The sequence below is a fragment of the Triturus cristatus genome, chromosome 3_1 (assembly GCF_964204655.1).
Source record: "Triturus cristatus chromosome 3_1, aTriCri1.1, whole genome shotgun sequence".
Taxonomy (NCBI): Eukaryota; Metazoa; Chordata; class Amphibia; order Caudata; family Salamandridae; genus Triturus; species Triturus cristatus.
The window spans coordinates 1,011,592,318-1,011,664,406 of NC_140583.1; positions in this window are offsets into that span (position 1 = coordinate 1,011,592,318).

A 72,089-nucleotide genomic window follows, 5' to 3' on the forward strand; every position below is an offset into this window, starting at 1 on the left:
AATTCTGCACCTGTCACCGGAACCAATATCCTGCAAAATAGTACCAAAGGGGGTCATTCCTTTAATGCGGGGGTCAACTGGGAACTACAACCAACTAATCAATGAGGTAGCTATTGGACATGTACCTTCTATGGGGATTCCCCTAAAACCTTTTGCTTTTTCTCCACCTGGTTTTTGCTGATTCTCTTTTCATGGCCGTAGGACTCTGGGCACTTTCCCGCTGTAATGCAATGTGAAAGCTTGTACACAGCCTTCCTACACATGCTAGGAAGTGGTGTTTACTTGATTGGTTTAGATATTGTATTGCCGCTCGTAGGCTTTGGTGGGGTGCCGCTCGTAGGCTTTGGTCTTTGCCGCAGGTGTTTGTTCACTGATTGCGAGGTTGCGGAGCAGCAGGACCTTCGCCGCACAATCGTGTGCTACAGACTTTGGGGTTTCTCTAAGCAGGACTGCAAGGCCCAGGGAGCACAGCATGGACATCATCATCTCCACCTGGCGTCCTCTTCCTGACCCCTCCCCCCCAAGCTTCAACATGCCTCGTGGCCCCCGCTTCGCGGGAGCCGCTCGTAGGCTTTGGTCTTTGCCGCTGGTGTTTGTTCACTGATTGCGAGGTTGCGGAGCAGCAGGACCTTCGCCGCACAATCGTGTGCTACAGACTTTGGGGTTTCTCTAATCAGGACTGCGAGGCCCAGGGAGCATAGCGTGGACATCATCATCTCCACCTGGCGTCCTCTTCCTGACCCCTCCCCCCAAGCTTCAACACGCCTCGCGGCCCCCGCTTCGCGGGAGCCGCTCGTAGGCTTTGGTCTTTGCCGCTGGTGTTTGTTCACTGATTGCGAGGTTGCGGAGCAGCAGGACCTTCGCCGCACAATCGTGTGCTACAGACTTTGGGGTTTCTCTAATCAGGACTGCGAGGCCCAGGGAGCACAGCGTGGACATCATCATCTCCACCTGGCGTCCTCTTCCTGACCCCTCCCCCCCAAGCTTCAACACGCCTCGCGTTGGTCTTTGCCGCTGGTGTTTGTTCACTGATTGCGAGGTTGCGGAGCAGCAGGACCTTCGCCGCACAATCGTGTGCTACAGACTTTGGGGTTTCTCTAATCAGGACTGCGAGGCCCAGGGAGCATAGCGTGGACATCATCATCTCCACCTGGCGTCCTCTTCCTGACCCCTCCCCCTAATTATTTAAGATACTCCAACACCCGCGGGACGCGAGCAGGGCGCAGGCCGGGGCGAAGACCGAGCAAAGAGCGGGCCGTTTGAGGCCGTTCGAGTACGGGCGAGGTAGGGCCAGGGCCAATCCCTCTGGTCTGGCATCGCTCGGCAGTCACTGAACTGAGGATTGTAGCCCGGATTATGACTGCCAGAGAAACCCGAAGCAAATCTGCGCTGGCCGCTGGTACGGCCACCGGTACTTTGGACATGTACTTCGCTAAGGCAGGTTCTTTGCTGATCGATGAAATAACCTTAGAGAGGCGCAACTCACCGGAAATTGATTGGGTTAGGAGATCCTCTCTGGGACCTCTCGCACAGGTCACCTCCCCAGTACAAGTGCCAGAATGTATTGCAACTGATGTGGGGGGGGGAACCTGGCATCTCTGAGTCTATTACTTCGATCACATCCATCGCAGACTGTGATATTCCTTTCCTGCCCCTGTAGAGCTCAGCATACTACCCTTCCCACCATCCAGGATCCCCCCTGCCCAAGCTACCTTTAAAGCAAGTACCACCGCTAAGGTCCTCCCCTTGGATAGAAATCATCCATCTACACAGTCAAGGCAGGGGGAACGGGAGGGAGCAATTCCTAAAAGAAAAAGAAGGGCGCAAACTACGGGTGGGCGCAAGCCCAAGATTTCAAAGCATAACCTGAGGGGCGAAGATAATCAACACACAATAGCTCGCATGGGGATAGATCCATTACACACCACGAACCATATATCCCCTAGTCACAATGCTACACCGCGAGAGGACGGTTTTTCTCTCTCGGACATTAATTCTCTCATGAAGAAAATGCTTATTCCTCTAGTAGATTGCCTCGCAAACTTGGAAATATCTTTAGCGAATCTTCAAAAGGGAATTGACCAAATAGTGGATGCTTCTAAAATAGCTAGCCAAAATACGAAGCCCACGCAAGTACCTCCAGTTAAGGAAGGTTGCCCCTCACCAAACCTTGCACAAATACATCATCCTAGATCATCCATTCCTCACATACCAAATCCGCCGATTCCATCTTGTACTGCAAATTCTGGGCCTCATGGGATGACAGTTGAACCTATATTACGGACACAGGGTAACGGCACAAGACACAGGCCAGTTAACTTACCTCCGGAGGCAGTCCCGTATACAGTCATTCTAGCTGGTATTCCTGAACTAAAACCATCTACTAGTGAACCTGTGGAGGCTTTAAAAAATAAGGTTATCCACTGGCTCTCCACAAATAGACCTCTCCCCGCGGGCATCTATAGTGAGGTCCTCATGGTGAGGAGGGTTCCGTGGCTAGGAAATACCAGAAAAACTATCCATGGAGACTGTGTACTGATTAATTTCAGGGACCCCCGCACAGTCTCCCATATATGCAGCTGGCCTTACAATGCCCTGGGGTCCTCTATCCAATCCCTTCCCCTCTCATTCTTCTACCCGTCCATAACCATTGAACAGGATGTGGAAGGGTGGGAATTAGTAGGCAGGAGAGGGGTGAAGGGACCTAGGGGAAAGAAGGGAGCACCCCTCTATAGGTTTTCCTCGATTTGATTATCTCCCCACCCACAATAGGTTTAGTACTCTAGATATGGTGGATTGACCGAGAGTGCTGGGGGGAGGTGGTGACCTGAATCAAAATAAGATCAAAATATCTAATAAACAATCAGATATTCCTAAGGAGAATGATTATCTTGAGTACTCTCAAGCTAACGAAGAAGGATGCCTAGGGATTATCAGTCCCCTACCCAACATGGCCATGGAGCGGGTTGCCCAAGAAAACAACTCTGCTTCTAACCCATGGCCTGGGACGAACTTTGGTGCGGTTCCGCACCCAATCCCACAATCCGCGCCAGGTAATTCTACCCCCCTCAAGATCCTATCCTGGAATGTCGCGGGCTTAGCTAATAAATTGAATAACCCGACCTGGAGTTCCTTTATTGAGGACAAAGATATATGTCTGCTCCAAGAGACCTGGGCAAGGGAAGATATTACCCATACGGGCTTTGCAACATTCTCAACACATGCAACCTGGGGGGGAAGAGGGCGCCCCTCAGGTGGCCTTGCAATATGGGTGGCTACCGACCTGGGATGTAGGGCTGCTATCCTCCCGTTGAATACGGAAGATATCCTAGTTGTATTGTTGGAATGGCCTAACTCCCAAAGCCTCCTGCTGATAAACGTCTATTCTAGGCCAGTTAACATCACACAGGAGTCGCCTACAATTGCGGAGCTTGCGCTTGCCCTCAATGAAATTCCGGAGGGCACCCCCTTTTTAATAGGAGGCGATTTCAACTGCCACTATGAGCTCCTCTCAGGTACTTTGGAAGGGCTGGCTTCGGAGGAGGACCTCTTGTGGTCTATACCGCCCTCGCAGGCTCCGGCCCCAAGAACATGGTCCCCTCTGGCCCTACAAATCACCTCCCTAACCTTGAAATATGGCCTTCGGACCTGCAATGGAAGGTTTAAATCCGACATCCCTTCTAGATGCACTTTCAATAGAGTGGGCAGAGAATCACGACTTGATTATGTCCTGGTTCCCCTAACCTCATGGTCGCATATTAGAGACTTTTGGGTAACAGTTAGGGATGATAGTGATCATAATGCCCTTGATCTAGCTTATGACCATCCTGGGTCTGAGGCCAGGGGGAAGCAAATAGATTCCCACCCCGGGAAGATACCTAAGCTATATGCGCAGGTAATTCCCATATTTGAAAAGGTCCAGGCACTCAAGTTGAAAGACATCACCCAGGACGTACACATGCAACTGGGGCAGATACACGATGACCTTGTCGAATCGCTCTCCGAATGTTTAACCAACAAACCAAATAGGTTTAATGGAAAAACCGTCGGCCCCCTCTGGTATAATAGTGCCTGCCGTAAGGCAAAAACCGATCTTATGATTTCAATCAAAGAGGGAAAGGGCAAGGTGGAAATTAGGGCAAGGAGATCAGCTTATAAGTCTTTGATTTCTAACGCTAAAAGCGAATGGGAGCACGAAAAATGGGTAAAACTTACTACTTCCCTGGCCAGCGGGGACTCGCGCAAATTTTGGCGCTGTGTCAATACAGGTTCGGAGGAGCTGGCCTCCGCCATACAACCTAATATTTCAGCTAAGGTATGGCAAGATCACTTTCAGTCCCTTTACAAATCACCGGAGGATGACAGGGTAAGCTCCACCCAACTGTCTTGTCCCGTTGGGAACGGGGAGTTGTTCACAATAAAGGAGGTACGAGCGGCTGTCGCTGGGCTGGCATCTGGAAAGGCACCAGGCTTGGATGGTATGCCGGGCGACTTATTTAAGCAAGAACCGGATGTTTGGGCGCCCTACCTTATGATTCTCTTTAATGCCATCCTGGGAGGCATGGCTATGCCGGGTACTTGGCTGGGCGCAGAGATTGTCCCAATTTTTAAAAAGGGTTCCCCTCTGCTCCCAGCCAACTACAGACCTATTAGCCTTATTGACGTGCCACAGAAGATCTTTGGCAGACTCATGTTAAATCGCCTTCAGGATTGGATTGAAGAGAGTGCGATCATGAGCCCATATCAAGCAGGGTTCCGAAGAGGTATTTCCACTATCGACCAAATCTTCCGTTTGAATCTTTTACATTGGAAGACTGTGTTGATTGAGGGCGGCAGCTTATACACGGTTTTCGTGGATTTGCGTGCCACCTTCGACCTAGTGCCCAGGGACAAATTATGGGCTATTTTGTTGGACCTCAAGGTTCCCGCTGACATCCTATCAGTCTTGAAGAGATTACACCAGGGAAACTTTGCCAGGGTAAGATGTGGAAGAGGAGGCACTCTCTCGGACGCCTTCCCCGTTGACAGGGGGGTTAGACAGGGCTGTGTCCTTGCACCGACCCTTTTCTGCCTTTGTCAACGGGGTTATAAACCATCTTAACGAGGTGAGCAATACTGACGCCCCCAAGCTGGATGGCAGCAGGGTCCCCGCTATTATGTTCGCAGACGATACCCTGCTGCTTTCCAAATCCCCCATGGGCTTACAACGGGTCCTGGACGGGTTCACGTGTTTTTGTGTGGACCGTGGATTGGAGATTAATGCCGCAAAAACCAAGTATATGATCTTCAACCCGCCCTCCACAACGCGTGCGTCCCCCTCTATAGGGTCCTCCAGACTAGAGCGGGTTTACACGTTTTAATATCTGGGGATAGTAATTAACCAGTCCATGATGTGGGATTCGCATAAAACTAAGGCAAACATGAAATTGACTCAGCTGGTGGGTGGCATTGCCAGGATGACCAAAGGATTGACTTATAAGCCATTCGGCCCCCGCCTACAAATTTATAAAATCCAGGCTAAAGGGGCAGTGACCTATGGAGCTGAAATATGGGGGCATACGCCTGGGCAGAAGCTGCAGGTAACGGAGAACAACTTCCTCAGGCAATTGGCAGCTTTACCAACTAGTACCCCACTTTTGCCACTTAGATTGGATCTGGGCCTAAGACCGATTGCAGAGGAGCTGGGTCTTAAACCCTTAACTTTCTGGTGCAAAATATGGTCTTCGCCGGATCTTTCCAAATACAGAGCTGAGTTGCTAGAGATTCTGCGTCTTTCCAAAAATATACAAATCCCATGGCTAAGATATATCAAGCATACTTGCGAGTCATTGGGTAGACCAGAATTGTGGTACGACCCAGCGTCTGCATGTCCCAGGGTCTCACGAAAATTCATCTCGAAGGCTTATTATGAGTATAATTTACGTGCTGCTATCACGAGTCCACGGGAGGGGTCTCAAACTGGTCATTTCCTGGGTTTTAAAGACTCATACCAACTCGAGCTTATATTTGACGACATGGGCCCACCACTAACAAGGAAGCTATATATGCAATGGCGTTACAGCTAACCCTGGGCGTAGTTCGCGAAGTAGCACTTCGCGAAGCTACGCAAAGTGCAGTTCGCACTACGCGAGCTACGCGTAGCACTTCGCGAACTGCGTAGTACCTTGTTCGCACTGTGCCAGATGTCGTTTTCAATGATTGCACAGTGCGGACAAGCAACCGGCACCGTGCAATCATTGAAAATGGCATCTTGCACAGTGCGAGCTGTAGTTTTCTGCTGCTCAAGTAGATTTTTGCTCAAGCGGCAGCTTTCTCAACGCGAACTGGTAGTTTCTCATCGCGAGCGGTCGCGAGCATACGCGACCACTCGCAATGAGAAACCTGACCTCCTCGCGTTGGGAATCTCGCCGGGAGGTTTATTTTCCATGCTCGCGATCGCCAACTTGATGTTGCTGATCGCGAACAAGGAAAAAGTCTTGCCGGGATGTCATTTTGCTTGCTCGCGGTCGCCAACTTAACGTTGAGGACCGCGAGCAAGCAAAAAATTACTGCAGCACTACGCAACACTACGCTACGCGTGTTCGCACTGTGCTACGTGCAATTTGCGTAGTGCGAAGTAACGCGAACTTCGCAAACTACGCGAGCGTAGCGTAGTGCTTTGCCCAGGCTTAGTTACAGCACTCTCCCCCTTAGGGCGCACACGGTTCTTTGGGCACATTTACATCACACAGCCCAATGTCCCGCTTGCGCGTATTCGCGTGAGACGGATTTGCATGTTTTATTTTTTTGCCCAGCCTACCAAAGAGCAAGGAATTATTGGCTTCGCCCTCTCCTCAGAAATTTGGGTTTCAGACAGCATGCCCCAGCTTTCAGAATACTGAAAACAGATCTTTCTGCCCCAACTGTATTTGCTGTTGCAAAATTTTTAGCATCAATGTGGATTACCCGTATGCATTGTCTTAGGTCATTTCAATTGAATGAATCATCGTGACGATTTTAGTCTAATAGTGTCTCGTCTATCATCAATTGAATTATGCTTGTACATTTTATTGTGTATTATTCTTATTGTACTTATTTTGTATTCTTTTATGGTCCTAGTGACCGAAATAAAGACAAATGATGATGATATTGTACCCACGATTGCCCTGTAAAAAGGTACACCACATATCCAGGGCATGTTCTGCACTGGCTAATGGTCGTATGCAGCACTGATTGTGCCACCCACCAAAATAGCCTTTCAAACATGTATCAAGCTGCCATTGCAGACAAGTGGGTGTGCAGTTGCTCCTATGCTCAGGTTGGCATTTGTAACTCATTAGTCAACCCTAAGTGGGCCTTTCACAATCACTAGAGCACCCCTAAGGAAAGACATGAGGGGTGGAGCAAGTGTTAGGTGAAAGGCATGGCAGGTACACATGAGTGGTAACTGCCCAGGTAGTGAAGAACACCCATGTAGGTTTTCCCTACCTAGGAGGTTGAATCTTCCCATGGGACAAAACTGGGGCTTTGCTGATTCTCTTTTAGTGGCCTTAAGGCTCTAGGCACTTTCCCACTCTAAATGCACTGTCGAAGTGCGCACACCATTCCTACACATGTTAGGAAGTGGTGCCTGCTTGATGTTTTTAAACATGTCTCAAGCCTGCCATTGCAGGCCTGTATGTGTTCAATTGCACCTATGCTCTGGTTGGCCTTTCTAAACCACTGGCCACTCCCGAGGGGATCTTTCACTACCACTAGATCACCTCTAGGGAAAGTCTTAAGAGGTGAAGCAAGAGGGAGGTGGAAAACAGGGCAGGTACACATACTTGTTCCCTGCTCAGGTAGTGAAGAATACCCATGTGTGTTTTCACTACCTATGAGGTTTACTCTTTCCATGAGTTAACATGGAAGAATGGTTGAAAATTACTTCAGGCTGCAATAGTGGTTTGTAGAAGATCAGCCTCATAATGTTTCCTATTATTGGATTCACAAAGACAAACCCTCTCATGTGGTAAATGCGAATTTGTTATTAATAGCTTAGAAATGGCACTTGTAGAAAGGGGGCATTTCTCTGCTCTAAAACTCGATGGGCCCGATTCACAGAACTAACTTAAGACAAAACCCTAAACTTACTACCATTTTGGTATTCACAGAAGGCACTTACTCATTTTGGTATTCACAGAATGCACTTACTTACTCATTTTGAGTAACTTACTCATTTTGGTATTCACAGAAGGCACTTACTCATTGATGAATAAGTGCCTTCTGTGAATACCAAAATGAGTAAGTTACTCAAAATGAGTAAGTTACTCATTTTGGTATTCCCAGAAGGCACTTACTCATAAGTGAGTAAGTGCCTTCTGGGAATACCATAATGAGTAAGTTACTCAAAAAGAGTAAGTTACTCAAAATGAATAAGTAAGTGCCTTCTGTGAATACCAAAATGAGTAAGTGCCTTCTGTGAATACCAAAATGAGTAAGTTCCTTCTGTGAATACCAAAATGGTAGTAAGTTCAGGATTTTGTCCTAAGTTAGTTCTATGAATCGGGCCCTTTGTGTGCCTTTTAGCTTGACTCCATCCCACACTGGAGGCTGGGGGAGCACATTTGTGCATTCTCCAGCAACAGCTATAAAACAGTGGGTATGTAATTGGAACGACTGACCTCTGCCATTTGAGGGCCTGGGTGGATAGATTGGAGGGAGAGGTTTTGACACTTGGCCTCTGGGAAGGTAGATCATAGCCCCACTAAAGATTTAGGGGCATATTATCAATGGCCAACGATAATTATCGCTGCCCGTTCTTAGCGTGAGAAATTGCATCGCCGGCTACCACAGATAATTATCGCCATGCTAGCGCTATATTAACAATGCAGAGCGCAATGATGATAATTATTCCTGCGATAGCTTGTTTTCCATGGAATGTCGCTGGTTTTCCAGCAATGTTTCATGGAAAACGGCGATAACCTTGCTGATACGACCCTGTGGTCGTATCAGCATAATCCACCTCCAATACAAAGTATAGGTAAGTCGGTATTTTTGCGGACGTTAGTTTTTGGCAAAAACCGCGGTTTTTGCCAAAACCTAACATCTGCAAAAATGCCTGGGACTTGTAAATATTGCAATGTGCACATCAGCGATATTTACAAGGTTGTTCTGCCCAGTGACACCCACTTTGCATCTCATGAGAGATTAGAGGGAGGCGTTGGGTAAAAGGGTGCTAACATGCGCTAATGCATGTTATCACCCCCTTGTTGATAGGGCGATAACATTATATCCGCTTTTTTGGCTTTTAAAGCCAAAAAAGCGGAGATAAGGCCCTTGATAATATGCTCCACAGATCTGCATTCCACAGTCTCATGGCAGAAAGGAATGAAATTTAGGGGAGACATGTGTGGATCAAAGGGAGCCCTCTGAACCACCCCCACCTTCAAAGGCAGACTACACTGTAACTACTGGGAACATACTTCAGCAGGGCAGAGATACACTTGTGGGGACATGGGACTGGAGATCCTAGAACTACGTGGTGCACACTGCCAGAGGAATCTGTTTTGCACAAGAAGGAGTACTGCAATTGGAAGGGACCGTGCACCATTCCTGAATTGTAGCTGGCCTGGGCTGACTACCTGCTGCTGTGTGACATTCTGAAGTGTGCTCACCAAGGGCTTGCTCCCTGTTCTCTTGTGGAGGTCTCCCGCCAGGGACCTGCACCATCTACCGGTGATACGTGGAGAGCAGTGCCCTCTTAAGTGGGCACATCATCTGCTGGATCCCAACTTAAGCGTGGAACTAAATATTGTGCCTATAGACCAAATTGCCTTGTGCAGAGCCCCAAATCTACTGCCCACATCTAAGGAGTGTGGGCCCTGCATCGAGGCGCCTCAACATGCATAAGTATCTTGTTGGCGGTGAGTTGATTCACCGGTTGCAGGACTCTGCTTGGCCTGCTTCTTTGATCATACCGCATCTTGCAGCACACATAGAAGTAACAAAGCACCATTAGTGATTGTCTATGTGCAGGAAGGGACACCTTCCTGCACATGAACAATCATTCTCTGCAACGCAGGCATGCAAGTGTGCCTGCGTTGGCACTAGGCAGCTAAAGTTAGCACCCTCACTAGGGAAAACACAGGGGTGTGCCATCATTCCTGCATTTTGAAAATGTTGGAGTGCGGTGCTGCCAAATTTGGTGCAGGTCTGTGCTCCAACATTTTCTCGTAAACATGCCCCATAGAAGCATGTCATCATTCAGCAACTGCAGTGCCTTCCTTAGAAATGAAGTATACCAGTACATTTTATGAGGTCATTCTGTGGTGACAGATACACCCTGGTTGCTCCCTTCTGAGCACACTCCGCTAGCACCGACATTGGTTGACTTGGCTCAGAATGAGTGCAGCAATTGCAATTGAAGCAGGAACCTAGACACAAAAAATGCCATATCTCTGCTGTCCAAATGTAAACAGAAGCCAATGCATGCAGAGTATAATACCTAAAGCCGTGGATAAAGAGTGGAAATGATTTCCATATTCTAGGAAATGGCTGACTGAAAATATAAGTTGGTTAAATACATTTTGATTGTATTGGACTCTTTGCTGTCTGTGACTCACGTGGGCCTTTATCAGTCACCAGAAGTGTGTGAAGCCATTTATCATGTTTCATTTTGTCCATGTCACATCTGATTTCTACACCTCTCCATCACTGTGTCGGTACATACAGCTCCATTAAGAACGAAAAATATGATGTTAACCCCTCGTGTCAGAGGTCCCTTCAGCTGTTGTCATTCATGCTTATACAATTTTGCAATATGAGAGCAGAAAAGCTGTGTGAAGTCCCGATCCGGGTGGCAGCTCTGGGGACAAAGAACAGTATCTCATTATGGAAGTGAGCTGGGTGCATTTTGGTGATATCACACCTACATCAACAAGTTATTTTTTTGTGAACATTTACTGATATACAAAATAACATGTAATAAAATCTTAGTGTATGCAAACAGCTCAAATAGAATTAAAATGATTTAATTGTCAAAGACCTCAATGTACCGAAACATGAGTCACAGGGATGATATAAACAGAGCCTGTCTTGTGTCAGAGAACATATCACACAAAGGATGATACTATAGTTGATGGAGGCTGGTCTAAACTTCCATACTTTTATAACCCTACATGTTAGAACTGGGGGTCTCTAGTTGGCAGAGGTAGGTACCTTTGACCAAATAGGAACCCTTGCTTCTAGTCAGGGTAAGGTGGTACACTCCTAAAATAACCGCTGCTTACCCCCTTGGTGGCTTGGCACGAGCAGACAGGCTTATCTCAGAGGCAGTGTGTAAAGCATTTGTGAACACATACAGTAATATAGTGACAACACTACAAAGGGACACCACATAGGTTGTAGTATGAAAAGAAGTATTAATTATATAGACTTATCACAAGACCACAAACAACAAAAATCCACAATACTGTACTCAAAAATGGTAGAAATAGCTTAGTTCTCTTTAGATGGCAAATGCGACACTTATGTTCAAAGTAACTTTGGATGCGTAACACTATACAAACAAAAGAGTTGCAGGGAAGGTGATGCGTTGGTTCCTTACACGCAAGAACGGGGATGCGTCGGTTCCTTACTCCGGGGAAGGTGATGCATCGGTTCCCTACTGCTGTGTAGGGGACGGTGATGCGTTGGTTCCTTACCAGAGGGGAGGTGATGCGCCAGTTCTTCTCTGCGTGGGGAGGTGATGTGTCGGTTACTTACTGCACTTCTGTGGCGATGCGACTAGCAACGCTGTGATGCGATGAAGATCCGGTGCAATGAAACAAAATGGCGTCTTCTTGATGTTGCGACAACGAGGGGGTGATGAGTGCAAACCCGACGCCCGTGCGGCAACTCAGTGAATCTTCTTGAGCCGCGACAGGCCCTGCGACACACTTCTCTAGTGATGCGACGGCGTCTGCTGCGACGGCGACACTCTTCTCCAATGATGCGGGTCGCCTCGGTGATGCAATGCGACAGCAGCAGCGGCGGCACGCTTCCTCAGCGAGCGACAATGGAAGCTGCGGCAATGACACGCTTCTCCAGTGATGCGATGGTGTCTGCTGCGATGGCGACACCCTTCTCTGGTGATGCGAGGCGCTTCGGCAATGCGATGGCGACAGCGGCGGCATGCTTTCTCGGTGAAGCGACGACAACTGCTGCGGCGCTGACAGGCTTCTTTGTCTTGAGTCGCGCTTCCAGCTCCCAGCGACAGGCCGTCTCTCAGAAGGCCCAGCTCAACAGCAGGCACTTCAATTCCCAGCAAGGGAATGCAGGGGAGCTGGTTGGTGAAGTCTGTTGTCCCTGAGACTTCGGCAGGAGGCAAGCTCGATCTTCAAGCCGTTTGAGATCCTTTACAAGTTGATGAAAGTAGCACAAAGTTCCTTTCTCCATTCTTTGGCAGTCAGGCAACCACTGCAGGCCAATCCCCCAAACAGCACACAGCACAGGTATAGTCTCCTCCTGCAGTCTCTCTCTCTGGTTCCTCTCCTCAGCAATGGTTCTTCTTGTTTCACAAAAGTGATCTATTGTTCTGGGGTCTTGGTCCCCCTTTTAGACTCATATTCTCTTTGTTCTCTGAAGGCAGAGCGGCCTTTGCCTAGTCCAAACCAGTTCTGGTCAGTCCTGGAGCACTTTGTTTACATGACTCCTTCTTTCCTTTGACAGTGTGGGCCAGGGACATCAGATGCACCACAGGAGGTGGAGCCAGCATTGTGGATGGAAGGCACAGCCCTATTCGGACTCAGGTGCAACTCCTACCACCACTCTCCATGTAGATCTCTCTATTCAGCCTTGTGCTGACTCACCCTGTCTCCTGGAATCCCCCAGCCTTTGTCACTCAAACTCCAGACATGGAATACACAACCTAGCAGAGGCAGGCTTGGATAGTTAGGCAAGAAAATACCTACTTTCTAAAAGTGGTATTTTCAAACACAGAATGTTAAAACCAACTTCACTGAAATATGCATTTTATCATTCTGAGTTCAGGAATACTAAACTCAAATTTCTACCATGTTCCCTCTGCCATTTAGGATTATAAGATGCTATAATCAAACTGCCCATTCTGGCCTTTTGGGAACCGGTAGCCTTGCAATAATGAAAAACGAAAATGGCTGTAATTCACTATCAGGAAAAGCCATACACACCAAGGCATGTCCTACCTTATACTTACAATGCACCCTGCCCTTGGGCCTGCCTTAGGGGTATGTGATATGAAGAAAAGGAAAGGTTTAGGGATTGGCAAGTGGGTGCACTTGGCCAGTCAACATGGCAGTACCCGACTGCACATAGGTTCTGCAATGGCAAGCCTGAGACATACTTTACAGGCTGCTTCTGTGGGTGACAGAACCAGTGCTGCAGCACTAGCAGCAGTTGATTTACAAGCCCTGGGCACCCATGGTGCACTGTACAAGGGTCTTACCAGTAAATCAAACAAGGCAATCATGGAGTCACTAATCCATACATCAATTTATCATAGGGAGCACTTGCACTGTGGCACAGAATAGCAGTGGCACAGTGCCCAAAGCATCTAAAACCAGCAAAAACGGAAGGGAGACCCACGCCAGGTCTAATACTACACATTTTTTAATTTCATAGGGCCTGATTTAGAGTTTGGCGGACTGGGTACTCCACCCACATATGTGGTGAAGCTCTGTGCCTGCCACACCGATGGTCCACTTGCTATATTATGAACCATGATTCCGAAGTGCGTGCACCTGGTGCCTCCACCATTGGAAACCCCACACAGACTGAGTTGGAGCTATCAGTGTAGGTGCATCAGACCATTCACCCTATTTAAAGGGAACAGTCTGATGTACACTTTTGTCAGTTTAGTCCCTTCAAGGAAACCCTGGCAGTCCTGAACTGAAAAAAATGAAAAGATGACCCATCGTCCCACTCTACAGGAAAACTCCCATGTCATCATGGCATTTGGCCTTTGTTCTTCAAAAACAAACTCTCACCTAAAAAAATTGTTTTCAAAAACAAAAACAGTTTGCTGAGCTGCTGCCTCAAAGATAGCAGTCGCTCACTACTCTTTCAGTGCCTTCAATGGAGCCACCATGGCAGCAGATCCTCCTCTGAAGGCACAAACATCCCTGCAGGGCTGGCAGAGATCTCTAAATATGATGGGCAGGAGTCCATCCAGTGCGGTGTAGGAAATGACCTCTGCCATCCTGAGGGGCAGTGGGCCACCAACCATAGTCTAAATGAAGTCTTAGAAATTGTTTAAATAATTGAAGTTATAAATAATTGAAGCCAGGAAAAGTGCACAAAAATGTTGCACTAATTATAACAACTAACATTATTTAAGTAAAGGCATAAAACCTCTTTATAAGCAAAAGATAAAGACTAAAATAGAAAAAAAAAACTTCAACAATGCATTTGGACTTGGGAAAGCCTCTCTGGAGCTGCTGATAGATGGTACACACAGGTTGCTACCAAACTTCAAGAGCAGCAGCTTCTAGAACTACTGCTGTACTTTATCAGATGGGGGAACAGCCATTTCAACGCGGTTTTTACCACGCGTTGCAATTACATTGCATGCGTTACATGCGATGTTACAATGCGTGGTAAAAACCACGCATACCATTACATCGCATGCGCTTATACAACGCATGCGATGTAATGGCTATCCACATCGTTGTGACGAAACTGAGGCTGTTTCCTCACAACGACGTGGACCTCTGACGATGCAGGAAGCAGGAACCGGGAGCAGAGACGGTGACACTGGAACCACGAGGAAAGAGGTAAGGCTGATTGTGCTTGGGGTGGGGGTAATGGTTTAGGGAAGGGTAGTGTAGTGTAGTGTAGGGGTGGGAGTAGTGTGGGTAGCGTAGTAGTGTTTTAGGGTTTAGGGTAGTGTAGGGGTGGTTGTAGGTTGGCTAGTGTAGTGGTGTTTTAGAGTTTAGGGTAGTGTGGGTAGTGTGGGTAGTGTAGTAGTGTTTTAGGGTTTAGGGTAGTTTAGGGGTGGGAGTAGTGTAGGTAGTGTTGTAGTGTAGTAGTGTTTTAGGGTTTGGGGTAGTGTAGGAGTGGGAGTATTGTGGGTAGTGTTGTAGTGTAGTAGTGTTTTAGGGTGGTGTAGGGATGGGAGTAATGTGGGGAGTGTTGTAGTGTAGTATTGTTTTAGGTTTTAGGGTAGGGTAGTGGTGGGAGTAGTGTGGGTAGTGTAGTAGTGTTTTAGGGTTAGGGGTAGTGTAGGGGTGGGAGCAGTGTGTTGTGTAGATGTAGGGGTAGGGTTGTCATTTACCTTGCATACTTTTACCACGAGTATAGCTTTACCACGCATGCCTTTGCGTTGTAATGGCATGCGTGGTAAAGGCATACTCGTGGTAAAAGTATGCGATGTAATGGCATGCGATGTCATTGACATCGGGTAGTAATTAGGCCTGGGCGGTAAATTCCGTTCCGCTCGCGGAATTTGCGGAATTTGGGTAATTTTGCGTTCCGCGGAGAACGCGAAATTGCCCAAAATTCTGCTTTCCGCAACTTCGCGAAATTTTTTGCTTGTTCGCGTTCTCAAAATGCGTGTTCGCGAGATATTTCTCCCCGAGCACGCAAACAGCGATCGCGAACAGGAAAAAAGCATCGCGAACAAGCAATTCCGCGCGTTCGCGGAATTTCTGCGTGTTTGCGGCGATTTTTTACCGTTTCACGGAGATTTGCGTAACGCGATTACGCAAATTCCGCCCACCCCTAGTAGTAATACCTGCTTTGTAATGGCACGCGTGGTATTAGTATGTGATGTAATGACATACATCCACCAGATGGGTCAAACCTCTGTGATTGCTCTTGTTTCATTGTCACTGGAATCTCTATTCTTCCAAAGAACACCACCAACAGGGTCTCGGTCAAACCTTCATGGAATATTGGGGACATTTAGTTAGGCCTCATACATTTTTCATTGAAGCACACACAAAGTTTGATCAAATCCTTTCTTAACGCCTGGCATTCAAATTCCCTTCCCTGATGAATGTACACTCTACAGCACCAGGGACGGATAAGAATAAAAAAAAAACATAGTTAATTCTTGTAAATCTTTTTTTCATGACATACTAATATTTTGTAACATTATTAATTTATGTTGGAAATGTGTTGCATATATCCGCAGAAGATAAATATTCTTTCTTTATTCTGAGTGACTGGGTTTGGAGGGGCCTAAATCTTGTTTTCAGAACTGATGGCTTCTGGGTAAATATAGTAATGTGTTTATTTACTTGTCTGCAGTTTGACATCTGCTGAGGTATTGAATCCACAGCCAAGCCTCAAAGGTTTGTTGTTTTTCCTATTCAACTAGAGGTGCAGATCTGAGTAAACCTTTACATATCTGAAAGGTCTAATCTTATTTACTGTGGCATTTAAATGCCAGACCCACATTGCTGCTCAGGCCCTGGTGGCAGCTGATTTATCTATAATCTAAAAGCAGAGCTGGTGCACTATGTTTGTAATGAAAACAGTTTAAGGTTTGATATGTAAAGCACTGTGCGTTTTTTCTTTGTCGTCTTCTTTCAAGCACACAATGTAAACTTTTTGGGGGGCATGAATGGAAAGCTCTGGCAGAGTTTTTTTAACTTGCCTGCTTTATTCTTTAGCTAGATGTGACTTCCTAGATTCCCTGTTTCTTTTGATCCAACTAAGAAAATATCTGCCCAGCCTCTAGAGGGGGTCTTGCTTCAGTCCTACGGTAGTCAGGGACAGGAAATTATTCCTCTGAACCTATTACATTACGACTGTTTCTGCTCAGTTAGAGAGACATGTTTCTTTGGTCTAAACTAGAATGCTAGTGGTAAGTGGGATCCACGCAGCTCTCCCCAACAACAATGGTATGTAACAGTTAGTAAAAAATGCATTACAAGAATCACGCCACACACAGTTTGGTGCAAAAACAGGTTACTGCAGGTTTATTTCGTAAATGAAATATGCCAACTTGGTGAGTTAACTTACAGGCGATCCAAGGGCAGGCAGCGATAAGTAACCTAAGCTGCCCACCTGCCTAATTAGCCAAACAGCAATGTGGCCAACCCATTAGGTGCTACCATTTTCTTTGGGGAATTTCTTCCTTAAATACTGTGGACCACCAGTCCATGATTTTACTGACACCTTTATTAGGGGCGGAGCATTGCAAGGTAAGTCCCCGGTTGCTCATGCTTACAACCGCCCGAAGGACTAGCGGGGCACCAACGTTTACATCCAGGGTCCTTTAGTAAAGACTCCTGGGGTTTGGCACACACCATCCCTGCTGTGCTAATTGAGATAGTCCCGTATGTACCCATCAGCATCCAGATCACTCTGTAACTCCATCTGCAAAACAAATAAACATGTAATACATTCAGCACAGTGCAGAAGAACTCCTGTCATCTGCATACTGGGTATGCGTTAGGGTGAATGCCAGCGTGTCCAGCAGGGGAACAAAGAGGCCGGCCCCTGGACGGGGCAGGTTTAAGTACCTGGCGCCAGCCCCATAGGTGCTGGAAATTATGCAGGGAGAGTGCCAGAAATAGGGGGACTCCCATAGGGGGTCCCAGAGAGTAGCGTGCGGTGAGTGTGCCAGAATTCGGCACTAAAGGGCAGCCTTCTAACAAGGGCGCACTGTGTGTGCCGTGGGCAGCTGCATAGTGCCAATATCGGCAACCCTCACAGACAACAATGGTAAGTAGCAGTTAGTACACAATACGGTACAAGAATCACACCACACACAGTTTGGTGGAAAAACAGTTTGCTGCAGGTTCATTTCGTAAGTGAAATATGACAACGTGGTGGGATAACTTACTGGCTATCCAAGGGCAGGCAGTGATGAGCAACCTATGCTGCCCACTCACCTGATGAGCCAAACGGCATCATGGCCAACCCATTCAGTACTACGATTTTATTTGGGAAGTTTCTCCCTTAAATACCGTGGACCACCAGTCCATGATTTTACTCACTCCTTTTGTTGGGGCAGAGCGTTGCAAGGCAAGCCCATGGTTGCTCAGGCTTACAACCGCTTGAAGGACTAGCGGGGTGCCGACTTTTACATCCAAGGTCATGCTGTAAAGACTCCTGGGGTTTGACACTCAGCACCCCTGCTTAGCTCATTGAGATGGTACCCTATGTACTCATCATCCTCCGGATCACCCTATTACTACGCCAATGCCCTGGATATGGCCGCCGCCACATCCAGGGTTACCCCACCAAGGCATGCTCGTTATTTACCTACAACCCACAATTACCAGTGCCAGTTCCGGGGCCAAGTCAATATCAACCTCTAACAGGTGTACCCCATCATTATAGAAGTACGCCATGGTACTTGCATCGATTAGGCCATACCTTATGCAACCAGAGTCCCTCTGCTCATTGAACTTGTGCATGGCGCTATTTACCCTTCTGCAGGAATGTTCAATGGCATCCCCAGATCTGGTCCCATGCCATACCCTGCACAGGATTATATCGGACAACCTAGCTCACAGTACCCCATGAATTTGCTGATTTCACTCTTGGTAAACTTCATTACCTTGATTAGTGCGCAGTTAATACCAGAGTTAAAATAAATAAAATTCAATCAGATTCTGTCAAGAGACATAGCCTCATATTCACCCTCTATCTTTGAAGCTCAGCAAACTCTGAACCTAAACATCCTTAGTATGCCAATTCACAATTATATGTTTAATGACCATTTTATTACCCTACGAATTGTAGCTTTAATTATTATTATTTTACATCCATCCTAACTCATGGCAAGGCAACCTGCATTCAACCTACATTAAGTTAACTACCAGCAAGGTACTGTTACGGTTGTTCGAAACTCCCCTCGCATCTATTTTTCCTTCCACGTGGTCTTCCCTTTGCGTGAAGTGCACATTATTCTAGATCACAAGTCTCAAACGGGTAATACATGAGCTACTGGTAGTTTGCAAATGCCCTTGAAGTGGCTCTCCAAATTGAATCTCAACCCTGTTCATCATCCAGAGGGTTTAAGCACTGTTCACATTGGGACCCAAAGAGCCGACCCAATGGAAGGCCCTCAAGCTAAGACACAAACTTACATGCCTAGCAACGTGACCATATGTATCCACAATGAGATTAAACATGTTAAAGTCAGACCAAGAGTTGGAGTCAGGGCAGAGTCATCTTAGTGTGGGCTGGAAAGGAAGAAGTATTTGAATGGCTAATGATGCAGGCCCATAGTTCTGTGAAAATTCCTGCTGCATCACATAATGCCAGTGGCCTTTGGCATAAGAGAAGATGGTGATACTGTGATCCAACGTATGTAAATGTGGGTACTGTTGACATCCATCTGTTGGTTATTCCGGCACATGTATAATTTTACTAATGGCCCATGTGGGCAAGTATGAATATGACATAGTGAAAATTGGATGGATTTCAATGTACGTTCTCATCATTTTCAATGGCTGTAACCGCGTGTGACATTTGGCATCTTTAACCAGATGTTTCTATTCCTGTGTGTGAATTGCGGGTCCCTGATTTAATTTCTAGTAGCTTTCTGTTTAATGCCATCACTCATCCTATGCCCTTTTAAAAACACCATGTTACCCTACTTACACAGGTTAAACCAAAAGGAGCAAACGGCAAACCAAGGTAAAGCACTTCCAATCCATGTATTGTTATAATTCATGTGAAGGTGCAGACTCTTCAAACACCCGCCGTCCGAGGGTGTTGTATCAAGATCAACAAGAGAGAAATTGGAAGGTGCACTCGTTTAAAAAGTCAATAGTAATGAGGTAAATCACTTATTCCTTGCAAAAGTTCTTTTATTCAATCAACTAGTCCAAAACTGGCACACAGCCAACGCGTTTTGTTCCCAAGTCTTTGCCAGTGGGAACTTCGTCAGGGCTCCTAAGTAGTTAGTCCACAAAAGTCTTCAGGGTAGTAGAGCAAATAACGAGCTCTCTCAGAACGAACAGTCCCAGTCGACTGGTTAATTAGAACTTCACCACTCACTTATATATAGTGAGAGGAAAATATCTTGAATCGTTCGTAGAAAGTGTTGCAAACAGCATAATAACCAGCAGTTATTATGCTGTTTGCAACACTTTCTAAAAATCCTCACGCTAACAGGCTAACGTGAGATTATCTCTGGAAACCCAGCGATAATCTCACAATACCTTGTTGATAGGGACAGGCAAACTTAGCCATGATATCCTCCTTCCATAGGATATCATGTCTAAGTCAGAAAAATACCAGACGTAAAAAAGCAGCATTACCCGCAGTTAGCGCTGCTTTTTTTGTCTCTAACAGGGTTAAAGACATTCTTGATAATAGGAGAAATGTCGCTTAGCGACATTTCTCCTATTATTTTACTCTGGAACGCCCCCTTTGCATCTCATTAGAGATGCAAGGGGAAACGTAGAGTAAAAGGGTGCTAACATGCACATTTGCATGTTAGCACCCTGTTGTTGATAGGGCGCTAGTTTTATCTCTCCTTTTTTGGCTTTTAAAGCCAAAAAAGCAGAGATAAAGCCCTTGTTGATATGCCCCTCTGTAACTACCAAATAATAATTATCTGCACTGGTGGGTATTGACTGCAAAATGCTGTTTGACTGTGCTGTGTGAGGCTAATCCTAGAATGGCGTGGCATGTTTTTGCCTCCAAACTCCAGTGTCTACCCCCCCCCCCACAGTGCACATCATGCACTGTGTGGGAGGGGCCCTCTAATGCAGCGGAGACCTGTGTTGCAATCTGTAGTGAACTATGGGGCATATCAACAACAACCGGCGATAATTATCGCTCAGCGCTCTTAGCGTGAGGATAATTATCGCTGGCTAGCGTGAATTTTTATCGCTGAGATAGCGTGCTATTAGCAACGCTTATCTCAATAGCGATAAAAATCTACACGCTAACAGGCTAACGTGAGATTATCGCTGGAAACCCAGCGATAATCACACGTTACCTTGTTGATAGGGACAGACAAACTTAGCCATGATATCCTCCTTCTATAGGATATCATGGCTAAGTCTGAAAATTAGCAGACGTAAAAAAGCAGCGTTAACCGCGGTTAGCGCTGCTTTGTTTGTCTCTAACAGGGTTAGCGACATTCTTGATAATAGGAGAAATGTCGCTTAGTGACATTTCTCCTATTATTTTACTCTGGAACGCCCCCTTTGCATCTCATTAGAGATGCAATGGGAAGCGTAGAGTAAAAGGGTGCTAACATGCAAATTTGCGTGTTAGCACCCTGTTGTTGATAGGGCGCTAGTTTTATCTCTGCTTTTTTGGCTTTTAAAGCCAAAAAAGCAGAGATAAAGCCCTTGTTGATATGCCCCGAATTCTCCTGATAGATTCAACGGTCAACATGCCTGCTGCACAGCGCTGCCACTTGCCGCTGGGTCATCATATCCCATTAAAGGGCCTTTCTTCCTACCAGGCTCCCTCAACGTCCTTATTAAAAATATTTAATAGTGTTTGGAATATGGCTTGCTTCTCTGGCTACCAATTTCACTTGATGGTGTGATTCTCATATCATCCCACCTCCCTCTAGGACTGCTTCTCGGTCATCAAAATTACCAGTGTATTGCATACATTATGATAAACGTTTAGCAAAATGTAGTTGCTCTTCGACTTCCAGAACTAACGCCCAAACTTTTTTTTCATTGTCCTAGGTAAAAAAAAAATTCAATCCCTTACTTAACATAATATAATGCAGACTGGACTTGTTAAATCTTCAATTCCTCCAGTCAGAATTTGTCTGTGTCATGATATATACATTTATTTTGGCTGGGGTCAGACTGAGAACATGGTGCTCCAGTGATTTAAGGCCATGATTTTATGAAACGTGCTTACCTAGCATAACCACTGGGACTGCCCGCCTCAGCCACCACTCACTGCCAGCAACGAAATGGAACAGAAATGCGATGTGTGCACCCTCAACCAGGTTCAGGACACAGCAGTGAAAAGTTTAAAGAACCTGGGGCCATATTAACAAGGGCTGGCGATAAACTTATCGCCGCTTTTGCGGCTGTTTTCAGGCGAAAAGCGGCGATAACTTTATCACTTCTTCAGCAAGGACACGCTAGTGCGTGATTTGCATACTTAGCGCCCATTCCCAGCACGCCTAACTTTGCATCGCTAATGAGATGCAAAGTAGGCGTGCCTCAAAAAAGCTCCATGGATAAGTATCGCAAAGCCAGCTTTGCGATATTTACAACAATGGCCCGGCCAGCGTAGCGATGTGTAAAATCACGCTAGCTGGCCATTATCGCTGGATTTGAACGTCTGGTAAAATCCAGACTTATGTATCCATAACGTTGGGGGGTGGATTATGATGATACGACCACAGGGTCGTATCACCAAGGCTATCGCCATTTTGAGTGCAACATCGCTAGTTTTCCAGCGATGTTGGCCCATTTCCCTGGATATCGCTAGAATGTTATCGCCCAGGAGTAACGCGCTAACTGGCTGATAAATTCCAGCGATAAATATAAAAGCGCTAAGCGAGCTTTGCGATATTTATCGCCGTCTGTTGCTGATATGCCCCCTGGTCGGTATAAAGAAGATGCCAACCGAGCGAAGGAAGCCATGATCAAGCTTTAAGGATTGCTACTCCGACCAGATGCATCACAAATATTGGATGCAAAACCGAACATGAAATGAATAAGCAATAATTAACATCAGCAGCATAGCTGTGCTCAAGTTAAAATTACTGATATCAACTTGTTCTGTAGCCCCATGTATTCTTGTCCGGCAATCTTTGACACCCAGATATATCTGCGATGTCCTACACTCCTTCGTATGGTGAATTATGCCTGGTGCAACCTGCAAATCATCAAGATTAGTCTTACCTTGGTTTTTACTCATAAGGAAGCTGTACATTAAAACTGCAAACAAGAGCAACCGAAGAAAAAACTTTACCAACAAAAGGCCAATTCATCGAGTTCCACAAATTAACTACATACACTCACCACGCCACTCAATTGTTCCCCCTGGCGGAAATCAACAAGAAAATGACGGATGACCCCTGCGAGGGGGTATTACCCCTTTACTACGCGGTCATTACTTCGTATTACCATTACTACGCAGATTATAGTTCGCAGATGCCACTACTTAGCATGCATTTACTTAGAATGCATTTACTACGCATGTTCCATTACTTAGCATGCACTTTCTATGCATAATGGAGTTACTGTGCAAATTAAAGTTTTGGGGTGCAGGGGTATTTTGAGGGGTCAGGGTGGGTTAGGGTTTTGGGGTGTAGGGGGTATTTTTAGGGTTCAGGGTGCATTTAGGGGTTTGGGGTGCTGGGGTATTTTTGGGGTTCAGGGTGCATTTAGCTTTTGGGGTGCTGGGGTAATTTTAGGGGTCAGGGTTGGTTAGGGTTTTGGGGTGTAGGGGGTATCATGGGGTATTTTGAGGGTTGAGGGTTCATGGTGCGTTTAAGGTTTTGGGGTGCTGGGGTATTTTTGGGGTTCAGGGTGAATTTAGGTTTTGGGGTTCTTGGGTAATTTTAGGGGTGAGGGTTGGTTAGGGTTTTGGGGTGCCTGGAGTATTTTTGGAGTTCAGGGTGCTTTTAGGTTTTGGGGTCCTGGGGTAATTTTAGGTGTCAGGATGGGTTAGGGTTTTGAGGTGTAGGGGATAATTTAGGGTTCAGGGTGCGTTTAGGTTTTGGGGTACAGGGATATGTTTAGGGGATCAGGGTGAGATAGGGTTTTGGGGTGTAGGGGGCATTTTTAGGGTTAAGGGTGCGTGCCAGGGGATAGGTTACTATGATGATACATTTTTTGTTTTAAAGTACCAATAACGCGTTGTAACAGTATGCATAATAATTAACTGCGAAGTAAAAGCATTTTTAATGTATTTGTATATATTTGCGAAGTAAAAGCATGCGCACTAAAATCATGAGTAGTAAAGGTATTTGCGAAGTAAAAACTTCAAAGAAAATACCTGCGGAGTAACGGTATGCATAATACCATCATATATTCCTGCGAGGGTCTTTACTCAACACCGGCCCCGCTAAACTGATCGGGAGGGGGCGCAATGCTCACAAGAGAGGCCCTTATGTGCAAACAACACTGGCCTGATCATGCAGTCGATGCCCATGCATGCATGATTAGGCCAGTCGATGCCCATGCATGATCAGGCCAGCCATGCCAATTTACCCCAAGGTACAGCTCTGCAGTGCACTCACAGATATTGCCCATACAAGTTGAAACCCCCGACCATGGCGGTACTAGCCTACTCTTAAGAAATGGAACTGCCTGGCCTCCCTCACGTTAAATTGTGTTAATTGCTCCCATGCAGGGCCCGTGACCTACGGACATCTTAGGTTGGGCAGTTTAATCAATACCTCACATTAAGACCTGCGGAGCACGTTACAGGCACGCTACATATTCACCAATAATGATCAATGATGCAGGAGTCAACACCCCAGGTGCTCAAAAACCCTAAACAAAGCACCCAACCAGAATACTGAGCCTGCACTCTTTTCTTTGTAGTGCAGACGTCAAATATTCAAAAGTCCAGATTCCGTGAAAACATGCAGTGGTATCACCTGAACAAGATTGCATCCACCAAAAAAATGCTCCTGCAAACATTACTTGCCTGGGCTCACTCCCCCAGCTCAGACCATTAGGAAAGCATGCTCCTGGTACCCAACAGTGAATAACCTCACACACTGTTCTGCTCTCACCCCCAGCAGCCTCTAAAACTTTCTCAAGAATGTGTGAGAACTACAGCAAAAGTAGCTCAACGCAACTACTCACATCGCAGTCTATCGCGGGAAAATAACACCTTGTCAACGTGGTATTCTCAACACCGCGGCACCATGCAATTGGCCCACGATAACGCGTCAAATGTCCGCGATAAAGTCAACGTGATGCCGCAAAAACTCGAAACACCAAAATTTGCGATGAGGCCAATCGCGACACAAAAACCTGCGAAAACCAGCCACAGGCCTGCAATTCCCACGCGTCATGCGGGAAAATGCACCATAAAAGCCACGGATATAAAAGGGAGATAAAAAGCAACTGCGTACCGGGACCGAGTTCAGAGGCAAACGCTAACCCTACAAGCCTCACAAGCCACCAGCAAGGAACAACGGGGTTGGGCAAGGCCAAGGAGAAGAGTGAGAGGAAGATGGGGTGCAGTCTGCAGGACAAGAAGATCAGTGTCACGGAGGTGACAGAACACTACCATCAACTGACACACAATTATACCACCATGAATGGAGTCGGAGTGTCGAGGAGGTCAATGGAGGGAGACAAGAGGCGCTAGCATGATGTGAAAAGCCAAACCAAGCACAAACCCGCTGCCAACAGGAAGGCAGCAACCGAAACAGGAGGTGGGAGTCCTGCGACACAGGAGGAGCTGGAGGAAACTGAGGCTACAGTCATTAGTGTGGAGACGCTGCAAGGAGGTGGGAGTCAGGACACAGCCTGAGAGGACCTGACACAACATCAACAGGGTGAGTAACGACCAGGGACTGGGGGCATGGGGGGAGATGGGCACAATAATGGCACACATGCACAACGATGTGTAGCACACTGCACACCGACAATGACCCTGGAACATGTCCCTCATCCCAGTGGCACACAGCAGCACACACACACAGTGCACTGAGGTTGGGGCACCTGGAGTGCCAAGCAGGGTATAAGGCAGATGATGGCATCCACCACAGGTGTGAGCAACTCAGTTAGTCTGCCAGTACAACTGTTTCGATTCTTGCAGTTGGCAATTGGAGGTGGACGTGGCAGTGGTGGCGTGTGCCTCCTGCGGTGATGCGTCGTCCAGGCTGCTCAGGACTGAATTTGATGTGTGAGCCCTGGTGTAACGCAGTTGAAGCCGGAGGCAGCGGACAGCGCAGGGCCACAGACACATGGCGTTGATGATCCCAAAGCCATCTTCTCAGAGGCAATTCAACATATCAGAAGACAGGGTCCCTGACTTGAGCTGCACAGAGTTAGTGACCGCGGATGAACTGCGGCCAGCACAGGCACCCCTCCACGAGACGGTGTCTTGCAGTGCAGTGAGATGGGCCACGTGAGTTGAACGGGTCCTCATCGATGTCCGAGGTGAATGTGGCGGAGGGTTGTGGGGGACAGTGGAAGGTGTCCTCCAGGGCATGCTGCAGAGGGTGGAAGCTGTCCGGAAGCAACAAATGGAGGAGTGGAATGCCACTGCATCATTTTTGCCACAAAGTCATTATCACAGACATGATGGTGAGTCACCACCAAAGCTCCACCAGAAAGTGTCCATGGGTCTCGGGGGAACAGACTTAGTGGCAGCAGGGCTGAAAGGGAATGCAGTCTGCAATGAGGCCTGTACAATGACATCAAGTCAGCCATACACAAATCAAGACTGAGTTCGAAATGTGTGACCTACTCGACCGCAATGTAGGCCCGACGTTGCAGTCAGTGCGGGCCAGACGTGGTTCAGCGAGCTCCTCCTGGAACTCTAACATACGACGTTGACATGGCATCTGGGGGTTGCTTGTGGTTGACGGAGGTAAAAGCACCAGAGCCAAGAGATTGTTCAGTCAGCAACGATGACATGTCCTGCCTGGTACGCACTGGAATGGATTGGCATGAGGCCTGCTGGACAGCAGTGTAGGCCGACGATCTAGTCATCAAGGGCCCACAGACACGTGTGGTTGGGATGTCAGGCACAGACTTGGTGTCACCACATCGAAGGGAGTATATTGATGTAAACGCTGCATTAATGTGTGTACTCGGACAATGTATGATCAAGACTCAGTCCCACATGTGCTACTGACTCGAACGCAGCGTGGCCCTAGGGCAGTAGTCCACGTGGGCCCACGGACACGTGTGGATGGAATGCTATGCACAGACTTGGTGGCACCACATCGAAGGGAGTATAGTGAGATAAAATCAGCCTTAATTGATGTTCTCTGCCACAGTGTAATCAAGACTCAGTTCCAAATGTGTGACCTACTTGTCCGCTGTGCATGCCGGTGGAGTACGTCAACGAGAAGGGAGTACTGCGGGCTTGTGTCACGGAGGCCGTGATGGTCTGAGGAGGCTGCCAGGTTTGTGGCACTCGGGCTTGGAGCTTTCACCGGCACGTGGTGGGCCCTCTTCGACACACGCCAGTGTCAGCAGGTGTGCATTGAGGCCTGAGGTGTGCATTGAGGCCAGGGACTGGCAGAACTGGTACGGGGACCTGCGGCCTGGGGTGCAGCAGGCGCACAGGAATGCAGGCAATACCACTCATGGCGACGGCGTCGGCCTCGTGGCGGGTGAGGGGCGACACCCTGGAAGAGACATTGGGCATTCTGGAAGAGGACCACGCCCAAAGCTACGTGCTTTTTATTCACACCCCTATGCTGATCTGGCGTACGCCGGGCCAGCCCACTCCACTCACTCCTACAGGGGGGGATGTAACAAGCTACATTTCTGTTCTGGGATCTTCCCCACTGGCTGGGGTGACATGGTTGTGTCCACTGTCCACTGCACTCCATACACCAGTGGTGTATGTCGACATGGATATGTTTGTGGTCTGCATACTGCAGTCTGGCCATCACTTCCATGCCACACTTGGCATTGTGTACATTCTCATTCATCGGTCACTTGCTTCCTTTGCACATGCCTGGTCCCCACCTCTTCCCACAATCTGCTATCATGTGGCTGAGGTGCCATGCAGTCAATGGCTTATGTGCATGGCTGGTCCAGGTTGCCAAAGTAAGTTGTGCTGTCGTGTCTGGTGGGTGGTCATGTTGTTAGGCATGTTGCATGTGAGTTTGTGACATGTGCATTCCCAGTGTTGTGAGTTGCATGATTGTGGAGTTGAAGTGTGTGGTGTGTTCATTTGGGTCTTGCCAACGAGCAGCGCATTTCCGTAGGTGCCAGCCAGGAAGCGCCAGATGATGATGGACTGTCGGAAGATGTAGGACTCATGCACTCGGAATGGGTGGTTGGCGTCGAACATTGGTGGAGATTCCCAGGTGTTCCACTATTGCCTGCACAGTGATGGTATGCGTGTGCTTTCGGTACCGGATATTGTGTGCAGTGTCACCAGGGAGCACAAGTAGGACATGTGTGCATTCAATTGCCCCCTGACAAGTGAGGGAAGCCAGCTATGGCGTTGATGCCTTGCTTGGTCTCCAGCTGTTGCTATACAGTGTTGGGAAAGGATAGGTAGTGTGATACCAAGCTGATGATGTCATCCAAGACAGTTGTAGGGGGCTTGGATTGGGCTGGCTGTGCGACTCCTCCGACTTGTGGTTGTGGGTTGGCAGGTCCCAGAGGCCAACAGGTGCAGCACAGCCAGCAGCTTTGTCTGCGGAGGGATGTTGGTTGTCTTCTGTGTTGGTACCATCGGCCTGTGGGCAATGGTGGTCAGGATGCGTAGGATGGTTGTCCTTTTGAGCCTGTGGTGGGCAATGACATTCACTGGTGTTGGGTCTGTGAAGTTGGTGCATTTTCAGCAGGTCGATGTCTTTGGCTGCGCTGCCTCAGTGTTGGTCCGGGCGGGGGGTGGGGGAGTCGGGGGGGGGGGTCCTGGGGAAGGTGGCAGAGGGTGTTGTTGCCCTATTGGGGCTCCGGGCTGCATGTTCAGTTGCCCAGGGGCATCTGTTGTTTTTCATGTTTGGCTATGGGCTGTGCTCCCTTGTCTGGTGCCGGTTGTTGTCTGACTGCACCAGGTCAGAGCAGGTGTTAATTTCCTGCTGCTAACGCACCTTATCGCATGTTTTGTGATCTCATCGCCGATCTGGCTGGTCATTGAGAATGTTGAGGTCTGGTGTTGTCGCGGCTTTTTGCTTGGAAACGCCTACTCTGCATCTCATTAGCGATAGTTGCCGGGGTCATCTGTGACGATCTTTTTTGAGGATGCTATCACCGGAAAACTGGTGATATGGGCTGTTAGTACCGGCTTGTGAATGGGGCGATAACTTTATTGCAACTTTGGCTGCGATAAAGTGCCATTAACTCGGCCATAGCTCCTTGAGAATATGCCCCTTTGTTTTCACAGCTGCCTAGAATTGTGGTCGACCACTGATACCACAGGACTCGGGCCCTTGACCTAGTAGTGAGGGTCTGCAACCGTTAAGCCCCACATGACTGCTCATGTACACTGTCCAAACCGGCAAACTTCAGTCCCCACGACGAACACCTCATGCATGGAACTGGCTGTTGCCAGAGTCACCATGCCAGCTGGGGCTCAGCGGGTAAATTGGTAGGTGAGCAGGGGAAAAAATGGCCTCTCGAAAACTAAACTGTGCCCAAAAGCACCAGACCATCCCAGTCTCCCTGCCCATGCAGCTTCGATGTCACCTGCAACAAGAGGCAGGAGCGGCACCTCTCAGCCCTCGAAAACCAAAATACCGACACCACAATGACAACCACTGCATGACTTGACAGAGTGTCCAGCAGGGGAGCAAAGAGGCCGCCACCTGGGTCGGGCAGGTATAAGTACCTGCCTCAGCCTCCTAGGTGCCAGAAATGATGTGGGGAGAGTGCCAGAAATAGGGGGACTCCCATGAGGGGGTCCCAGTGAGTAAAGCGCGGTGAGTGTGCCAGAATACAGCACTCAGGGGCTTTTCTCTCACAAGGTTGCATTGCGTGCACCGCAGGCAACCTAATTTCCCAAGGTGCTTTGCATCAGGTCACTAATGAAGAAAGAATTTGTTTGGGAAATTTCAATGTGTAATGCATACTGTGTATTTTGGGTATAGCGCTCAGCCCCAAAATAGGAAAGGTCAACACAAGACCTGCTGACCTACTGATGGAGTAGGCCAAGCACACCATTGCTGTGCATTGGAAAGCCATCTCAATCCTCCCATAAAACCATGTTATAGCGCTGTCACAACATTTTTGGCTAGTGAAAGCACAGTATGCATTGAAAGAGGCTACGACCCTCAGGAAACTCCCCCTTGTTAACGCCTGGGACGAACTAACAGCCACATTCTCTTGGAGGTTTAAAAATGGTGACAAACCACCCTAGGAGATATTCGCAGTGAACACCTAAACTAATAGCCCCAATAGATATGTATTATTGTATCATGCCTGTGCAGCACAACCATTCCCCACAACAGACATGTTAACAGCTGGTAGCACCATGAAAACTCATTGGGAAACTATCCATTGATATCCATTAAGCTCCCACAACTCGCAGTCTGCACAGTGGTGCCTGTCACTCCCTCTCCGCTCACTTTCCCCTGTCCCCAATACTTTATTGAATGTAGCATTACACAGTTGAAATATAGTGCATTTACCTACTGGTTCTAGGGGATTAGTTACTTTTATTTGGCACTTATTTGTAAATGTGTTACTAACCTACCCAGACACACACTTTTGTACAAGACGGTTTAGAAAGCACGCTGTCAATGCTACCATACGGTCTGTCTCATTATTGGGCAAAGCAGCTGCTGAACATGAGTTTCTAGTGTTAAATTGATGTGTGTCACGTGGGACGATACCCATAGCGAAAATTCTTTCAGAAACTGCTTGTTGTATTTGAAAAGCCAATAAAAAAGCTCAAGAAATGTCAATACCATGTTTTTAGCCTAAAGTAATTTGAAGAAAGGAAGACTGTTAGAAATGGGGTCTCTAGTTGGCAATGGTTTTTACCGTTGTCCAAGTAGCGACCCTTCTTCCTAGTCAAGGTAAGGGGGATACACTCAGTGCTTAATTTGTAAAAATCATAGGGCTCTCGACAGGAGGACACTGGACCTTGCACCATCCATTGCCCCTGTCAGCACTGCCAATGACAGCACCAACACACTACTAATCATCACACTCTTAAAAGTGTGACCTTTCATACTAATACAGGGCCCCAAAGCTATGAGAATAGCTTTGGAGGCAAATACTAATAACTGGAAATTTAAATGGAAATAATAAACAGAAGTTGTTGTGCTCATGCCTAAATTGGCAGACACCACTACCATATGGCAGACAGTCATAAGCCCCGGTGCTGGCAATTAAGTGCTGGTGCTGATCACCGGAAAGCTCTGGCACAAAGCACTGGATACACTTTTAAAATAACCCCTGCTCACCCCCTTGGTAGCTTGGCACAGGCAGACAGTCTTATCTCAGAGGCAGTGTATAAAGCATTTGTGCACACATACTGAAATACAGTGAAAACACTACAAATGGAAACCATACAAGTTTGGAAAATCTAAGTAATATTTATCTAACCAAAAAAGACCAAAACGACAAAAATCCACAATACAGTAAGCAAAATATGTCTTTTAAAGGGTAGAAACAGTTCTGTCCATAGCAAATTATAGATGCGACAATTTCAACACAAAGTACCGTGGATGAGTCAAAATCAAAAACAAGAACAGCCAAAGGGAATGTGATTCGTCGGTTCCCTACACGCAGGGAAGGTGATGCGTTGGTTCTTTGCTCTAGGCGAGGTGATGTGTCAATTCCTTACTGGCATGTAGGGGAGGTGATGCATTGGTTTCTTACTGAAGAGGAGGTGATGCGTGGTTTCTTACTGTGGCCCCAGTTTTGATGTAGACTTGGCGCCCTGGTGTGATGCATGAGGATCGGGTTGTGTCAGTTCATGATTCAGGGTGGCAACAGTGCTGAGTTGTTTTCTCCAGCCGCGGTCCCACGATGCTTTGGTTCCTGCAGCCGCACAGCAGGGCCTGTGTCGGAATCAGTGCAGTGATCTCAGGCTTCGCAAATCGGTGGGCGGAGCTGGCGTAGTGCCTCTACGCGTAGCTCCACGGAGTTTGAAATAAACTCTGTGGAGACACTCATCGCTCCGCTCCACTACCTCCCCGATCCCTCCCCCCTCCCAAATGCTTTAAAATGATAAAAAGAAGCCACTTACCTGTGTTTCTGCCGCCTCCCCTGTCAGGCCGCTCTCCTTCCTGCTCCTCGCTGCTTTGCGTCCTTCTTCTTTGAAAAAAACACTACGATGTGCGTCTTGCGCATGCGTACACGCAAGACGTGCAACATAATGTTTTTTTAATGACAAAGGACACAACAGGAGCAGGAACAAGAGCGGCCAGGCAGGAGAGGCGGCAGAAACACAGGTAAGTGCCTTCTTTTCATCATTTTAAGCATTTGGGAGGGGGAAGGGAGCGGCAAACTCCGCTGTGCTACGGAGGCGGAGTTTTGCCTAGCTCCGCGTTCACACGGGGCACGGAGTAGGCAAATCTCTGGAAATTCCACTGACGGAGTGGAGTTACCCGCTCAGGGTTACTCTATGCGGTGTGCTGTGATTTCTCCCACCACGGGCAGGCACTGCATTGGTTTCTTCGGTGATGCATCGGAAAAGAAACAGGTGCGGATGCATCACACTTCTTGTTATTGTGTTACTTTTCCAGCTCCCAACAGCAGGAACAATCTCCAGAGGCCCAGCACACTAACACGCACCTCTTGGCAGGTCAGAACTCCTAGCAAGGAAGTTCAGGGGAGCTGGGGGTCAAGTTTTTGTGTTCCTGAGACTTCAGAACAAGAGGCAAGATCTACTTCAAGCCCTTGGAGATCTTCCTCAAGCAGGGGACACAGCACACAGCAAAGTCCTTGTTGTGTCCTTGGCAAAAACAGCCAATGCAAGGCAACCCCAGATAGCACACAGCAAAGGGGCAGTGTTAGAACTGGGGGTCTCTAGTTGGCAGAGGTAGGTGCCTTTGCTTCTAGTCAGGGTAAGGGGGAGCACTCCTAAAATAACCCCTGCTCACCCCCTTGGTAGCTTGGCACGAGCAGACATGCTTATCTCCGAGGCAGTGTGTAAAGTATTTGTGAACACGCAGTAATACAGTGAAAACACTACAAATGGACACCACAGCAGTTTAGAAAAATAAGTAATCTTTACTAGACTTAACACAAGACCAAACCGCAAAAATCCATAATACTGTACTCAAAAATAGACTTTAAAATGGTAGAAATAGCTTAGTTCAATGTAGATGGTAAATGCAACACTTTACTCTCAAAGTACCTTGGATGTGCCACACAATACAAACAAAAGGGTCGCAGGGAAGTTGATGCGTTGGTTCCTTGCTTCTGGGGAGGTGATGCGTTGGTTCCTTACTGCAGCACAGGGGAGGTGATGCGTTGGTTCCTTGCCGGAAAGGAGAGGAGGTGATGCGTCGGTTTCTTACTGTGATCCAGTGCGATGCGACAAGATGGCGCCTCGATGCTGTGCAACGATCCAGTGCATTGTGAGAAAATGGCGTCTTGATGCGATGCGACACCGTTGGATGCGTTGCATGCATGCCCGTCAGCCGTGCGGCGAAATAGGTAACTTCTGGGCCCCGACAGGCCCTGCGACACACTTCTCCGGAGATGCAACGGGGACGTCTTCGGCAGCGACATGCTGCTCCGATGATGCGATGGCTAACAGCTGCAGCGGCGGCACGCTTCTTCGCCGATGCGATGGCAACTGCTGCGGCGGCGACACGCTTCTCCTTGTTGCGTCGTGCTTCCAGCTCCCAGCGACTCGCAGTCTTCTCAGACAACAGTGGGCCCCTCTCTGCAGGCATAATTCCACAACAAGGGAACTCAGGGGAGCTGGTGGTGAAGTCTTGTATCCCTGAGACTTCAGGCAGGAGGCAAGCTTAGTTCGAGGCCTTAGAGATTCTTCTTCAAGATTGCAAAAGTACCCCCAAAGTTCCTTTTCTCCTTTCCTTGGCAAATAAAGTAACCACTGAATGCCAACCCCAACAGCACAGCACAGGGGCAGTCTCCTCCTTCAGCTTCCTTGGTTCTTCTTTTTGGCAAAGGGCCGTCTTGATTCCCAGAAGTGTTCTAAAATCTTGGGGTCTGGGTCCCCATATTTATACTCCTAAATCCTTTGTCCTCTGAAGGCAGAGGGCCCTGTACCTAGTCCAAACCAGTTCTGTGCAGTCCTGGAGCACTTTGTTTACAGGACTCCTTCTTTCCTTTGACAGTGTGCGCCAGGGACATCAGACGCACCACAGGAGGTGGAGCCAGCATTGTGGAAGGCAGGCACAGCCCTATTCAGGCCCAGGTGCTGACTCCTCCCACCACTCTACATGCAGATAGGACTATTCAGCCCTGTGCTGACTCACCCTGTCTCCTGGAATCCCCCGGCCCCTGTCACTCACAAAATCAGACACACAATACACAAGCTAGCAGAGGCAGGCTGGATGGTTAGGTAAGAAAATACCTACTTTCTAAAAGTGGTATTTTTAAACACAGAATGTTAAAACCAACTTTGCTAAGAGATGTATTTTATCATTCTGAGTTCAGGCATACTTAACTCGAATTTCGACCTAGTTCCCTGAGTCAGTTAGGACAATAAGACGTTATAATCAAACTGCCCATTCTGGCCTATGGGAGCAGGTAGCATTGCAATAGTGAAAAACATCAGTGCATGTCCAACCTTTTACATACAATGCACCCTGCCCTCGGGTCTACCTTAGGGGTGACTAATATGTAGAAGAGAGAAGGTTTAGGTACTGGCAAGTGCGTGCACTTGCCAAGTCGACATGGCAGTCACAGACTGCACACAGGCTCTGCAATGGCAGGCCTGAGACACACTTTATAGGCTGCTTCTGTGGGTGGCACAACCAGTGCTGCAATCCCACCAGCAGCATTTGATTTACATGCCCTGGGCACACATAGTGCACTGTACTAGGGTCTGGCAAGTAAATCAAATAAACCAATCATGGAGTCACTAATCCAATACAACACTTTACAATAGGGAGCACTTGCACTGTGGCACTGAATAGCAGTGGCACAGTGCCCAAAGCATCTAGACCAGCAACACATATAGCAAAAACACAGGAGGCAACAGCAAAAAATGGAAGGGAGACCCAAGTTAATGGTGTCAGGTCTAACAGGCAGTACTTCTCCATAAGCTTTCCGAGCTATTCTCCTTGGCAGAAATTCCTCTTGAGTCCAAGTAATCTAAAGTTCTGGGGTCTGGGCCTCAATATTTATATTCCATTTCTCTTTCTCTCTGGCTGGCAGAAAGGCTCTGTGCTCAGTCAAAAACAGTTCTGTCCTCTCTGGTCCACCTTCCCAGCAGGAGCTGGAGACAGCATTGTGTAAGGCAGACAAGGCCCATTCAGGTGAAAGGAAATCTCCTCCCCCTACTCTAAATGCAGCCCAGGTCTATTCAGATCAATCCTTACTCATCAAGGAAAGGCAGGACACACCTCAACCGCCCCCAGTGGCTGTCTACAGTGAATGCACATCCCCAGCACCTGTCACTCCAAAACCAGACAGTCAATCTACAAATCAGCGGAGGCGCACATGATGGCTAAGCAAGAAAATAACCACTTTCTAAAAGAGGGATTTTCAAACACAGGTTCAAAAATCATCCTCACTGAAAGATGCATCTTCATATTCATAAGGGTATCTTGGGCCTACCTTAGGGGTGACTCGCATGTAAGAAAAGGGAAGGTTAGGGTCTGGCTAGTGCGAGCACTTTCCAGGTCGTCATGGCAGTACCAGACTGCGCACAGACACTGCAATTGCAGGTCTGAGAACCTTTTGCAAAGCTGCTTGTGTGGGTGGCATAATCAGTGCTGCAGGCCCACTAGCAGCATTTGACTTACAGGCCCTGGGCACACACAGTGCACTGTACTAGTGACTTAGTAGTAAATCAAGCAAGCCAATCATGGAAACACCAATCCATATTCATAATTTACAGAGGGAGCACTTGTACTTTGGCACTGATCAGCAGTAGCAAAATGCCCAAAGCATGTAGACCAGCAAAACAAAGTCCAGCACACAGGTAAATCAAGCATTGGCATAGCCAATAGGTCTCGCCTTTGGGACCTTGTAAGTGTTTAGCCATGCAACAGTTGCATAACTAAATACTTATAAGGTCCCAAAAGCGAGACCTATTGGCTATGCCAAGCGGCCGTGGGGCCGCGAAAGTGATCGCGATCAAACATCAAAGTGGACCTGCGGCCGCGAAAATGAAAGTAATCGCGGTCAAGCGCAGCGCGCACACCCGCACACATGCACTGTAGCTCTAGGCTGGCCTGGTAGCACTTTTTGGAGCCCTCTCAATAAGTCTCGCCAGACCAGCGCATGCGCTAGGTTAGGCAAGACCTAAAAACACAGGAGGCAGAGGCAAAAAATACAGGGGAAACCCAGAAAGGCTGCCAGGTCTAACACGCAGGAACACAGAAACAGGACGGAAAGAGAAAGTAGAGGGAAAAAGGGTCAAACTTGAGTGGGATGAATTAGGAAGCAGGGGCAGGTTGAAGACAGGAGTGGCAACCCCTAATCAATACGACCACCCATAGGTATCACATCACAAGCAAATGTACACACTTTTTTTTAGTATGAAATTCATTCTTGCATTTATTTTGAACATAATGTACAGGAAGCACGTTTCACATAATTAAACCTAATTTCATACTAATTTTGCATATTCCTCATAAAGAATATTATGCAGATTTTGCCTGCGGTTATCTGCTCACAATAAGATTACAGATTTTAAAAAGTCTGTCCCTATCAGAGTAAAAAGCCTCCTGACCTCCAGAAAAATCAATGTTATCCCTTCCCCTAAACCCCCACGCTGTTCATTTAGTAACACTCTTCTTCCTGCATTGTGTGCAAAGCAGTGGCGGCTCGCATAGGGCGTTCTTCGGGGCGGTGGGGTAGGGCGGGGAAGGGGCAGGGTTAGGGGGTAGAAAACTCAGACATACGATGGAACGGAGGAACGTAATAATTACTAGGGGTGGGCGGAATTTGCGTAATCGCGTTACGCAAATCTCCGCGAAACGGTAAAAAATCTCCGCGAACACGCAGAAATTCCGCGAACATGCGGAATTGCTTGTTCGCGATACTTTTTTCCTGTTCGCGATCACTGTTTGCGTACTCGGGGTGAAATATCTCGCGAACACGCATATTGAGAACGCGAACAAGCAAAAATTTCGCGAAGTCGCGGAAAGCAGATTTTTGGGCAATTTCGCGTTCTCCGCGGAACGCGAAGTTACCCAAATTCCGCAAATTCCGCGAGCGGAACGGAATTTACCGCCCAGGCCTAATAATTACTTTCCTCCGTTCCGTAGTATGTCTGTGTTTGCTACCCCCCCACACTGCACCTCCCCCACCCACCCCACCGCGCCCCAGCCCGCCCTATGCGAGCCGCCACTGGTACAAAGCCAGCCTTCTGCAATACGTTCTGAGTTTTACTTTGGCACGTAGCCTGAGCTACCATCCTATATTACAAATCTTATGAGGTTTATCGATATAATTAAAACGTAATGTCCTGAATGGGTGTAATTAGAATCTAATAGTCTCTGCAGAGAGCAGCTAGACTTAAAATGAGAAGTCAACGTCTTGCACCAGTGCCGACTGACTTCAGTTTATTCTACATTGAGTTGCGGACTGACATTTTAAAGCTGTTCTTTAGCATCCTCAGAGAGTTCGGCTTCATTCTCTGCGCGCATTTATTATGTTACTGTTTGTTGTACTCATTGAAGTAGTCTGATTTAAACAGTGTCTCCCACTGGTAGCAATATTCCCACCTGTTTACTGCAGTATAATAAGGTTTAACGTAAACATGAATTGAGAGCCTCTTTTATTCAGACAATCATGCGTAAGTGTTTTTTTTTAGCACCGCAGCGACAATATTTTGAAACAAAATATGCAAGAGGATAATGATGGTACAAAGTACAAAGAGAAAATGGGTTTTGTTCGCAAACCACAATTTGTAAGTCTAACGTGAAATAAAAAAGCTTGGTAGGAAATCTATCAACAATAGCAAGGAGCAATCTAAACATAGCTAAAAATACATCAATAAGGACGCCTATAGATGTACACAGAACATTAGACGGCCACCTGAGGAAATTATAACTATTTGCTTTAAAACTTCACAGAATAACTCTTTGGGGGTACTTCAAACTCCTACAGAGATGGGCCTGCCCAGATGACTTGTGTTAGTGACATTCTGCAAAAGACGATTAAGAGATGCGTCATACCAGCCTGAATATACTGTCACACAGGATTTAATCCTACTAGAACAAACCCAGATCACACTCTATGCTTTGTTTGACATATTTTTAACTTTTTATTTATATCGTTTTTTATTCTTTTCAACATATTTTTGTTTGGCACACTTTTTACCATTTAAATCACACCAATTGCGTATTATCACATATATTTACATACTAACAATCACTGTTTGTCACAAATGTAATCTGTTGTCGAGCTATGGACAATTATTTTCATCATTTGAAAAGAACATTTTTTTCCTCAAAAGTTTTCATCCCCATTCGTCCCTTCTTCCCCTTACTCTTCTCTGACATACCATTTATCCCATATACCGCACACTGCTCAGGCAACAGTCTGGAAAAGACAACATGCTCCATACACCCGCAGAGTCTATTTTCTTCTCTCCTTCTGGTGTAGTGGCCCCGGACTGGACACCAGCTGTCAATGCACGTTTCGGTGGCTATATTTTTACTCTACCACCTTCTTCAGAACCATATCAAAATTATACATATATCAAACACATCAGCAAGACAGACAGGGAATTCTACAAAGCAGCAGAAAATATATCATTACCATACAATTTATTATGCACAGCCTACATGATCTGGATATGTTACAACTTTATTTAAAGGAAGCAAAGCTTCCAAAATGATATCTAGATATCTCAGTCAAATCCATTGGACTCAACCAACACCCAAGTGCTCCACATCCACATGATGCGAGAGCGAAGTGCCTCATGATACGTCATCCAGATCATTTCGATTACTTACCTACATATACATAGGGACTTATGTTCAAGCCCCGAACGCCACCACCACGTCACCTATAGTGACAGTGGCAGCTTGTGTCCTCCTACCGCCTCCTGGGTTCATTGTTGTCACTTTCATGGAAGATGTTCCTCATGGACACTGCCTCAGAGGTGTCTATGAGGCTTGATACCCTAAGTGACACACAATTGCTTAGTATATTTGTGTCTGGATCGGCCGGGTCTTGGGAAAACTGTGGGGCATATTATCAAGTCAGGCGATAATATTATCGCCGCTTTAGCGCAGAAAACTGCCGCTAAAACGGCGATAATGGGCTTGATAATATGCTCTATGGAATTCCAATGTCCTTCACATCTAACATGGGCTTCACGTGGAATTCCACAGAGCATATTATCAAGCCCATTATCGCCGTTTTAGCGGCAGTTTTCTGATCATTTTATCGCCTGGCTTGACAATATGCCCCCAAGACAGTCTGTCATTCTCCTCTTCTGGTGAGTTTATTGGTGTGTATTTCAGATGATGACATTGTGTGCCACACTTTTGGCTGTGATGTCTCTTGAATGGCTGATCTCTAATCTTTTAAGAGCTTTCTAATTCTTCACTCCCCAGTGCTTTCATTTCAGCCTTCCTTTCTGCACTGTAGTGTGACTTTGGCCAGGTCTCCGTCTCTTGCCCCCTTGTGTTTTTTCTTTAATGACAGTGGTTTTTAAATGAGCTTGTGTTGTGTGTTAATGGCAGGCAACCATCAATTATCGGCTTGATGAGTGGCATCCTCGGTTGTGAATGTATGGAATGGACAATGTTGTGACAGGTCTGCTAGCCTCACTGCAAACGCTGCTAGGCATTCACCCAGCTCCTGGCTTGCAGAGTTCAAAACATGGTGTTCTTGGTCCAGATTTATATTTGGGTTGAAATGTGCACACAGTGTGGGCCAGATTTGCCAATTTCTCATGCAGCGCAGTGCAGCTGCCACAAATGCTGTGCTGTACTGCGTACAAAGGAGAGTGCGTCAAATTTACTTAAATTTGCCACTCTCCTCACCTTTACCTAGCATCGGCGCTGAAATGAGCTGCCTGGGCGCCACGGAGACACCTTTGCGCCATAGTGCAAGGGTGTATCCATGTGTCATGCATAGGTTTTGTACTGGAAGGATACCTTTCCAGTACAAAATTCTATACTTAAACTCATTTTAAACATTTTCCCACTTTGTGTGCTGTACAGTGCAGCACACATGCGAAGACGGAAAATAAAGGAGAAAAAAAGCATTTCGCCTGGTTAATTTTGATGAAAGGTGCACTATTTTCTGACCCTAAACCCTATCTACTTTATTTAGTAAGTTGGGTTTAGCATCAGAAACCTTGGGTGGTTGCATGGGAGCACCCCTGCACCATCCATGGTACGCCCCCATGGCTCTATGTAATGCATAGTAGCGATAAGCGCTGCTTCGTGTCACTTTCAATTGGAGAAAAAGATTTTGCCCCAATTTGCTTCAAACATGGCATAAAATCTTGGCCAATCCGCCCCAGCATATTTTAGTTTTGTGTACGTTTCATTCTTTCCTCTTGAGAATGTTCTGATTAGGCTTTATCTAAAATATCACACTACACCGTTTGGAAACTGCAGTTTTTGTTTGACTCGTGATTCTACTGCTGCTTTGGGAGAGTCATTCCACTACTGCAGTCACTTTTCCATCTTGTAATATGATAGGTTATCCATGATTGGCATATCTGATTTACTGGTAAGCCCCTAGTACAGTGCACATGTGTGCCTGGGCTTGTCAATCAAATACTACAACTGGACTTGCAGCACTGGTTGTGCGGCCCACAGGAGTGGCCCTGTAAATGTACCTCAGACCTGCCACTGAAGTGTCTGCACACGCAGTTGTAAACTGCCATGTTGCCCTGAAAAGTGCACCTACTTGCCAGGCCCAAACATTAGTTTTTCTTACATGTAAGGCACCCTTAATGTACGCCCAAGGTACCCTCTAGGGTAGGGTGCAGTGTATGGGAAAGGTAGCAAAACCAAAGGGGATGATGGACAGTGTTGAACATTGCAAGCACTCACCCCCAGTCAACTAATCTGGGTTTAATCCATCATCATTCTGTAGCTCACTCCGCCACCTCAGTTCAGGCATGGCCATATGCAAATCAGTCTGACCCTGTGCCTCATGTGAACAGTCCAGCCCGAACTGCCAAGCCATGTCTTCCCTGGACCGGAAACAAGCATCCTGGCACCGGTTTCTGGCTAATCAGCTGTCATCAGCCAGGCTAGCTTGAATCCAGTGGCAAAGTGAGCAAGCGACCAACGTCTGGGCATACCCTGCTGACTTAGGGTGAACAAACCAAAACCAAAGGGGATGATGGACGGAGTGTTGAACATTGCAAGCACTCATCCCCAGTCAACTGATCTGGGTTTAATCCATCATCATTCTTTAGCTCACTCCGCCACCCCAGTTCAGACATGGCCATATGCAAATCAGTCTGACCCTGGATTTAACCAGATCTTTTGATTGGTGGAGAATGTTGGCATTGTCAGCATTCCGTCCATCATTTGTTTGCTGTAACACTTTTCGCCCAAAGTGGGATGGGTATGCCCAGACGTAGTTCCCTTGCTCACTGTGCCACTGGATTCAAGCTACCCTGGCTGAAGAAGAGTGACATACCCTGAAACTGGTTCCAGGGTGCTTTTTTCCAGTCCAGGGAGGGCCTGGCCTGGCAGTTCTGTCTGGACTGTTCCCCTGGGGCACAGGGTTGAGAAAATTCGATTTTTGATCGTGATCGTATCGACCCGCCATTTTGTGCTCCGCCGCCATTTTGTGTTGCCCTCACTCAGGCAGCACGACGATCAAAGTCTTTTCTGCTTTTCCTGCAGCTTCGTGTCGAAATAAGCCTTCTGCCTCCATTTACAAAGCTGGTGTTAGGACTGGCCGAGTACACTAATCCCTGTCTGGTTTTTCTAATCCCCGTCTCAACTATCTGTTGGTTCACACTATTCTCTTCTGACTTTATCTTATCGTCTGGCCTTCGCTGTCATCTGCTAGCATTCTCTCATTTCACAACTGTCCTCCAAAACACAAAAACGTATCTCGCCACCTGCAAGTTGGTTACAGACCTGTTAATGAATTAGTTCGTGGGAGGGGTGACAAACACAATCGGAAGAGAGGCTTCTTCGAGTTATCTGATACTTTATTTTCAAACCTTTCCTATTGGTTCTGTTCTGTTTTCCAACTTTTCTTATTGGCTCTTTCTGGTGTGTTTTTGGTTAATGTATATTTCACATATGTACTATATAAGATTGTGCGCCACGGAGTGAAGTGGCAGTCTCCTGAGAACATACCGTGTGTACTTCTAGGACAACTGTACTAGCTGCAGCTAATAAAATCTGATCTCTTACGCCGACAGAGTGTTCCCGTCTCGCTGTGCAGCTAAGCAGGAGAACCCAGGAGATTAAGGCGTACCCTGCGCCGCCAGGTCCAATTGGTTCTGGTTCTTCAACTGGCGCCCAACGTAGGGCGGCTTCAGTGGTAGTGGTTCTGCCTGAAGGTCGTGAGGAACCCCGCAAGAAAATTCTGCAGGATTCGCGAGCCACGTCAAGCGACCCCTGTATGTCGAAAGTGGTCCGAAGGTCTTTTGCAGCGCGGTTTCTCCTTCCTGACGGCTACTGACGACTGCTGCCCTGACTGCTGCCCTGCCTTGGCCCTTCCTTTGTTAATGTATGGTAAGGCGAGACAATAGACGGGCCTCTGTTGGCGTAAGAAGACATCCTTAGTTAAGTATTTGGTGGGTCGCTCCCACAATGTTTGTCCTTTGTTTCTTTGGTCCTTAGATTCGACTATTGCAATAGCCGAAGCCGAGGGGTAAGTGCATTTGTGCTGCGTAAACTGAGTTTTACCCCCTTCATGTTTGTGAACAGTCCGGTGAATTCACGAGATGCCTGGTTTGACTAAGTTTGGAAAAATTTGTTGCTTTGGTTGTAATAGGGATTCCCGGCTTGAGGACTCTTGTCCGATTCCTTCGGTTGGAACTCCCACATATGAGCTCTATTCAAAACATGGTATTGGCCCCATTGTCTTTAGCGAGGCATGGACCCGATACACGAAGAAAGATGGTGTTTTAAAGTGCCCAGAAAATGGTAGTTTCGATTCTGATGTGCTAGATAATTTGGAAGCAGTTTTATTAAAAAAAAAAGCCCGGCCGGCAATGTTTGACTCTTTCCGCCTTTGGCGTAAGGAAGCCAAACAGAGACAAATTAATCAAGCAAAACGAGATAGGAAAGCACAGGGTATGACAATTATACAGGCTGCCCAACAATTTAAAGATGATGAAATTGATAATGCGATGGAAATTTCAGAAAGACAGCATCGTATGGCGATAGATAAATGCTATCCGGTGTTGCCTGTTTCCCTTTCGATAACAAAAAAGATTTAGAAGAAGATCCCCTAATGTCTTATTTATTGAGATTGCCTCCGCCCTATGCACAAGGTGCCAATACATCCCAGTTGTTACAGCCTGTTCAGCCGCCAGTAGTACCTCCGCCTGCTCCTCCACACTTGCCCCTTTCAGTATTACCGCCTCTACCAGCTTTGCCTTCAACTTCAACTTCTTTGCCCTCATCTCCTGATCTTCGATCTCCTTTGCCTTCTGCTCCTTCTGCAATTACCGGTTCTCCTTCCGTTAGTTCGCCTAATACCTTGTCCCCTATCCTTATGTCCAATTCTCCGTCTATGCGTAAGCGACTTACGGACACTGTCACTGGTATTCTATCTCCTTTCTTTGAAGCTTTAAATGTGTCTCCGGCTTTTGCTCGAAGACAATCTCGTAGTCAGTTCCCAGATTCTGAAGAACGAGAAAGGTTGGACTCTCTTGCACATAAATGGATCGAGAGGGGTCCACAGTCCAGTATGCCTGATATTATGTCCACCTTCTCACAATGGAATGCGCCTACGCAAAGATATGTTTTCAATGTAATGTGTGATACTCTCATTAAAGAATGGGAGGATATGAATTTGAGTTCGGTTCTACAGGGTCTGTTAGATGTTCAGACTTTGATAAAGGACTTGTTGTGGGTCCTAAGGTTGAGAACGCTGTAAGGACACTTGTTACCTTTAGAACCTTGTTGTCCTCCCAGACTTTCCTTGACTCCAATCCGTTGGTTAGACTGACACTGAAACATTATCCCATGAGAGAGGTTCCTCCAGTTTGGAAGGAAGAAGTTGCAGCTCAAGGTAATAATCCAGCTATTCCTGCTCACTTCCAGCGTATATGGGTACATGTCCCATGGAAGAGATCTGAAGTTCTAGCACTTAAACAGACTACCAGATCCTCCTAAAAACCCTGCGGGTTATTATAAAGAATTATCACAGACGGTTGGCGCTTGCATCATGAATCTAGCTGATATCGACATGTTAATGGGAAATGTAGTCCCACAAGCATTATGGGCTAAGATTCGTAGAGAGGATCATGCTCAAGCATTAGGTGGTGATTGGGCTGCTATAATTGCCGCGGATGCAGCTCAAGTGGGTGGTGCCAAACCGAAAGCTTTGATCTCCGAACTCCCCGGTAGGATTATTACATTAATGAAAACGATGATGCCTACCTTGAGAGTTAACTGGGATAAATTAGCGGCATGCAAACAAAAGAAAGATGAAAGTGTCTCCGATTTCTTTACTCGCTTTGAGGAGACATTTATCGATCACAGTGGTCAAGATATGGCTACAGAGGGTGGACAGCGATTATTTGTGGACAAATTTGTATTTAATTTGCTTCCCGAGTTGTCACACAAATTGAAAGATTCTGAAAGTTCATGGGCTGTTTCTTCTTCTGCCCAGATATTGGCTACTGCACAAGATTATGAAAACAGAGATAAAGAAGAAAAAGAAAAGCAAGAGAAAAAGACGAAAGAATTAAAAACGAAGGTTCTCTTGCAGCAAGCTTATCCTCCTCGCTATGTTCAGCCTCAGTCTCAACAGCCTCCGCAGTTTCAGAGGTTGTATCAAAAGCTTGAGCCACATATTCCACGACCTTTGTTAGGTCCTAATCAATGTGCCTATTGTAGAGAGGAAGGCCATTTTAAGAATAGTTGTCCGGTTTTATTGCAGCGCAATGGGACACTATCTGCTCCACGAGGTCGTGCTGGCCTTCAGTCATCAAACTGAGGTAGAGGTCGAGGTGTGTTGACTCAAGAACAGCGTGCCCTTCCTCTTTCTAATTCCGAGAATTACTTTGATCAGCAAAATGTTAGGTCTACTCAGTATTACAATGAGGATTGTTATGCTGAAGGCGAGAATGAAAGTCTTCATGCTAACTAGGACAGCCATGGACAAAGTAAGGGAGTTGTGTCGATTCCAGTAGATCAGAATGGACCTTATCTTAATGTCACTACAATGGGTGTTTCAGAGCCATTTCTTCTAGATACTGGGGCGATGAGAAGTTCTATCATTCATTCCAAACTCCCTGGGGCACCTTTGTCTGGCTTAACGAATGTTTCTGTAGGATTTTCTGGCGCCCCTGTTCGTAGTCCGGTTTCTTGCCCTTTGCCTATTTCAATTGGCCCTTATGATTTATAAGCTCCGCTTCTCTTAACGAATGGTTGCGGTGAAAATCTGTTGGGTTTGGATCTATTAAAAAGAATGCATGCTACGATATATTGTTCTCCTTCTGGTGTACACCTTACTTTAGGACAGAAATTGATTTCTCCAATGTATTTTTCCAAAGATCAGTTTCCACCTGAATTGCTTTCTCTTCCGGCAACGCTTTGGGCCACAGGTCCGAACGATGTGGGCTGTCTTGAGATTCCACCTTATGTTGTCACTCTTAAGCCTAATGTTGAATTGCCGCGTATTCCGCAATATAGAATTTCTACTGAAGGTGAAAAAGTGCTTTTGGATATCATTCATGATTTGATTCAGAAGGGTTTGGTTGAAGAAACGAGAGGAAACATATGCAATAGTCCTATTCTTCCCGTTCTTAAACGCACTGATCCTTCTCAGCCACCTGTATATCGTTTCGTAATTAATCTCCGGGAGGTAAACAAAATTGTTGTACCACAATTTCCTGTTGTTCCAAATATAACTGCTCTGTTGACAATGATACCTTCCACAGCGACTTGGTTTTCTGTTATCGATCTAAAGAATGCCTTCTTTAGTATTCCCATTGCAGAAGAAAGTAGGGATATTTTTGGCTTCTCTCTTGGAGGCCGAAGCTTCCGGTTCAAGTGCGCAGCCCAAGGCTATTGTGAAAGTCCCTCTATTTACAGCCAAGCTTTAAAATGTCATCTTGATACTTTTAATTTGCCGTCTGGTGCTGCTCTTATACAGTACATGGATGACTTGTTAATCGCTGCTGATTCAGAGGATATTTGCAAAAATGTGACTGTTACATTGTTACGTCATTTGTTTGATCTGAATCACAAGGTTTCACCTTCTAAGCTACAATATGTTTGTCGAGAGGTTACCTACTTGGGTCATCTCCTATCAAAGGAGGGACGACGATTAACCCCAGAACGAATTCAGGCGATTGCGAAATTGTCTGTGCCATCCACACAAAGGGAGGTGCGTGCTTTTCTGGGTATTACTTCTTATTGTAGGCAGTGGATTCCGAGCTTTTCTTTGTTGGCCAAACCTCTTTTAGCACTCACTTTGAAAGATACGCCTCAGCCCCTTCCGTGGACTGATGAATGTCAGAAGAGTTTTACTGATTTACGTGCTGCTCTGTGTTCAGCTCCTTTACTAGGTACTCCCGATTACAGTAAGCCGTTCACTCTCTACGTTCATGAAAGAGAAGGTTGTGCGTTGTCAGTTTTAACACAGCGATTTGGAGACAAACAGCGACCATGTGCATATTTTTCGGCTACGTTAGATCCAGTAGCCAAAGCATTGCCTAGTTGTCTTAAAGCGACAGCAGCAGCAGCAATTTCTATTCGACAGTCTGCTGGAGTGGTGCTAGATAACACACTTATTGTTATGGTACCACATGCAGTAGATACTTTACTAAACAGAACAAAAACGCAGCATCTTACGAGTGCTCGTTTGTCTGGATATGAGTTGACACTTTTGGCAAGTCACGTGCACATCAAACGATGTAACACTTTGAATCCAGCTACTTTGTTGCCTCTTCCAGTAGACAAAGATGATCAAGAACAACATGATTGTTTCCTCCGTACTGAGGAAGAGACAAAAGGAAGAATTGACTTGAAAGATACACTGCTAGAAAATCCGGATGGAATTCTATGGGTGGATGGTTCTTGTTTTAAAATGCCTAATGGAGATACAGTTTCAGCCTATGCTGTTACTACTTTACATACAGTTGTGGAAACAGCACGTATCAGACACAATTCAGCTCAAGCAGCAGAATTGATAGCTTTAACGAGAGCATGTGTGTTGTCAAAAGGAAAAAGAGTGAACGTGTACACCGATAGTCAATACGCATTTGGTGTAGCGTTCAATTTTGGGCGTTTATGGAAGGAAAGGGGATTCCTTACTTCACATGGCACTAAAATACAACATGGTCAGTTGGTGACTGATCTTCTTGAGTCACTTTCTTTACCAGACCAAATAGCAATTGTGAAGTGTAGTGCACACAAAAAGATTACAGATGATGTTGGTCGAGGAAATGCATTTGCAGATGAAGTAGCGAAAAAGACAGCGAGATGCTACAAGTCGAATGTATTTTGCGGGTCATGCGAATTGGGTTAGAGAGAGAGGAATGTATGAGGATACAGTAGAAAGTGTGAAGTCGATTCAGAAAGAGGCTACTGAGAAAGAATTGAGCAAGTGGAAAGAGAGTACAGGAATGTTGGTTGAGCTGGGATGTTGGGTGGAATTATCTGAATACCAACTGTTACCAGATGCCTATGTACTCCCAGTAGTTACTATGGCGCATGGTCCAGCCCACTTAAGTGCGAAAGGTATATGCAAGCTTCTGGCTCCAGTGTGGCAAAATGAAGGAATCCCAATGAGTGCAGACAATGCAGTGAAACATTGTATTGTTTGTCTGATGTACAATCCGGGAAAGGGAACCCCAACTCCAGCGGGTCACTTTGCTCCTCCGACATATCCATTTGAGGTGTTGCAGATCGATTACATTCATATGGAACGATGCAATAACCTCAAATATGTTCTGGTGGTAGTATGCACCTTTTCTAGGTGGATAGAAGCATACCCTCTAAAAGACAATACAGCCTTATCTACAGCCAAAGTTCTACTAAAAGAATTTTTCACCAGGTTTGGTTTGCCGCGCATTGTCTGGAGTGCCAATGGGAGCGAATTTGTGGGCCAAGTCATGCAAAAAGTTTGTGCGGGTCTTGGCAGCAAGCAAAAGTTCCATGCGGCAAATCATCCACAGTCAGCGGGTTTAGTGGAATGTTACAACGGTACACTAAAGCTCAAACTATCGAAAGTACAGGCTAGTACAGGACTTAATTGGCCCGATGCTTTACCATTGGCTCTTCTCTCCACCAGAACAGCAGTACACTCTTGTTTGGGACTTAGCCCTTACAAAGTGGTCTTTGGGCACCCAGCTAATATATGGGGAGTCCCTCGCCCTAGGAAATATTCAGACTTGCCGTATCCAATGTTGATTGACTACTTGCATGAACTTACAACTAAATTGCGTGTTCTCCATCAACAGGTTCAGAGTGCTTTGCCGGAGGCTTCCACAGACCCAGGTCATTCCATCCAGCCAGGTGACTGGGTATGCGTGAAGAATTTACAAAGAACAAAGAACTTAGAGCCCAGGTGGAGGGAGCCCCGAATGGTTTTGCTTACGACGAGAACAGCGGTAAAAGTCGAAGGAAAGAAGAACTGGATTCACGGCGTGCACTGCAAAAAGGTTCCTTTGCCTTTGCCCTTCGATCAGTGGGTCCGTAGGGGTATTAGAGACTCTGAGAGTGAGAAGATTCCACAATTTGTACCTTTTAGTGATGCACGCCTGAATGGAACATTGTCTGAGGAAGAGAACAACGACATTCTTCAAGAAGCAATTCCACCACATCGTCGCTTGAATACAACAAATCCGCGAACATTGTTCCGAGACCAAACTACACCTGATAAAGAACACTATAACCTAAGACCTAGACTAAAGAACACTTAAGATTTTTCTCTCTTCTACATAGTATTCTATCCCGGTTGCAGGGTCATGGTAGGAGTCTTGGTTGTGACCTGAGTAGTGGCAATAGGCCTGCAGGATTTGCAGTGTCATAGGACGGCAAATAATCATAATCAAGTGATTAAGGAAGATTGCCATGAGCATCCATTAGAAAGATGAAAACTACATTAGGCAAAAGAGAGAGAAAGGATAAAATGAAAGAAGAACCCTGTAGATTAATGTACAGTCGTTTTAGTATAGCTTTATGTATTATTATAATATTGTGTATTCTTTTGGCGTGTATAAATTGGATTGTCATTGCTCTGCAGCGAAAAGTTGTCTCTCCTTCTACCTCCTCGTCTTCTTCTACTGTCTCTCCACATCTATTTCATACACTTCCTCAACATGAACTCATAAGAAGAACTGAATATTACAACAATTCATTTGTCCAGTTACTACAACAACACCAATTAGTGATCAATACAACTGACTGTTGGGTGTGTGGACTTATGCCACATACCACAGAAAAAGGGATGCCGTATTTAGTTCTTCCGTTCTCTTATGAGGGTTCTGCTTGGGCTTATTTTGTTATCTTTTCCAATGCCTATCAAAGCAAATTCAGACGACCCGTTAGTTCATATATTGGTGGTCCAGATTTTAGTCACAGCTCATTGATAAAGGGAATGGTAGCTATGGCTAAAATCATGGAAAATAGTAAGATTTCCATTGATGAAAGGAAAGCGTATACTAATTGGAATGTCACCCATTATATTGCTAGCTTTAGTGATAAGGTTAGACAAGGAAAATCTCTACCAATTTGGACTATACCTCATCAGGGAAATTTCTGTCTGCAAATAAATGGTCAGTCCTCTGACATCGTACAAAGAAACAACTGTTCCCACACATATGTCTACTCCTCTCAGAACTTGCGGCCTCTAGTACCATCTCAAGGCACGTATTTGATCTGCCATGATTGAGCCTACACGTGGTTGCCAACTGGTTTTTCTGGTACCTGTTATATAGCTTTCCTTCTTCCCCCTACATATACCGCTTCTGCAAATCATCATCGAAACAGATATGGCAGAGGAATTATTAATTCCAAAGACACAGCAGGACAAGAGGGAGGAGATTTCCTCAAAGGATTTCTTCCTTTTTGGGGTCCAATGGCCAACAGCAGAAATAAAAGGCAACTGGTTCGTGTCATAGAAACCACTATAGACATCACTGTAGGAGCCTTAAGTAATATCACGGCAGAACTACAGGCGGATCGTCTTATGACCTTACAAAACCGAGTTGCCTTAGACTTTGTTCTTGTGGACCGTGGTGGAGTATGCAAATTGATCGGGTCAAGTTGTTGTATTTTCATACCCAATGACGCTCCGACAGTATACCAAGCTATCTCTAAATTACATATAATCTCTGAGTCGATTCATCAGGACTAAGGAGATTGGTCATCATTGGAGTGGTTTTGGGGACTACTGTCCAAATGGGGTTGGAAGATATTGACGTTCCTTGGAATAGTTTTAGCCATAATTTTCTCTTGTTGCCTTTGTATGCACTGTGGTCCTGCTATCTGCGATCTTTGTGTTCCTATGTGCATCCCTAAACCCAAATCACAAAGAACAGAAAATATCAGAATGATGCTACAGCAACAACTCGATGAACTCATGGCCATCGACATTGACTCAGATTAACGTGAGTCTGTGTATCTTGCCTGAGTTCTGGCAAAAGGAGGGTCTGAGAAAATTCGATTTTGATCGTGATTGTATCGACCCGCCATTTTGTGCTCCGCCGCCATTTTGTGTTGCCCTCACTCAGGCAGCACGATGATCGAAGTCTTTTCTGCTTTTCTTGCAGCTTCGTGTCGAAATAAGCCTTCTGCCTCTATTTACAAAGCTGGTGTTAGGACTGGCCAAGTACACTAATCCCTGTCTGGTTTTTCTAATCCCCGTCTCAACTATCTGTTGGTTCACACTATTCTCTTCTGACTTTATCTTATCGTCTGGCTTTCGCTGTCCTCTGCTAGCATTCTCTCGTTTCACAACTGTCCTCCAAAACACACAAATGTAGCTCACCACCTGCAAGTTGGTTACAGACCTGTTAATGAATTAGTTCGTGGGAGGGGTAACAAACACAATCGGAAGAGAGGCTTGTTCGAGTTATCTGATACATTATTTTCAAACCTTTCCTATTGGTTCTGTTCTGTTTTCCAACTTTTCTTATTGGCTCTTTCTTGTATGTTTCGGGTGTGTTTTTGGTTAATGTATATTTCACATATGTACTATATAAGATTGTGCGCCACGGTGTGAAGTGGCAGTCTCCTGAGAACATACTGTGTGTACTTCTAGGACAACTGTACTAGCTGCAGCTAATAAAATCTGATCTCTTACGCCGACAGAGTGTTCCCGTGTCTCTGTGCAGCTAAGCAGGAGAATGCAGGAGATTAAGGCGTACCCTGCGCCGCCAGGTCCAATTGGTTCTGGTTCTTCAGGGTCAAGACTGATTTGCATATGGCCGGGTCCAAACTGGGGTGGCGTAGTGGGCCAAATAACAATGGATTTAACCAAGATCTTTTGACTGGGGGAGAATATTTGCATTGTCAGCATTCTGTCCATCATTTGTTTGCTGTAGGACTGTTCCCATGAGGCACAGGGTCAGACTAATTTGCATATGGCCATGTCTTAACTGAGGTGACGGAGTGAGCTAAAGAATGATGATGGATTAAACCCAGATCAGTTGACTAGGGGTGAGTGCTTGCAATGTTCAACACTCCGTCCATCATCCCCTTTGGCTTTGCTATGTGAAAGGTAGGACATGTATTGATGTGTGTGACATGTCCTGATGGTGAATACAGTGAATTTTGTTTTTCACTATTGAAAGGCTGTCTGTCCCATAGGCTTATCATTGGGGCTGCACTTTAACAATTGTACATGAGTAACTTTCAATAGGAACAAGATAGGAAAATGGAGTTTAGACTTTCTGAACTCAGAATTTAGTAACACACCTTTTGTTAAAGGTAGTTTTTAAATTGTGTGTTGGAAAATGCCACTTTTAAAAAGTGTCCATTTTCTTTTTTTTATATTCTGTGTGCCTATGGCAGTTTTTGTATTCAGCATCTGGTTTTGAAGTGACAGGAGCTGGGGATATGCATTCACTCTAGAGTCAAAAGGGGGGTTGAGGTTGGGCCCTGCCTTGCCTGGGTGACTAATTGCTGGGCTGAATAGACCTGGTTTGCATTTAGAGTGGTGGGAAGGGTTTCACTTGCACCTGAATAGGCTGTGTCTCCTTTGCACAATGCTGTCTCCATCCCCTGTGGTCATGCTGGACCAGGGAGGACAAGACTGATTTGGACTGGGTTCAGAGACTCTTGCCACAAAGAGAACAATGACAAAATGGGGTATAAGTATTAGACCTAAAACCCCAGGACTTTAGATTATTTCAGGAAACAAGAGGACTCTGCCAAGAAGAACAGCTGAAGAACTGTGTGAGGAGCGCTGCCTTTTCTGTATGAGGGTAGGTTGGCCTGCAGGTGCTGCTTCTGTCTGTGGTGGAGAAAAGGACTGACTCTTCTTGCCCTCCTGTGGTATCCTGCTTGTGAAGAATCTCCAAGGGGTTGTTTGTGCTTGCCTCCTGTTAGAATTGTCAGGGAGATAAAAGACTACAAGGAAAAATCCATGCTATATCTAAGAAAAGTAAACCTGTGTGAGGAGTGCTGCCCCTGGATTTCGTGGGGTTGGACGGCCTGCAGTGATTGCTCCTGCCTGGAGCAGAGACCAGACTGGACTGTCCTTATGCCATCGGTTTAAAAAGTAAGGGCATGTTGAGCACTTTGTTTCAGAATGTGAGGAGTGCTGTACTTGCCTACATCACGTGCAGTTCTGCAGTTTCCTCATGGCCTTTGAGCAATAGGATGGGAGAGCGGAGGTGAAGGAAGCGCCTTCCCTCTCCCTGGTGGCTTTCGTTCCGGTAGATTTTCCTGATCGAAAGCCGGGGCTCTGCTAATTGGCCCCGGGCTGCTGAGGAGTGGAGAGCCGGCGGGGAGTTTCTCTGTGTTGCTTGGGCAATGCCAACACCAGAGGGAGGCGTGACCCATCCGCTGGAGAAAGCCAGAGCCTCAGGCCGCACCCACTGGGAGAAGCAGTGCCTCACACCACAGGGGAGACAAGGGGATGGCTCCAAGCACTGCTGCAGTGCTCCTTTGCAGCCATTGTACTTCAGCTGCATTTCTTTGTTGGAAAGGTACAGCGGTGCCCGCATGGCCACCTCAGTACCCAGAGCTTGTGGAGTGGGGCTGAGCTTTACAGCATAAGTGGCCATGGCACCGCGCAGTTGCAGGCAGCTGCTGGTTGTTTATTACGTATGCGGGGGACCGTGGGTGGTCCTCCCGCTGACGGAATCAGGGCTTGTCTGACCCCCTACTTCTGTACATAATTGAGGGGGCACCAAGGGGCCGGATTGGTCACTACCTGTCTGGTCCAGAGGAGCCATATTTAAAATTTGCAGGAGGACTCACTCAGCCCAGGGGATTACCGTAATCCCCATGAAAGGCACGCAGGAGTACCGGTTCCCTACGTGTTCTGGGGGAATTGCCATAAAACGTGTAATAGGAGTGCAGGGACATTGCACTCTAGGTGTCCATGATGATATTTGGTGATGTAGGTATGACCTAACTGCATCGAATGCCCTGATTTAATAATGCATAGTGTTGTGATGTTCTGCATTCATGATGCGGGCATGACCAATAATGATGTTTTCCAGACGTGTGCAAACTATCAGTATTTCCTGTGTTGCACTACCTGTGATGTTATGACAATTTCCGTATGGGAAGGTGATTTATGATCTGTGCAACTTATGAGTATTTACTTCTGTACACTACATGTGATGTCATGACTATTGCCTACTTGGCAAGGTGATTTGTGGTTCATGTAAGTGTGGTCTATGTGTTTGGAATACAAAGTGGTGTGTCTAGTGTGTCACTGGTGTGTGTGTGTGTGTTGCGCAAACACTTTAAACATTGCCTCTGGGATAAGCCTGCCTGCTCTGCCAAGCTACCAAGAGGGCGAGCAGGGGTTATCTTGGGTGTGTAACTCTCTTATCCTGACTAGAGTGGTGGGTTCTACCTGGCTTAGGTGCATGCCCTCACCAACCAGAAACCCCATTTCTAACAAGTGGTGGATAGGTTGCCCCTGCACAATCCATATTTCAGAAAAGGTTGCATAAGCGTCTGTGACCCATTCTGTGATGCCATATTTCCCAGAAGTTGCATAAAGTTGTCACAATGGCCTGCTGTAATAACCATTCCCATTCGAAGTTTGTGTGATATGGTACCTGAAGGCAGTTGAAAAGAACAAGGGGGAAAAAAGGTAAAGTGAAAGAAAGGAAATGAAGGACTTCTGTCTTAGATCTCTTTATCACGAGGGACTATAGACGCATCCTGTGATGAGTTGTAGTATGACAATTGGTAATTGCAACGTGGTGAGAGGTGAAATATTTGGGAATGTATAGCCGATTTGGATATCATGTGTGCATGCATAATTACAAAAGTATAATGAAGTTATTATGTCACCAAGTTAGTCAGTGTAAAGAGAAAAGCGTTATGGGACGCACACTGAACCACGAGTTACACGAGCATGTAGTGAAGTAAGAGAGGAAAGCTATAGGTTTCACGCAAGTAATGAAAAAGCAGTAGTTACAGATGTACTAGGAGAACCTTGACGTGGAAGCCAGTGTAGGAAGTCAAAAGTATTGAAAGGGGAAATAAAAGTAGTAGTCCAGGTAATTGGACATTAAACCAAAAACGTCTGAAATCAATACGCCTGCCAAATTGCAGGAAATGCTGTGAAAGTGCTAACAGTTTTGTGAATCAGGCATTGTGTCCACAAAACAACTCCCCACAATGTGCAACCCCCCATTGCAAGTCAAAATAGTCATTCCAACAGGTAAAAGGAGTTGGGCCTTTAGAGGCAGCTGCGATGGGCCGCTATAAAACCAAAAAACTTGCAATGTTCTCAATCTAAAATTATTCAAACAACTCTTTTTCGTAAGATCAGGTCATTTAATGTCTTGCTCTTTTTATGATTTTTCTGACTTCATGTTATTCAAATACATTTCAAAAACACCTCTTCATATTAATCGAACCACATATGTGAATGAGGCACATTTCCACAGCACTCTATGGTTGCACATTATATTTCCAAAATAACTTATTTTCCAAAATAAATCTAGCCAAAATATGAGTCAAAAACATCCAACATCTTAAAATGTATATCTAACATTTGCATAAGTTCCACTGGCTGCCAACTGCAAAAAGTTGACTGCCTCTGTCACAAGACCATTCATAAGGCAGGTCCAGGAACATACGTGTCCTTCTTGTTTGTAATGTACCGATCACTGCACACCCTAAGATCCAAACATGGCTTCCTAGTAATAACCCCAAAATGCAGGAAAACCAGAATGGGAGGCCATTAACTAGTTGTCAATACCAGTAAGGCATGAAATGTCTTTCCTTTGTCTCTTTAGGCCCAACCCAACTTTAATATATTTAGAACACAACTCGAGACCTATTTGTTTGATAACTCCTTTTATTTGACTTCAACTCCTTTGTCAAAGCTACTTTCCTCCTTTACACTGAAAGATATACTTGCCTCATTGGTGATGGGAATGCCTTTCTACAGAAGTTGTCTGTGCCGTACACATTTTTATTCATCATTATCATCATCACTTGTGCAAAACACTTGCACTAAGCTAATGATAGTTTATTTAGGCAAGTGTAAAGGTGTGTGCACTTTATGTGAAATATTCATGGTTTTCAAAGCGTTGGATTGCCCTTTATTTTCAAGAAGACATGTAGGTGGATTAGGGCAGTCATGTTCTTGTCAGAATTCTGAGAAGCGATAAGCACTGAAGACAATACAGATCCTCTCCCATACCTTGATACTGCGTTACCACCAGAGAACCTCATCAGGAAGAACTGTAGGGAAAGATGGAAAATTCATGGGGAACTGAGGCTGAAGGTTTGATTGCAGGAAGAGCCAGTCTTTGGTGTTCTTTCCCTTGGCCAGGCATGTTTGTTTTCCCTCTTGTGGGTCCATTGCGATTTGTATTTGATTGTTACTCTATAGTCTGGTTCTCGGACCAACTTTGGTGCCGTGCAAAATGGAGCAGGTTGTAGGATTTATCTCAATCTTTCTGTTCTCCTTACTTTTTGATTTTCTTTCTTGTTCTGATAGCTGTACTGTGTCTGCTCATTTTTCAGGATTGCTGGATATTTAGTTTTTACTGGATTTCTTACCTGGATCCCCAGTTTTATCTTCCCTTAGTGCTCTTGCAATTTACTGGTTAGAGAAGGTTACTACTATTGCCTCATTCATGTCACCGGGCTCTGGGGTGAGAAATGAAACTCAATCAATGTCTGAGGTTTTTATGTTCTCTAGACCTGGCATAATTGAGCAGAGCCTCAAGATATTTCCTCTATTGAGTATGCCTCACTTCCCTTGCAAGGTATAACTAGGATATAACCTCAACTTTAGTTTTTTTAGGAGTTCAAGCTGGTCTGAAGTGAAGGATGTATCAGAAGGGCTTACGTCCAAGCCGTCCTGTCCTGCTGTTGTCTTTGGTGTTATATTCTTCCTGGGATTCAAAGCTTCCCATGATTGAATTTTCTGTACTGACTGCTCGAGGTCATTGCTCCTATTTCTATTAAGTGAGGGAGGAGGTCATCGCTACTTATTCGGCAGATTTTAATTTCCTTGTAGTTGGAGATTAACGCCATCGTGGCTCTTTGATGTGTTTGGTTGAAATGTCTTTGACGTCTGCTTTTGATTTGTAATTGCGTCCTTTTATAATACAGGTTGTAGTTGTTTCTTGATAGGTGTCGTGGGCGATTGTATTGCCCACTTCGATTGCTGTTTGTAGGTGTTTCCGGTTAACCGGATCGCCTTTAGACATTCCAAAACTTTTGTCGGATTTAAGAGTTTTTTCTTCAAGCACCCTTGCTTGCAGGCGATCGTCTGTGCTGAGTTCGGGGGTTCTTTGGTCTTATACCATTCATCTTCAACTGTTGGTCCTTCTTCGTGCACCTGTATTGTTGGGCATAATTCTTGTTCTTTTGTATTCGGCTTTGCGGCCAGGCAACCTGGGCTTCGTTTAGGGGCATTAGCATTTGTTGTATCGCTTAATGTTCTGCCCTGTTGCCCTTTCTCCTGTGCCTTATAGAATCGATTTGAGGGGAAATCCGTGTTATCAATGTTTACCTTTATGTTGGTCTGGAGCCACTGCTTTAATAGCCCATCTTTGGTGTGCTTGCCCTTGGTGGATTCATTTAGTTTTCTTAGTTTTTTCTTATTTTTCCTGGTTAAGTGCTGGAGCTCTGTAGGACCAGTTATCGTTTCTAAGCTTATTGTTTGTTGAAGAAGAGGTCCTTTTTCATGCTTTGTCCCATTTTTTAGATCCATAACTGTGTTTTTATCTATCAGTTTCAATTTGTCACTCCCATCATTCTGGGGCACAGATGAAATCAGGGATCTGTGAGAAACAGCTGCCAGCCAGCCAGTTTAAGCGTGATGCCCTTATGAGTAGATAGGGCACCTGCATACCAGCCCCGTTGAAGTGGGAGCCTTTAAAATGAAAACGTTCACACCAGCAAGCACATTTCAAAGAAAAAAAAGGAAAAAAGTACTCACCCATGGCAGTTGATTCAAAGGGCTTGCCACGGACAGTATAGATCACCTCAGAAGGCCCAGCGACATACCAAAATGTTCATATTTTTCAAATGTGGTACCCCAGGAGGAGCAGGGATACACATTACCTTGGCTACAGGGAGTACCAGGAGTGTAGCATGCCCCCACAGGAGCTTCTCTGTGTTTTCTAAATTTAGTCAAACATCGTCTCCGAGGACACAGGGGGAGTGACATTGGAGAAGCTTCCTCATTGTTTCAAGCATCCTTGGAGCTGAAACCAGGCAAGTGGGAGAGATGGCTGCTCAACATTGCCTGGCTTACTTCTTTCCCACACTGTGCTCATCACTGTGCAGGGCATTAATTGGCGGGGAGTGCCCTGGAGGCCCCTGGGCATTTTGGGGCAGATTCAGGGTCTCACGGTCTTTGCACAAAATAACGGAGAAAAAATATATGACCAAAATATTTTGTCAAGAATACAGATGACAAAAATATTGTGAAGGTGAGTTTCTTTGGGTAAGCAGACTTTAGGTATACTTAACTCCACATATATGTACCTTGACTATATATATATATTTTCAAGGTACATAGATGTGGAGTTAAGAATAGTAAATCTATACTTACCTCATTGCGCTTACCTTCTCAATATTTTGGTCCTCGATATTTTTTACACTATATTCGGTCCACACAATACGTTTCCTTGATATTCTGTCAGACAACCAGGTCTCACAAGGCCAAAAATGTGGTGTATGTACTTGGATAGTACAATGGTGCTTAGCTCCTCAGAGAAACTCAGGACTTTAGCCCTATATCTGGATGAAGAAGGAGGGTAGCAACACTCATTCACTATGGACTGGTCCCCTGGAGGACCCACTACTCACAGGCTCTCCGGGAGCTTAATGAAGATCCAGAGAGGAATTCCCTCACTGCTGAAGGTTTCTCCCTACCAAAGGCACTCACTGCACCTGAGCAGCACAGATAAAAGCAAATGACTCTGGCCTCGTTTGGTTCAATCTCGTGGATGGAGTTTGGAGAATTTTTACTCCTGGTGACATACTTCACAAAGCAGGAATGTTGTTGTTTTTAGGTCTTCTGGACTCTAATTGTTTGTAATTTTTGGACTGAAGCTTTGTTCGAACTGATCTCCCTCGTCAAAAAACGAAATGTCAGAGGCCTTCTCTACTGCACTTTTAGATTCTGAGCCTGATTCTACTCCTGGGATTATACTAGTCAATGGCCTAAAAAGTTCAACCGTACCCACATTTAAAGCAGTTCCCGTTTGCCTTATTGCACACAAGCCCACAATTCCATGTGTCAAGGCATTTTCAAAATGGCAAAAGTTTCCACCCACATTAAGCTTGGGCTCTGAGAGATGGAGTTGTTTGTAGGGAGTGTGATATAGTAATCCTAGTGTCCACATTTAACACTAAATCCAGCTTGAAGAAGGCACTGTATCCACAATAAATTCCAATACAGACTTCTGGTAGGACAAAAGCAAGGTTCTCCAGACAATTAATATACAAGAATTGTGTTGGCACCCTGTTCTCTACCTTTCAAGTGTGCCCCAAGTGTTAAATGTGGCTCTATGTACCTGTCAAGAAGGATTTGATCATGCAGTGTCAAAATGATACAAATAGCCTCCACCATGCATATTCTGTAGATTTCAGACGAGTCATCTCTGCCCATTCAGAGCAAATGACGTTTGCCTGCACCTAGGAGGCATTTCACACCTGCAACCATCTGCAGGGGAATGGTGCATGGGACTCCCTCTGCCCCTACAGAGGGATGTTCTTGGTTAATGCACTGCGGGCCACCTTTCTGTGACACCCAGTCAGTACGCTTCCAGATAGCCTTAGTACCTCATTTGTATTTTAGAGGTGCATGAAATTTGCATAACTTACTTTCAAGTAATTACTCACAATCTTAACATAATTAGGTAATATGACATGTAATAACATGAAATGCAAACCAGGCAATTGGTGATGTATTTTAGTGTGAAATGCATCATTACATCCACTTTGGATGCAATGATAAATTTTGCACCAAAACAAATTGTGAAAAGAAACGTACGAACTGCGAACAAAAGTTTCTTGCACTCTGACATTCATGTTGTTCCCATGCGTTGATGGTAAATTTTCACCATCTATGGCACATTTATGGCCAATGTTTACAACGAATAGTAGAGAACTATGCAATGTGACAAATTAGCGTACATTCAGGTATTTTGTATAAGAAGAACAATAATAAAGCAAATTTCACCCAGGCCTCACCCTCATACAAATGAGGAAAAGCCCATTGATGATAGCGCTAGTGATATGAGCGTGCCTGCCCAATCAGCATTATAGAAGGGGCTCAGCTAATGTCTCCGGGACCTTCTGCAATAAAGCAGACACCAGGGGGCACAGAAAATGGCAATTATGCCCGGGGCATCTCAGATCATGCTGCCACAGGTGCTCTATTATGGTAAGCATGCACTGCTCTGGCATGAGTCACCGAACACTTTTCACAAGGTGTACCTGGAGGAGACCATGGCAGTGCACCCTACTACCTTCAATACGATGTCCTCAGGGCAGCGTTGAAATTGCAACTCTCCTGCATTAGCTTAAAGCAGCTGCTCCATCTTTCACTGTGCTGGTGGCATCCTCCTGCATATCAGAGGGGGAACACACATCCCCTTGCAGATGGGAGAAGTGACAGCCTACACCTGCCTGCAGGAGGATGGGGGCTCCATGCACCCACCCTACCCCAACCAGAGGGCTGGCTTCAGGGGGTGCACTGACTGTGTGTCACGCTTTTGCGGCACACAGTAAGTGTGTCCGCTGATGTGTTTTTTTTGCCTCTCCTCCCACATCCATTTTTATGATCCAATCCTTGGGTTGAGGCAAAGTGTTCCCCTCATTTGTATCGGGGCCACTGCACCATGCAAATGAGGGAGCATGCTCTTAATAGCGCCGGCATTATAGGTGAGCTGGTGCTATTGCTGGAGCAGAGTTTTCTGTTGAAAATTTATCGAGTTTTAAGCTCCAGTTTCGTCTAAATGTTAAGTTTTTAAAACACTAATTAATAACAATTAATTAATAGTTTGTTTTGTCTAGACTAACTAATATCACTAACGAGAGAAACTACACGTGGGATGCATTTATGTTGCTTAATAATAGTGTGCGGTTTATTCACAAATGCTATTTGTTTTGTGTTTTGTGCGTTTAAAATAACGTGTACTAATGCTTTATTGTGTTGCAGAGGGCTAGATAAGTACATACACATAAGGGTATTAGAGGGGTTTAACACTGTACAATCATTATGATGTGGTAACGTTGTTTTTGTCTCTTTTAATTAAGATGGTCCATTTTGGCCTAGATAAAGATGGCTGCCTTTTACAGCCTGCGCTCGAGTGATCGAATTTTGATGAGAGGGCCTTGCTGAACATGGTCGAGAGTCACCTGACCACAGCCTTTGCCTGGTTTAAAAGTTTTCCATGAGGACAGCAGCTCTGGGCGCGGGTCCAATTGCCCTTGGACAAGGATAAAGTCACAATGAACAATGACAATGTTGCGGTGGCTCTGCTAGAGATATCAAGGAAGAGCGTCTTCGAAAGAAACATTTGCAAACTCGAGTTTCCTTCTTCCGTCTTTTTATTTTTGTGATTTTTCCTGAGCAGAGATTTTCTAAATGTATCTAAAGACTTCCTTTCCTGCTCGCTCTGCTCAGTGGCTCAACGGATATTCAACATTTATTTGTTACTTTGATTTGTTAGTTTTCCTATAAAAATGTTAGACTAGAGAGGGTCCATGTTCGTTGCACTCTTTACATTCATCGCGTTCCTTGCGGTCATCACGTTTGGACTTCATGCTGAGGACGACAGCTCGAGAGACTTTACCAAGAGACCTGTCCTGTCCCATTTAGCTAGAATAGGTAATTATGAGAATAAAGATTTTGCTAATGATTAACTTTACTTTTGAACTAATTTTAGATAAACAAGCATTTGTTTGAATTACAGTGTCGGGTGTTTATTCTTTGTCATTTATTGAGTTTCAAATGTATTTCTTATGTTCAAAATATTGACTCAAGGCAATGTCATTATGGTCGCATTGACCTCATTGTAGATGCAGATTGGTCTAGGTTTTCTCTCCTATATTCAGTGTGGATAGAGTAATAGCATGAATTTAGTGATATGGGCCCTAGTGTATGATGTGTGACTGCACGTGTGACTGTAGATTTACTCTGTCCGTGGAAGCTGGGAGAATTTATATGCGCCGATCTGCAGCAGTTTCCTGGTAGCAGAGGATGGTTTGATCATTGTCTTGATCTGATTAGAGTGCTTGTACATAGGTTTTGATTTATTGATTATTGATTGATGTTGGTATATGTACTAATACTATATGTTAAGGTCGTCGTGTTGAGTTCTATGTAGTGTGAGCGGCTTCTGGAATTTGGGAGCTGGTGACAGTTCCGTAGTAGGGCAGAGGTAAGTAAGTGCTGCTCTCGGGAAAAACGGGATTGTTGGCCCTGTACGTATGCGGGGAAAAACGTGTGACAATTGAAGTTGCGCGTCACATTGTCTGGGTTCAGAATCAGTGACATCGTCGTGTGTTACTATTAGAGATATATTTTCGGTATAAAAGGAGTGTGTATGGTAGTGAAGGTTATCTGTGAAACTCTGGTTTTAAGTCCCAGGGATCTGTAAGGTTTGCCGTTAAAGCTTATCGCTGGAGAAGTAATAGGTATTCTCTGAGCTTGTTTGAAGGACTGGGCAGAGGTAGGCTGCTTGGTTAACGTGTGTTATAATTCTGTAGCGGGACAGATTGTTCGCTGTTCTCGGGAAAGGCAGGATTCTGTGTGCATGTGCTACATTTTCTGGTGTGAAAGTGCGTGAATGTATGAGCATTTAATTGATTGTAAGACTCTTTGGAGCAGTCCTAGAGGAAACAGTTAATGGATGCATGTTAGAAGGGCAGAGTAGAGGGATGTGCTACTGTGTCAACAAAAGTGATTATTCCATGGTGGAGCAGAGGTAAGTGCTGTTCTAGAGAGAAGCGGGATTCTTGTGAGAAAGATTTTTTATACTATTCTGTGGTTAGCGAAGCAGACAATGGAGATGTTTATATGTTGTAACTAATAGATTTTGTAGAATCTGAAACGAAGTCTACTAAAAGGGCTTTGTAAAGGAGGGGTAGACGAGTGACAGGAGACAGGAGCAGAAGCGACTGCAGCGACTGCTGACGTCATTCAGACCGCGCTGTGATTGGATAGTGACTCAGAATAGTGCTCGCGCTAGGATTGGTGCGTTGGTGTGAGCCGCGCAGGGATTGGAAGGAGTACAGAGTGACGTGGACGCTCCAGGATTGGTGCGTTGGTGTGAGTCGCGCTGTTATTGGACAAAGATCCGCAACTGTACGGAAGGGACTAGAGAATATTGGTAAACGTTAAGATGTATTACCAACCTGAGGAAAGGAAGAAAAAATCTTTGTTCGGTAAAATAAAAAGGTGGTTCGACAAAGATAAGAATGTGATAACTAGAGAAGGTGAATTGTTACCTCCGGCGAGAACTCCTGCATCCTTCATGGTTGCGAAATATGGGTATCATACCTGTATATGGTTGGATAATTGGGCTAAGTATGCTAAGGATGATGGTGTCTTAGCATTCCCGGAACATGGTTCATTTAATCTGGCCGTGTTGAGAAATTTACGGGAAAAGATGATGTGTCTAGAGCCTAGACCAAGGCCGACACAGTTTGAGGCATTGGTGGAATGGGAAGATGAGGTGCATGAGCGAGAAAAGCAGAGGAGTGGAGGCAATTATAGGTCCTTTTTTGGGAGGAAATATGATCGTGAGACTCATCATGATCGAATGAGGAGATGGCGAGATGCTAGTATGTCAGAGGGATTATATCCTATGAGGACTGTTGATGAAGCGGAAGGGAGGAAAGGTGCAGAAAAGGTGCCTGATACAGAAGTGAGGAGGTATGGAGTTACTGATTATGAGGATGAGGTCTTGGATGACATGATTTACAAGAGACCACCTCCGTATAGACCAGAACCAGAAGAGAGTACGCCAGTTTCTACTCCTGTAAGAGATACTTTGCAAATTATTAAAACTGAGGTTGTGACACCTGATCTGAAAAATAGTAGCTCTTTCATGGAAAGGGAGAGAGAGAGAGAGCGAGAGAGAGAGAATCGAGTCAGTGAAGAGAAAACAAGAGAATTAGCTAGAACCACATCTGTGCTGACTGAGAAAATTCGTGAGCTGACGAAAAATCTTGAAGCAGTTACAGTGCCTGTAACTATTGGTCCGGTTGTGCCTATTTTTGATAAACAAAGAATGGGTGAAAATAATTTGACAGTTCCTTATGTTGGAAATGGTTTGGCTGGTACTTGTACTTTGGAGGAATCAAGAGTGAGAACAGGAGGAAATGATTCGAGGCAGTCGAGACATGACACATGTAGTGGAGGATTAGATGTGCAGCCTAATTCAGGATTGAATACTGGTTGTTTGGGAGGAACAATTTTGGAACCACAGAGGATGACCGAACAAGTGGGTGCAGTGAAAAAGTCTACTGAAATAACAGCTGAAGATTTGAATGATTGGTTGAAAGTTCTTCAAAAGAAGGATAAAGATTCACAGGCAATTGATGTAGCCAGGTTGCGCATGGAATTGGAGGAGCTTGTTGCAGGGACAATTTCTACAGACATACTCAAAAACCATCATGATGGAGAATTGTTATTTATGTGCAAGAGCATCACCTGGAGGGCTAAGAATACACATGAAAGGTTAAGAGCAATAGCGAGTGAACAGGGAGTTGACATGGATAAGGTGAAAGTTTTGCAGAAACCTTACAGGGTGGATTTCTCTGATAAGGATATTGAAAATCTAAATGGTGCTGGCAGAACAGGGCAGATTAAGGAAATGATTGCCTTATTGTGAAAATGGGGTGATGTAGAAAAGTGGAAGGATAGGTGGTACAAGAAAAGGGAAGATTCAGTGGACAGGACTTATTCAGCTTTTCCTGTGAGAGAAAAGGAGAAAACAGTGGATGCTTATCCTATGAGAGAGATTCCTGGAGGAGGATATGTACATGTCCCATGGACTAGACAGGATATTTTATCATTTACGAATGATTTCCCTCGACTGAGAGAAAAGACTGTCGAGTGGTATAGGCAGGTAGACAGGTTTGTGAAATTGTCAAAAGTGCTGTGGATTGACCTGAATAGTCTGTTTGATATAATTGTTCCAGCAGATTTGTGGGCTGAGTGTAAAATAGTTGTAGATTGGCCTGCTAAAGAGTATCCAAGAGATCCGAAAACAGGAGCACCAGATCCAGAGGTCATGAGGAAATATGATCAGGTAATTGTATTCCTGAAGAATAAAGTACCCCCAAAAGAGACAGACTGGGTTAAGATAGATCGAACACATCAGGTAACGAAAGAATCAGTTCATGCTTTTTACGAAAGGTTGATACTGGCTTTTAAACAGTTCAGTGGAGACGAACACCTGGGTGATAAGGATTTGAGTCATTTTGTTTACAGGTTTGTATATGGCCTGAGACCTGAAATAAGTGAAAGAATACGTGAGCATACGGTTGACTGGCAGAGTAAAAAGATTGATGAAATCCTGAGACATGCAAAGTACTTCAGTGATGAGATTGAGGCAAAACAGAGGAAGCTGAAAGAGAAAGCAATGTGGGTTCAGGTGAAAGTTGCTGAAAGGCAAGAAGCACAGTTGATGGAACAGGCGAATAATCCAGGAATTAGACCCAGATATGCAGGAAAAGGAAAGGGGAATTTAGAGGAGGCAAAGAAAAAGATTCCTTGTCACAACTGTGGACAATTGGGGCATTGGAGATCCGAGTGTACCAATCCACCATTAGTGAGTAATGAAAGTAAACCCTTAAATCAACAGGTGCAGAACGAGGGGTGTAATCAACAGCAGCAACAGCAGAAGGTTGTCAGACAGCAGAGTCAAGAGCCAAAACCGCCCTTGCCGCAGAATAGAGGGTCCCAAAAGTATAACCAGGACTCAGGATTCTACAATGATGAGCAGTTAAACAAACCGAGACGTTCTAACCTGTTACAGCAGTACTGGTTAAAGAATGAGGGGAGTGAGTCTGAAGGAGACTATTGACGGTGCCGAAGAGAGGAGGAAGAGTGCATACTTGGTGCAACTCTAGAAATAGACCAGGCAGGACCATTTGTAGATGGGAAAATAAATGGGGAGAGTGTTACTTTTTTGGTAGACACAGGAGAGACGAGATCAACTGTCAGGTCAGCAGATATTAGAAATCTTCCTCTCTCGGACGAAGCAATTCAAGTAGTTGGTGTAGCAAATACACAGATTAAGACTCGTCTTACCGAACCAGTAAGGGTAAGAATAGGGACATTTTCAGATATGCACAGATTTGTTGTCTGTGACACCAGTCCAGTGAATTTGTTAGGTAGGGACCTATTGTGCAAAATGAATTGTACAATTTTTTGTACTCCGGATGGAATAGCTTTTGAGACACCAGATGAGGATGTTTTGTACCGGATGACTCTAGATAATAGAGAGAGTGAGATTGTTGGTACATATGCTGTGTTTAATCCGGACGATTTGCCTCAGGAGTTGAGACACACAGTGAAAACAGCTGTTTGGGATTTTACTGGAGAAGATGTGGGATTGATGAATAATGTAGATCCAGTGAAGATTTCAGTGAAGGAGGGAATCACTTACCCTAATATCCCACAGTACAGACTGACACCAGAGATAATTGAGGGAATAACTCCTATAATTGACAAGATGATTCAGCAGGGTGTTTTGAGAGAGTTACTGAGTAGCCCGTGTAATTCACCGATAATGGGGCTGAAGAAACCTAATGGAAAGTTCAGGATTGTACAGGATTTGAGAAAAGTTAATAAAATTGTGGTGGCATGTTGTCCCATTGTGCCAAATCCTTCAGTGATTTTGTATCAGATTCCTCATGATGCTGAGTGGTACACAGTGATTGATTTGTGTCATGCTTTCTTTTCAATTCCATTGCATCATGACAGCCAGCCGATTTTTGCATTCCGGTTTGGCCAGCGTATTTTAGCATGGTGTCGTATCCCACAGGGGTATACAGAGAGTCCTTCGATATTCAATCAGTTATTGAAAAAGTCATTGGAGAGTTTGATCATGCCCGAAAGCTCAGTGCTAGTGCAGTATATTGATGACTTACTTGTGGCATCAAAGACACGTGAAGCTTGTGAAGTAGATACCATAGCTTTACTGAATCATCTGGCAGATGGAGGGTTAAAGGTATCTCCAGCCAAATTGCAATTTTGCAAGAAAGAGGTGCATTATCTTGGACACAATATTGAAAAGGGTCTGAGAAAGGTGACCAATGACAGGATCAAAATTATCAGAGGAATGAGAGCCCCGATGACCCAGAGAGAAGTGAGGATGTTTCTGGGGATGGTGGGTTATTGTCGTCAGTGGATAAGTAATTTCTCCCTGATAGCAAAGCCACTAATTAAGTTGATCAAAAGTGAAGTGAGAGACCCATTGGAACTGGATGGGGAACAAATGGCAGCATTTGAAGAGCTGAAGAGCAGAATGTTTGAAGCCCCTGCTTTAGGAATGCCAGATTATGAGAAAGAGTTTGAGTTGTACTGCAGTGAGAGAAATGGATGTGCACTTTCAGTGTTAATTCAGAAGCACGGACAACTGAGAAGGCCGATTGCGTACTTCTCATCGACACTTGACCCCGTAGCTGTGGGTTTGCCAGGTTGTCTGAAAGCGGTAGCTGCTACATGCAGAAGCTTGGAACAGAGTGAGGGTATAATAATGGGATATCCTGTAAGGGTATTCGTACCTCATGATGTGGCAATTCTTTTGACAAGAAGCAGGACTCAGTACATGTCCCATAGTCGGCTGACTAAATATGAGAAAATCATTCTGGGAGCATCAAATGTGACTCTTGAGAGATGTGTGAATCTGAATCCAGCAACGTTGTTACCGGATGCTGATAATGTGAATGTTGGAGATGATGTTGATCATGATTGTTTGGATGTGCTTGACTATTGCACGAAACCAAGACCAGACATAAGAGATTTACCGTTGCCTGAGAGTGATCATGTGCTGTTTGTAGATGGATCGTGTCTGAGAACTGATGATGGTGTGCTGAGTGCAGCATATGCGGTGTGCAAGGTTTCAGAAGTTATGGAAGCTTCGCCTTTGAAAGGAGTGAGAACTGCTCAAGTGGCTGAATTGGTGACGTTGACAAAAGCTTGCAAAATTGGGAAAAATCTGAGAGTGACTGTGATGACTGATAGTCAGTACGGATTTGGAGTCGTTCATGACTTTGGCCAGCTTTGGCTACAGAGAGGTTTCTTGACGTCGAGTGGGACTCCAATAAAGAATGCTGAAGTGATTGGGAAATTGCTTGAGGCGATACAGCTGCCTAAGGAGTTAGCAGTTGTGAAGTGTGCTGCTCATGGACAAGGAGATGATTTTGTTACTCTTGGTAATAGATTTGCCAATGACATAGCACAATATTGTGCCAAAAACAATCATTCGATTAATAGGGCACAAGAAAGGGAAATGTCTTTGTGTTCTGTGATGTTTACTAATGTCCTAGAAACGTGGGATGAAGTGAAACAGTTGCAGGATGAGGCAGGAAATGAGGAAATGAGAGATTGGATCAAGGCAGGTTGTGCCCCAAGAGAAACAGATCATGTTTGGATCTACAGAGATGGTAGACCAGTCATGCCTAACTCAATGTTATCGACAATGGCAAGAATGTATCATGGCCAGGGACATTTGGGAAGGGATGCGATGATCAGGTCTTTTAAGCAGACCTGGTACAATGCAAAGTTCAGGTTGATTGCAGAGAGCATTTGTCAAAGGTGTTTGATTTGTCAGCAGTTCAATACTGGGAAAAAGACAGTGGTGAGTCTAGGAACAATAGGCAGAGAAGGAGGTCCTTTCACAAGAATGCAAATAGATTTCATTGAAATGCCCCAAGTGAACAAATTGAGGTATGTTCTAGTGGTAGTCTGTTTGTTCTCAAGATGGGTGGAGGCCTATCCGACTAGGAGAAATAATGGAATAACAGTTGCAAAGTTACTGTTATGGGAGTTGATTCCTAGGTACGGGTTCCCAGTGACCATTGAGTCTGATAGAGGTGGACACTTCTATAATGAGCTCATGGGTTTAATTTGTGAAGCATTGAGCATACAGCAGAAGCTACATTGTGCATACAGACCAGAGGCTTCTGGTGTTGTGGAGCAGATGAACGGCACAGTAAAAAACCGAATTGGTAAGATGTGTTTAGCCACTGGAATGAAATGGCCTGATGTCTTGCCTCTAGTGCTGATGACCATTAGGTCTACTCCAGATAGAACCACAGGTTTGAGTCCGCACAAAATCTTAATGGGTCGTGCCATGAGACATGCATTTGTGCCTGTCAACAAGTTGATGACAATAACTGATGACATGATTTTGGATTACTGTAAAGGCCTGGCTGACGCAGTTCATTCTGTGTTTCACCAGGTTGGAGGAGACGCTACCACACTTGAGAAGAAGCAAGCCCATGATCTGAGTCCAGGGGACTGGGTGAGGATTAAGGTGCACAGGAGAAGAAATTGCTTGGTTCCAAGGTGGGGAAGGCCGAGACAAGTCATTCTCACTACGACAACTGCAGTAAAGTGTGCCGGTGTGAAAAACTGGGTGCATGCGAGTCATACTCTGAGAGTTCCAAATCCAAAGGATGGGACTGGTAAGGAGTATTTTGAAGAGTCAGATTCCAGTGATGATGCAGAAACTGAACCAGTGAGAAGGGGGAGAAATCCTGAAAGAGGTGAAGGTGAAAGAGAGTTGAGTGATTCTTTCCCCTTTCCAAGAGAGGCTTCAAGAGAAACATTGAGAGTTTCAGAGGAGAGATCAGATTCTGTAAGAGTGCCTGAAGTTCCAACAAGCAGTAGGAGAGAAAGGAGCAATTCCACAGAAACTACACCTGAATCAGATGAAGAGGTTGAAAATCCACTTGAGATTACACCTGAAGAAACAGGGTCAGTAGAAGATAGAGAGGGACAGATTGCGGAAGACCCCCGAGGAGGTGTAGGGAACACTTCTGATAAGCTAGGTGAAGGGACAAGTAGACAGCAAGAAGATTGCGTGTTGGAGACCCGAGGAGGGATAGAATTAGGGAAGTCTCAATCGGTGGTGGAAAAGACTGTGGAGCAAAAGAAAATTGTTGAAGAATGAGAGGCAAATGAGACAGAATCAGATGAGAGTGAAAATGAGAAATCAGAGGGTCGAGTTCTGAGAAAGAGAACTTGGATCGGAGAAAGAAATAATAAAGAAGTGAGACCAAAAAGGGTTGTAAGAGGAGATCTTTGGCCTAACAGAATAAAGAGACTAAGGTATAGACTGACACGAGCAAGTTCATCGAAAGCTGAACAAGTGAACGAGGTGTCTAGTCAGAATAAAGCAAAAGGTGAAAAACAAAAGGTTACAAAAGAACCAGAGGAGATCAAGAGAGTCAGGAAACCTAACCAGAAGTATAGGTCACCGGAATGGACGTATGTGGCACTGTCTGAAGGTGAAGAGGCAGAAAGTCAAGGAAATCCAGAGGGGACCGTACGAAAAGTGGTTGAGGAGAAAACTGTTGGAGTTCTAAAAGTTATCCTGACTGACATTGGAGAAGAGTCGGATGCACTGGATGTTGTTGATGATCTAATACAATTTGATGTTGCTGAAGAAGGAGTGAAAGTGAACTGAAAGAGTCACTTGGAGAAAAGTGAAAAGAGAAAATTTGAAATTAGCTGTGTGGAATAATCTGGAGTTCTAAAAACTCAGTAGTGGAGTAGAAGAGGCTAAGTCAAAAGACACTGCCAAAGTAGTAAAATGGCTAACACAGAGAATAATCATAGTAGATGTGCCTTTTTGAAAAGATGGTGTAAAATGTGCTGCTGCTGTACTGGTTTATTAATGCTATTATGGGGAGTCTTAGCTTTATTAGTTACTTTTAGAGTTACCATAGACGCTTTAGGAATACATACTGAAAATGTGACCAATGTAGAGAAGGGTTCACAAAAAATAGTTCCAACTAGAATTAGTAACACTTATGTGCATAAGGATAGGTCAATTAATGATTTTTCTAGTAATGTTTTTTCGAAGTTGTTGTATGAATACGTAAAGACAATGGAAGTTAGGGATTGCTACGTATGTATGCAATTACCTGCATCCGTTTCAGAGGGTGTTACTTATCACCATTTACCAGCTACGTATGGAATTTCTTGTAGTGTGCTAAGTAGTGTTTTTTATTTGTTAGGGAAAATAGATTATGGAATGTCTAACAAAGATAACATTTTTGGGCAATTGCCTATGGATAAAAAGCTGAATCCGGCTAAAGAAGCTAACATTTTTATTGAGAAGGAAGAATTAACTTTAGATTACATTTTTAGAAACAATTTAACTTGCAGTCTGAAAAAAGAGGAGAAAGCTTTCCTAAACATGGTAGAGGAAAGAGAGAAAGAGCATGCATGAAAAGGCAGGGAAATATAAAGTGAGTGAGACAATTTGGGACATTGAGATGGGAAAGGAGTTGAGAAATGGAGCCAGTCCGACTTTGGCTTTAGATGCACCACAGAAGGGTAAACTATGCATTACCAGAAAGAAATCCCAATATGATACATATTTTATTGGGACTAGTGAGTGTCATGATACATATTTCATTGCAACAGGATGGGGTTTTAAAGGTGGTGAAGAACCAGTTTTCCCAGGAGTGTATTATGTTTGTGGGAACAAGGCTTATTACAAGTTGCCTGACCATTGGTATGGCACATGTTATGTGGGCCTGGTCTTTCCAAAGATTTTTCATATAGATAGAATAGAAGATGTGGAACACATTAATCTACTAACAGGTTTTAAGAGAGAAACTTGGTCAGAGATAGTGGGTGACATTTTTTGGTGCTTTAATTCCAGCAGTGGGAATTTCTTTGAATGCTTATGGGATTCGGAAACTGTCAACAGCGGTGGATCGTTTATCGACAAGTACCGCTGGAGGGTTTCTCTTGGTGAATACGGAAATGATTGCCGTACGAGCCATGTCTATGCAAAATCGACTTGCCCTTGATATTCTTTTGGCCAAAGAGGGTGGAGTTTGTGGAATGCTGAAAGTTCAACATTGTTGCACTTACATTCCTGACGAAAGCAGAGACCTAAAGGTCTATATCAAAAAAATTACTGATTTGCATGAAGAATTAGTACCACTTGAAGCTGAAAGTGTCTGGACTAAAATAGCTAATAAGATAGTTGCTGTTAAGAGTTTTATTACTAAAATAGGTAGTACCATTATTGGTAAAATATTGTTTCCTTTGACATGCATAATTGTTGCTTTGTTGATATTAAGATTGGGGTGTTTGTGTTGTAAAAACAGGGGAGGGGAAAAGAGAATAATTAGAAACAATGCTGAAAAGAAACAAAAGAGGTCGAGGAGAGATCCACAAGAAATAGAATTAGAAGAATTGAGGGAGAGTGTGTACTTGGAGTCAAGGAGGGATGATGTGAGAGAATCTGGTGTTTAATCTTGTGTCATAAAGACATTTCTAAGTTCTCCTAAATTTGGGACTAAATTTTCCTTTTTTTGGGTGTTTTTTTGTGGTGATAAGATATCACCAAAGGCGGGATTGCTGGAGCAGAGTTTTCTGTTGAAAATGTATCGAGTTTTAAGCTCCAGTTTCGTCTAAATGTTAAGTTTTTAAAACACTAATTAATAACAATTAATT